We start from the raw sequence: 72,089 nt of genomic DNA on the forward strand, positions 1-72,089 counted from the left end.
GTAATGCAGAGAACTGGCTGTGCAGGTGATGGAGGAGGTGAGAAGTCTCTCTGCAGATCAGTGCCTGCTGGAAGTCCCACCACCTGGCTGGCGGGACACCTGTAGGACAGTGCTGAGCAGAGATGGGAGGGGACTGCTCCTTTGCTCCTGCTGGAGATGGAGTTCGGGGCAGGGGAGAGGGAGGGAGGGATCTCAGGGCCAGCAGCCCACAGCCAGCACAAAGGTAAGGGGCTGGACCTTCCGCTGGGTCTTTGGACAAACCAGGGCCCCAAACCAGGTGTGGACCCCAGCCCACTGGCTGATGTCTCATGCACCCCTTTCAGCCTCAGCCATGGCTCGGGTCACCTTGACTGTGGCACAAGCAATTTCCTTTCCATGATGTGCCTTCTTTTCCTCAGAATAATTTACTTCAAAGGAGACGTTTTGCCACCACCGTAAAACCCATCCATGGAAGCATAACTAGGAACATGAAGACAATAGGAGCCAAAGAGTGGTATCAAATTCTAGCCAGACCCGCTGCCTTCCACGGCTTGGAGTCTAGAAATTGGTGTATGGGGGCTTGCTCCTAGAGACAGCCAGAGGTTTCCAGAGGACTGGGAAGGCGTGCCGCCTTCCACCCCCCTCAGGATGCCCCACACTCGTGCCACCTGAACTGATGTGCCGTGCCCCGCGCGACCCTCCCAGGGCCCCAGGACCATATACTGCCAGAGCTGGGACTGAACCAGCTGGGTACACGTGGCTTCCCTGTCCTCTCAGAACAGCAGAGGGTGTAGTTGGAGCATTTCTGTGTGGGTGGGGCTGCTTAATGTCCATGTCCACAGGAAAAGGACAACCCTGGTGCCTCCAGAACCAGATCCTCCTGCGGTGTTCTGTTCTCGAAGCGTCCTTTGTGTGAGTCTGCACTTACTGTGCCGCCAGCAGCCAGGCTGGGGGTGGGGGCGGGGGCTTTGAGCGGGAGATTGCACCCTAATGTCAAAAGCTTTTCCCGAAAGCATCTCGCAGCTGTCAGGGGCCTCAGCAGGCAGGGCCGTCCATTAGTGGAGGCAGGTGATTTGTATTGCTTGCTGCTGCTTGTGTAAACAGAGGGCTTAGGGAGCTGGAGAGGAGGGGAGGCCGGGAATGCACCTGGTACACCTGAGCTGGAGACTCGCCACTAAATGGTCGTCCACAGACACGTGCCAGGGCCCATCTGCCTCATGCGGGCACTCTGGCACCTTGGACAAGGCCAGTGCCACCTTGAGTATCCCTGCACATAGGGAGAAACAGAGGTGAAGGTACACCCACCCACTCCCACCGGCTCGTCGCCACAGCCCTGCAGCAGGCAAGAAGACCCAGAAGGGTGCTAATGCTGAGTCCCCTCCTGCCTCCCGGCCTGGCACCTGGGGTGCACCCATCTCTGCGTTGAGCCAGTGTGAGTCCATCTCAGCTCACTGGGCTTCACGTGGCAGCCTCTCTGCCCCCCGCCCCCACCCCCATCCCGGCACTTACCTCACGGCTGTGATGGTCTGTTTACAAGGCTGTCTTCCGCACCAGACGCAGAGCTCTTGAGGGATTTTAATGACCTCCACCTCCCCTGTCATCGCTAATCAGTGTTTCTTGAATCAATGGATAAAGGAATGAATGAATTCTTGGGCACCTACCACGTGCCAGGCTCCACGCTGGGAGCACGAGCGGCAGCAGCATGTTGTGGTTATGCCCAGGGTGACCCTGGGAGAGTGTTGGGATTGGATGGGGAGGGGGCTTGCTGAGAAAAGGGCTCTGAACAAAGACCTGAGGGGGTGGGGAGGGGGCTACATGGACAGACATGTGAGGAAGAGTGCTCTGGGGAACAGCACATGCAAAGACCCTGGGGACAAGGCCAGCCTGGGGAGGTTCAAGGAACGGTGAAAAGGATGGCTCAGCTAGAGTCAAGTGAGGGAGATGACAAATAGAGAGATACATAGGTAGATGATAGATAGATAGATGGATAGATAGATTGATAGGAAAGGAGGGAGGGAGAGAGAGGAGCAGGTTCTGAGAAGTCCTGCTATGGGACAGGCTAGCTGACCCCCCACACCTAGCCCCACCTCTCTCCCTCCACTCTCACAGTAAGTGAGAAAGAGTCAGACCCTCACTTCACTTTGCAGTGAAGCAGGGCAGGAGAGCGCAGTGAGTTCTCGCAGTTCTCGTCAATGAGATGTAGAGAGAGCTCCCTGGGGAAGGGGTGTCTGAGAGGATTTATCCTCCCTGAGAAGATGAGAGGGACCTTTCCAACCGCCACTCTCAGCCTCCCTCGCATATACTCCACATCCCTGCCTTTGCTGTGGTCCTGTGTGCACTTGCTGTCTAGAGTGCTGGCAGCCACATTGTGCCCGTGAGACATGGCAGAACCCCCAGCCCAGCACCCAGATAGGAGAACAGCTGCTGCTCTCCACCATTGACTTGAGTGCTGTGTGAATCCCAGCTCCGGTACATGTCACACAACTCTGACAAACAACAACTACCCCAAGAAGCCCTCCTGGACCATCTGAGCTAGAGCCCTCTGTATGCTGGTCCATGACCTGTATTACTCTCTTCATAGCTCTCTTTCTCTCTCCAAAAGGGTCTGTTTTCTGTCTAGATACTCCTCCTGGGACATCAGCTTATGGCATTGGACTTGGGCTTGTTTTTCTTACATGTGTGTCTTCTACCTGGAACAGTGTCTGACACATAACAGTGCACCAAAATATTGTTTAGCACGTGAGCCAGCGGGCAGCGTGTGTCAGCATCCAAGGGCCATGTTATCATGGCTGTTGTGGCTCCTGTTTCCTCCACGCAGATGGAACACCCATAGGCTTCATTTGCATTGTGAACGCATCTCCTTTTACAGACTATGGAACTGGTGTGGTAATCTGCTGGGGGGCTGCAGTTCTGGTGTGGGTGAATGGGGGTTGCCACCACAGCTGGGACCAGTGACCCAGGAGGCACAGGACAGATGTGTGGGCACTGCCATGGCCATCGTCTGCCAAGGCCCAAGAACTGCCTAGGGAGCACAGCCATGGGGAGGAGGCTGTGGACCTTCAGCAGACACCACCTGCCTGGCCAGAGCCAGCACCCCAGCTCCTGATGTATTTCGTGGCAACCATTACCATCCTGGGATACAATCAGTAAACAACACAACCTCCACAAACACATCATTTCAAACCTCCGTATAATGCCTCATCTGCAATGGAAGGAGACATAAAGGAAATTAATCTAATGTTTTTAAATGTATGTTTTAACATACAAATGTGTAGAAGGCGTGGCTACAACACACACCACCAGGAGGCACCCAGATGGCGCATGATGCCGCAAGTACAAACTGGAGTGAAGAGAGTGTTCAGCTGCGTGGACTGCCAACACTGTTGTTATCTATGTGAAATTTGGGGGTAGCCGCTTGGTTACGAACACACATCTGCATGATGCAGCTGTGAAGGGCATGCTGAGCAGGATGGGGAGGGTCTGGGTGGGCCCTCAGAGCCAGGCACACTCTGGTTTGCAGTTTCCTACAAAGGCGAGCAGCACCTGGGAATGCTTTATGAAAGGCAGTGTGACAGCCCCTTAGGTCACACAGGCATTGCGTTCTTGGAAAATTCAGAAATCAGAACCATCAACAAGACACTCTATGTTTTTGTACAAAACAGAGCTGGGTTCCAGGCTGGGACACTGAAGAGACTCACCCCCTGTGAGTATGTGTAGCACCCTGGCAAGTGTCTTGGCCCCAGGGACCTGGGCTCTACCTGGCACTCAGAGCCCTGCATGCTCAATGCCACACCCGCGAAGGTCCCTCACTGCTCTCCAGCCTGGCCCTGCTCTGGACCTCCATCTCCCCTGGCTCTTCCCCAGCTGGGCTGAGCGGGCAAAGATCTCACTCCCTTGGGTTGGCTCACTTCTAATGCCCCTGCTCCCAGAGGCAGGCCTGGCCTAAATTGGACCCAGGCAGGCTGGGAGCCCCTGGTGTCAGGCTGCATGAACCCCCCTCCTGGGGCTAGACACAGGCCCGGGCAGGCTTCTGCCTCTCCTAGGCTCCCCCACTACACAGCACAGCGAGGGGCTCCCAGGCAGGTGGTGATGGATGGGCCAAGGAGGCTCCATTCTGCCACGGGTCTCACAGACATTCCTCCCTGCAGATAAACGGCCTCTGAGTGGCCGCCCCCGCAGCAGCCCATCGAAGAGGCCCTCTTGAAAGGCAGGAGATGAGGGGCCTCTGTATATAATAAAGGTGAAAAGTGTCATCCAGACATTTTTATGCTCTTCTTGAGGCCCCAGCTGCTGCGCGGCCGGAAGGACCTGGGGCTTTTAGCAAGTGGCCTGAGGAAGCGGCTGCTTTTAGCAGGTTCCAAGCTTGAGAGGGAGTACAGGGGTCGGAGGCTTGGGCACGGCTCAGGGCCCCCTTTCCAACCGAGTCTGCCTCAGCACCCCGTCCTTTGAAGGAACTAGGACACCGTGCCTGCGACTTTGGGGACTTGCTAATCTGCTCAGAGCCATGTCTCTGGGGGGCATGCGGCATGAGGGGTGGGGTCTACAACTGGGTTAATGGGAGGCAGAGCACCGCTCGCAGAGACTCAAGTGACTACCTGAGCTCAGGTTTGAGGAAAGCCCAACTTCTTCAGGGTGCCCAGCCGAGCAATGCCATTGCTCCCAATGCAGAGGCTCAGAGGCCTGAGTGCAGGCCCTCCTGTACTCAGCGTTCAGCCTCGCAGGCCTGGTGCCCTCTCTCTAGCCAGCACCTGGGGCCTGCTCAGCCTGCCCTCCATCCTGATGTCTTAGCATCCTCCTAGTCCACCAGCCTGTGACCCTGCAGCTCCAGGCAATCCCCAGGCCACCCCTGAACATAAGGGTCAGGTAACATGCAACAGGCTGCAGGGACGGTAGTGAGTGGACCCACAGAGGGGAGGCCCCCAGGCCTGCTGCTGTAGGGCCGTGCCCTGCAGCAAGAGCCTGAGGCCCATGCAAGGCCAGTGGACTCATCATGCCTTCACGGCAGCCTTGCAACCCCAGCATCAAATTCCCATTTTCTGGAGGGGTAAACTGAGGCATAAGAAGGGAACAGATCTGCTCAAGATAGCAAAGGGGTGGGATTTTGGATTCAAACATGTGTGCATCTGGCTCTAGGTATAGAATTCTTTGCAAACCCCACACCTGCCCCTTGGCCGGCAAACAGGAAGTACCTTCTTAATGCATAAAGAAGCCGTCTGGAAAAGGAAATCAGAAATGATTTCGTATTTGATCAATAGCACTGATTTGCCTCTCCAGGTGCCAGGCAAGGTACCACGTGGAACTCAAGAGTTTTCTGAAAAAGCAGATGGAGAGGTTGGTTATAAGCCACTCAGAGAGGAAGAAATAGCATGTTCTTTAGCTTTTTCTTACCATCCTGAACCTAATGCTGAGCCCCACCTCCTGGGCCAGGCTCAGCAGCAGGGGTGCCAAGGCCCCTCTAGTCCTTAGTTGGGGGACACTGACCCTCTGTTGACCCCTGAGAAGCTCATGGTTCCTGCCCCCTTGGCCTGGCCATCTGGATAAGAGAGATAGGCTCCCAGTTCCTACAGGGCTGGGTGAGGGGTCCTCACCACCCCATCTCCTAGACTCTCACCTTCTTCTCTCCTTGCCCCAAAGCCACCTTTGGTTCCTTCCTCTCAGACCTCAGGACATCCAGCTCCATCTCTTCAGTGAGTCTGAGCTTTTGCAAAGACAGGAGGGGCCTGGGGGAGCGTGAGGATCCTGCCTGAGTGTGGAGACAACCCAGTGGGATGGAGCTGGGAAGCGGGATGTCACAGGAACTGCTGGGCCTGAAGCAATCTCCTGGCTTAGCCCTGGACTGGCCCACTCCTTTCTGCTTAAGCCATGGGAGCTGGTTCCCCTGGCAAACCCCAAATACATTACCCTGTCCTTTCTTGGAAAGTACTGCTCAGGGTTCTGAGATTCCTGCTCTTTGTAATAACAAACGGCAGTGGGTCCTTGCTTGATGACTCAGTGCTTAGCCGTGCTCAGGTTCTCCCTAACATTTTTAAGGCTGTAGACCCATGAAATCTCATGACCAGGGGCTCCTGGGCCCGCCGACCCTCAGATCCTTCTGAGGGGAGGGTCAGACATCTCGGCCATATTCATGCCCTGTGTCCTCCAGGGAGGTCACGATTGAGTGACCTCGGTAACGGCAGAGCCCCACACTGCCCTTCTGAATGCCAGGTACACCAGGCATCTCTGACCTGGATTCCAGATACCTCAGGTGTCTCTGGCCTTTAGGAGAGATCAAAGCAAGAGGCGAAGAAGGGCTGTCTTGTTTGTCCTTAATTTTTAATAGATAACTCAATATATAGTTCAGAATACAAATGACAGTTCAATGTACCAAATGACAGATACCCCACCTCTCCCCCATCCAGGACCTCCCCAAAGCAGTCTCTATTCTCTGGTCTGTGGATCTCCAACCTGTATGGGCGGGAAGGGCAAGTGAGAGGATGTCCGAGCAGTCCTCCTGTTGGGAGGCACTGGACACTCACTGCGTCCTCACCCGGTGGGGGCACAGTCCACAGTGGCACTGGAGCTCCTGCCCACATTGGCTAAGTGTGACGCCACATGTTTGGTTGTCACTGTCCCCTCCCTGCTGTACCTCCCCACACTACTGGTGTTTCCTGGAGTCAGCCCCCAAATAAAGGCCTTACATGTCAGCTTCTTGGAGAACGCCAGCAGTCTGGCTGAACAAATGGGAGGCTGGGGACCCCTCATCACAGTGGAAAACTTGGGAGGCACAAGTGGGGCCAAGAGCAAATGTGGGATAGCCCTGAAGTCCGAGCACCTGTCCACCCATGGCCACCACCCCTCTTTCCCCAGTGCAGGCCCCAGCCTTCCTGTTCCCACCACTCTGTGCAGGGGAGCCTTCGCGGTTTCTGCAGTGCTTGCTGAATCACATCAAGACCCTGCTAAACACAGACAGCAGCAAAACCCACTTTGACAGCCTGACGCATTTACCCATCGTGATCAGATTCTTCCTTCCTCTCCAGCCTCATCCACTTGTCCATCTGCCCTTGCCAACCTCCTCCCTCCTCTCCCCACTGCTGGACCCTCTCCCCAGCTGAAGCCTGCTCACCCTCCAGTCAGCCTGGGCCTGGAAGACCCCCGCAATAGGCCCAAAGCTTCCTCTGACCCCGAGACTCCCAAGCATACCATCCCTAAAGGGTCCCACAGTTCCCTCTGACCCTGGCCCCCACCTCTCACCCCATCCCCTCACATATTCTCAAAAAGGAAACTCCAAAAACAAGGAGACATCGACTCTCTGGAAGGAGTGGGCATGCCCCGCCGGGGCTCACAGCTGCATCAGCTCTCCCTCTATGTTGATCTGGAGGCCAGGGTCTCAAGGGCTGCCGTGCTGGCCTGGCCTGTGCCCTGAGCTGGGCCCTGCACATAGCTGGTGCTCAGTAAGCATTTGTTGAATTATTGTGTGGTTACCACCCCGCCACCCCCGCCCTGAGATGAGGTGGGCTCTCCCCTTTTGTAGAGGCTGAGGGGTCCAGGCCAGGTGCTCCACCAGCCTAGCAGGGCCAGCACTAGGGACTCTGCTCCCCAGGCCACACAGTACCCACTGCCTGGGTCAGGTTTCCATCCGCCATCATCAGGCAGATGTCATGCTCGAAGGGGCAGCAGTAATTTGGACAATTACGGCTGCTATTATTGCTTCCTCTCCTTAAACAGGGGCCTAAATTACTCAGACACAACCACCAGCCGCTCCCCATGGCAGAGGGGACACGCAGGGGCAGGGTGGGGAAGGGGCACAAGGGCAGGAGGGCAGGAGACCAGGGAGGTGGGAACAACACATCTGCTGGTGATTGTCCAGTGTGAGTGCCTACTGTGTGAAGTTTGTGGGTCACTCCACCCTGGGACTGGCAAGGCCATCGGCAGAGGGAGACTGGTGCCCTGAGGGAGGGTTGGCTGAGCTTGCCCAGCTGGTCACTGCAGGACGGTGTTTGAGCCCAAAGTCCAGAGTGAGGTCTCCTCTTCCAAATCCCAGAGCAGGTATGGCCCCGAGGCTGAGTGGAGGATGAATGCAGGGCACTGCTGGGTGCAGGGGAGGGGGCTGGGAAGTTGTGGCCTAGGACGCTCACCACCCAGGAGATGGTGGCCCAGATGCCAGGACAGGGTCACTAGGGGCCAGGCAGGCCCAGGAGGCTGCCCTTTTGTTGGCAGACAGACACTGGGCACTTGGGCTCCCTGTTGAGTGAGAAATAGCGACTACCCATTTCTGAGTGTGGTTCAGGGAGAGGAGGTAAATCCTGACATTCCCTCTTCCCAGAGCTAATCAGCCACAACCAGATAAAAGCAAATACTTACGTAGCACCTGCTACTTGCTGACACTGGGCCCAGTTTATGTGTAGTAGCTCATTTAATCCTCAGAAAATCCCTGTGAGGTAGGCATTCCCATCACCCTCACTTTACAAGAGGAGGAGACTGAGGCACAGAGAGGTTCACTAGCTTGCCCAGGGTCACACAGCAGGGAACTCTCCCCTTCCAAGAGCCTCCCGCAGGCCTCTGTGAGGCAGAAGTAACTCAGGAAGGTATTTTCATTGTCAGCCCCATCATACAGGTAGGAAATGTGGGCTATAGGAGGGAGGGGACTTCCAGGGTCACACAGGTAGGGCATTAGATATGCCGCAGGCAGTGGGCTATGAGCCAGGTGGTCTGGTGAGAGATCTACAGGAGCACAGAGGGGCGAAGAGTGGCCAGAAAGGAAGATGTTCTTGAAGGGTCCTAGGGTGGGGGTGGTCAAGTTGCAGGTGGGAAAAGGGTCAGGTGAGTAGATAGAGGGGTGGGGTGGGATTTGGACTGCATTAGGAAGATTTCTGGAACCCCAAGAGGGAAGGACGGGGGCCAGAGTCAGCTAAAGCTACAAGTTCCCCATGGGGCAGCCAACTGGCTGTTTTCTCCAGAACAAAGTACCCCCATTAGGAAGGAAGAGGGGAAGGCCTCCCCACACCCGAACAACACAGGTCCTGGTACACTCAGGCCTCCAGGGCTGCAGCCTAGAAGAGATGATGAGGAGGTGTCGGGCCAGGGGATGTCACTGCCAGTCACAGTTTTCAAGGGCTGTGTGCCAGTGCTGTGGTGCCTCCCCCACCAGCTCGTCCACCTGTTACCTCATGTCTATGGGGCGATGTCAGATGCTCATCTTATGGGCAAGGGGACCAAGGCTCAGACAACAGCCATTTACTCAGAGCTTAGACTGGAACCCCCAGCCCCAAAAGCATTCTCCATTCCTGATGACAATTCCACTCGTAAACATGCATGATTCACTCTTAATCATTTACATTTTAAATATTTAACATCAATTAATTTAACAAACATTAGTGCCTCTTTCTAACTCACTTGCCAAACCTGCACTAGCGAGCATGGTTAAACTCTATTGTCAACGTGGGTCAGCAACTCTGTTCTCCAAGCGTGCACTGCATGGACACCAGAGCCAGGATGCATGGCCTTGGTGTAAGTCCCCAGCTCCACACTTATGAGCAGTGCAACCAGGGCCAATGTCTGCTTCTCTCCTGTGCCTCAGTTTTCCTATCTATAAAATTAACAGTAAAAAATATAAAATAAATGAAAATAAAAAATTATACCTACCTCAAAGACTTGTTACAAGCATTGTTTTAGCTCAGGTGCAATAACAAGATACAACATACAGGGAGCTTAAACAATAGACTTTATTTCTCACAGTTCTGGCAGCTAAAGTCTGAAATCAGAGAACCAGCATGGTCAGGTTGTGGTAAAGATCATCTTCCAGGTTGCAGACAGCTGCCTTCTTGCTATGTGCTCACATGACCTTTCCTGGGATCATGTGTTTGGTCTCCTGTCTCTTCCTCTTCTTATAAGGGCACTAATCCCATCATGAGAGTCCCACCCTCATGACCTCATCTAAACCCAATTACCTCCCAAAGACCCCACCTCTAGCACCACCATCACATTGGGGGTTAGGGCTTCAACAAATGGTTTTGGGGACACAATTCAGTCCATTGTAAGGATTACATAATGTAATCTATACAAAGTACTTTGAACACAGTTGGTCTGGCCTGGATCAAAGGGAGTTATGATCACTCTAGATTGACCTGGGCAAGATTCCTGGTCTACCATCTGCCTACTATGTGACCATGGGCCTGTCACAGCCCTCTGAAATCAGGTCCATAATAGCTAACAGATGCCCACAGTAACTGAGCCCCTGGTGTGGCATGGCAGTTTTACTTGAGCTGTGTTGCCCCCCCAGATGAGAAAACCAAGGCACAGAGATGTGAAGTGGGTGGCCAAGTTCACACAGCAAGTGGGAGGGTCAGGGTGTGAACTTGGGCCTGGGACTTGCTATTCCCCATGTGAGAACACAGGGCTGGTACAGAGGGACAGGCCAGGGAGGCAGTGCCCTCCCCACACCTGTTTTCCCAACCATGGGTCTTACCCAGCACACATGCCTCAGACTTTCCCCATCAGGCACACTCACCCCATAGACTCAGAGTGGACCCATCATAGGGCAAGGGGAGACTGGGCCTGAGGACATTGTCCCTGGAGGTAGTGCAGGCATTGAGAGAGACTTCAGAATTGTGCTGGGTCAGCACATGGCAGGTGCAGGAGCTGCTGTCACCATTATAGCTACTGCTACTGCCATGGGGTTGACCACATGAGACCCCCAGCAGCCTGAATGCAGTGATGGCTCTTTTCTGCAGTCCGTGGAATGGGTTTCCAGCTTTAGTCCCAGCCAATCACTCCCATCTTTTCTCTCCGGCCCCACGTGGGGAGGTCTCCTGACCTCTCCAAGGTTGATTTTCTTCATCTGGATCTTCATATTTGTTGCTGACTGAGGGACCAAGGTGTGTACAATGCTTCTGCTGGCCCCAGGGGCTCAAAAGTGGTAGCTGTGAGACCCCAGGCAAGGGCCTTCATCTCCCTGAGCCCATGTCCTCATCTGAAAATGAAAACATATCTGCTTCTGCCTCATAGGGTTTGTGCCAATTAAGTAAAATAACATGTGTTAAGGGGCTTCAAAGTGGGGCCTGGAAGCTGGACAGCACTGTGTGAGGCTGGCTGGCCATGACTACTACTGTTATGATTATTACCGTGTGCAAAACAGAGGGAAAGTGGGAACACTGATCATCTGCTTCCCCACCAATAAGGGTCTGCAAGGTAAACACAGCAGCTGAGACCACTGAGGTGCAGAGCGGCCACAGAGCCAGGGGCAGAGGCCACACTGCAGCCAGGTTCTGTCCCACTGCACACACCACCTAGGACCCCTGCAGCCCAATGTCTACAAGGCCTGGTCCCTGGAGAGACTGGGGTTGTTTCTCAGCCTGGCCTGGAGCGGGGCTCCCTCCCTGCACTTCTCCCAGCAGGCTTCGGTGGGGGCTGATGGTCGTTAAGCTCTTCTTGTGCACTAAACACTTCCAGTGCATTGTCTTACATCATTATTGACCCCATTTTGCAGGTTGTGGGGGGGTCTGAGGTCAAAGTGGAAGCATCACTGCCTCAGGTCACACAGCCAGGAGTGGGCAGATCAGGATCTAGCTGGCGAGTCTCCTTGACTCAGAAGAGGTGTCAACTGGAAAGTCAGCTACTGAACAGTCAGTGTCCAGCCCCTATGCAACCTCCACTGAGGCCTGGCTGGCCGGGCTCCATGGGAGGCAGCTACAGCTCCCAGCAATCTGTCTCTTACACTATGGGGGAAAGAACCCGATCGGCCTCTGGCTGGGCTGTGGCTCTCATGGAGACCCCAGCTCCCAGTCTGGGGGGATGTTGGACTTGCAAACAGGCAGCCCCACACAGTGAGGTGTGCAAGGGGCTGCTGGAACCAGAGGAGCTCCAGGTCCTGCCAGGGAGGGCTCCCCAGGATGTGACTTCAAAGTCAAGGGGCAGGGGTGCTGATGTGTTCACCTAGAATGAAATTGCATCTGTTTTCTAGAAACACTGAACAGGTAGGCAGCTCACCAAAGACAGGTAACAAGTGCAAGTTCACACAGCAGGGCTTTCACCCTGCTTCCTCAGACCAACACCTTCAACTGAAATTCCAGAGTCATTGTCCTTGGGGTGCTTCTGGGTGCTGTGCAGCAGCAGGACACTTCTGAGATTCGATCCCCTCCCTGAACCATGATTTTCCACCAGCAAAATTTATTTTGTATACCTCTGACTTGTGGCTACTTGTAAAAATCTGTAGATTGTCAACCGATGTCCCACAGGTAATCTCCAGAACAAGATGAATTTACTGTCATGTAAATGAACTTGAGTCGGGTGTTTGGGCTATCAGGATTATGATGTCATAGATTTTAATATTAAGGCCATTGTCTCTTTGTGGGAAATGTCTCTCCCACTTATAAAATTGCTTCAAGACAGTAATGTGGTTTGGAGAGTACAATGTTATAGCACCCTAAACTAAGTAATGAGATCTTGCATAGCCCTAATGTACAGATAAAGAACCAAATGATACTACTCTCAACCAAAGGTACAATGAGGATTCAAGTGATACCATGATCACCTGAATGTACAGATGGAGAACCAAGAGATCTTACTATCACCCCAAGGACAGATGAGGGATTTAGTGATACCACTATCACCTCAATGGATATAAGACATATGCATTTATCAAAACCCATATAATTGTACAATGGTTCTTAAAAAAGAAGAAAATCTCAAATCAAGAATCTAACTTTACACCTTAAGGAACTAGCAAAAAGAAGAACAAACTAACCCAAGCCTAGCAGGAGGCAGGAAATAATAATGACTAGAGGAGATAAACAAAATAGAGGATAGAAAAACAATAGAGAAAACCAATGAAAGCAAACTTTCATTCTTTGAAAAGATCAATAAACTTGACAAAGCACAAGGCAAAAAACCAAACAAACAAAACAAAAAACAGACCCAAAACAAAACAGAAAGGGTGAAGATGTGAATAACTAAAATCAGAAATGAGCATAGGGACAATAATACCTACCTTATAGAGATAAAAAGGATTATAAGAAAATACTATGAACAATTGTATGTCAACATGTTAGATTATCTAGTACAAATGAAAAAATTTCTTGAAAAACACGGATTACCTAAACAGACTCAAGAATAGAAGAACTAGGGCTTCCCTGGTGGTGCAATGGTTGGGAGTCCGCCTGCCAATGTAGGGGACGCGGGTTTGTGCCCCGGTCCAGGAGGATCCCACATGCCGTGGAGCGGCTGGGCCCGTGAGCCATGGCCGCTGAGCCTGCGCGCCCGGAGCCTGTGCTCTGCAACAGGAGAGGCCACACAGTGAGAGGCCCGCATATCGCAAAAAAAAAAAAAAAAAAAAAAGAATAGAAGAACTCAACAGACCTATTACAAGTAAACAGATTGAATCAGTAATTGAAAACGTTCCAAAAAGGAAAAGTCTTAGACCAAAAGGGTTCAACAGTGAGTTTTAACAAACATTTATAAAAGAATTAATATCAGGTCTTCTCAAAGTCTTCCAAAGAGTTCAAGGAAAAGGAACATTTCTTAAATGATTCTATAAGGCCAAATACCCTGATACCAAAGCCAGATAAAGATATAAGGAAATAAAATTCTCAACAAATGCCCCTTATGAATATAGATGCAAAAATCCTTGACAAAATATTAGCAAGTCAAATCCAACAGCACATTAAAAGGATATTCACTATGGCCAAGTAGGAATTATCCCAGGAATACAAGGGTGGTTCAACATAAGAAAATCAATCAGGGAGGAGTCAAGATGGTGGAGGAGTAGGAGAAAGTGGAGTTCATCTCTCCCCACAAATGCATCAGGAATATATCTACAAATGGAACAATTCTCACAGAGCACTGGCTGAACACTAGCAGAGGACATGGACTCCTAAAAGGATAAGATAGATCCCCATATAACTGGGTAGGATGAAAGAAATAAGAAGGGAAAAGGAAGAGGAGAGGAAGCGTGATGGGACCTGTGCCCCTAGAGAGGAGGCGAAGCTGAAGGAGAGGACAGGTTCCTGCATCTGATGAAGCCTGCTCACCCACAGGGAGATCAGCTGGGACAGAAGGGTAGCTTTGGGGGCTATCGGAGGAGAGAGCAGCCACCAATCTGTGGCAGGCAGGACAGAATGAGACCTACACAGATGGTCCGTGCCAACAGCCCTGCATTCCCCAGCCTAAGAGGTATGTCTGCCTGTGTGGATGGGGGCTGAGTGCTGGAACATGGGGTTTGGAGAGCAAACCTGGGGAGAGGACTGCTGGCTGCGAGGAGACAGCCTGAGGGGACAGGAGTGAGGAAATCCGGAACTAGGAATTCATGTGGAGGAAACCCCGACTGCCATAGAAGAAAAGCACTATTGTTGAGGGATGCGCAGCCTCTCTCCCCACAAGCAGGTCCCTGCCTCCCTGGGCACTAGGAAGGGCTCCCGCCAGGGCCAGTTCTCTTGCACCCACAGCGACCACTACCCCCCTCATGCCCTGTCCCCACCACGGCTGGCTCTCTCATGCCCGTGGCCACCAGCTCCCCCATGCACCCATCACTGTCAGGGGTCCCATGACCCTGGCAGCCACCACCTCCTCAGCGGCACCCCATCCCACTTCAGTGGGCACTCTCGCGACCCCAGCCATCACCAGCTCTGCGCCCCCTCCTCTATGGGGCAGACTCGTGTATACCAGGGCAGCCTCGGGAGCAGATCCCTGTGGGTGGCCCACATGCAGAAGTGGGGCTGAAAACTGCAGCTGAATCCCAGGGGCCATACAACTAAGGAAGAAAAGCTGAAATGTCTCCTTGCAGCTTCGCAAATTATGAATTGACACACCCACAACTGGCTTTGTAAACTTAGCACCTACAGAACATCTAACGAGTGCTCCTGCAGCCAAGACAGGTCTAGCTTTAGCAGCTATAGACTTTGTGGGCACATATGTGTGAGGGTTGGGCCAGGCCAGAGTCTGAGCTGCCCCCATATTTCCCACAGTGGGTCCAGATCCATGATTACTGCAGTTCTAGGATGTGACTTCAGTGGATCTACACTAGTGGCCTGGTGAAAACAACATATGAGGGACTTCCCTGGTGGTCCAGTGGTTAAGAATCAGTCTTGCAATGCAAGGGATGCTGGTTCGATCCCTGGTTGGGGAACTAAGATCCCACATGCCACAGGGCAACTAAGCCCATGTGCCACAACTACAGAGCCCATGCGCTCTGGAGCCCACGTGCCACAACTAGAGAGCCCATGCACACTGGAGCCCATGCGCTGCAACTAGAGAGAAGCCCACACACTGCAACTAGAGAGAAGCCCATGCACCGCAATGAAGAGCTCACACGCTGCAACGAAAGATCTCATGTGCCGCAACTAAGACCTGATGCAGCCAATAAATAAATAAATAAGTAATAAAAAAAAAAAGAAAAGAAAACAATGTCTGAGAGGCACCAAAGCCAATTGCCAGCATACCCATGGTTAAGGTGGGCCCAAGAGCAGTGCCAACAACAGTGTAATCTGAGAGCTCACACAACAGGTGAAAGGAGACACAGTAGAGCACACCTACAGGTGAACACCTCCAGAGGAGGAATACTCAGTGGCTTCCCTCCCAGTGGAAGTGCCCCAATCCTGCCTACTTCACACTGAAGATCAGAAATACAACTAAGAAACAGATCTGGGGGACCTCTACTCCAACAACTAGAGGACACCCCACATCTGACAGGGCAGTGAAAACCACAGAGTAAAGGGGAGGCCCTGCTCAATATCCAGTACAGGCTTTGGTCACCACAAAATCAGTCACACCTCCTATCAAGGAGCTAAGGGCCAGCAAACACTAAGGAAAGATGTGGCAGACATCAATAATAAAAACAGCCCTAACATCAAAAACTATTAAACCCATTCAGGCTACACAGATATGTTCCCACATAAAAATAACCCTCCAAGACAGTCTGAGGGTCTGGTATTGGGAGGAAGAACCCCCAGGGAATTTAGCCTTGGAGGCCAGCAGGGCTTCAGGGTAGGAGTTTCACAGGGCTGAGGTAAACATAGACTCCACTCTTGGAGAGTGCACACAAGGTCTCATGTGCACTGGGACGCAGCACAAAGCAGTACCTCCATAGGAACATATGCTACACCTACCTAGAGGTCTTGGAGGGCTCCCTGGGGAAGCGAAGGTCAACTGTAGTTCACCATGAGGGCAAGGACCCTGGTAGCAGAAGCCCCAGGGAATATCGATCAGAGCGAGCTCTCCCAGAGGTCCACATTTTGACATGAAGACCCAGCCCCACCCAACAACCTGTAGGTTCCAGTGCTGGAACTCCTCAGGCCAAACAACCAGAAAGACAGGAATGCAGCCCCACCCATCAGCAGATAGACAGCCTAAAGTCATACTGAACTCACAGCCACCTCAAAACACACACCTTGACATGGCTGTGCCCATCAGAGGGACAAGACCCAGCTCCAGCCACAAGAGGGCAGGCACCAGTCTTTTGCACCAGGAAGCCTGCACAAGCCATTGGACCAACCTCACCCTCCAGGGGCCAGACACCAGAAGCAAGAGGAACTATGATCCTAGAGCCTGTGGAAAAAAGACCACAAACACAGAAAATTAGACACAATGAGACAACAGAGAAATATGTTGCAAGCAAAGGAACATGATAAAAACTTACAAGAACAACTAAATGGAGAGGAGATAGGCAATTTACCTGAAAAAGAATTCAGAGTTATGATAGTAAATATGATCCAAATTCTTGCAGAAAGAATGGAGGCAGAGATTGAGAAGAAATGTTTAACAAGGAGCTAGAAGATTTAAAGAACAAACAGAGATGAACAATACAGTTACTGAAGTGAAAAATGCACTAGAAGGAATCAATAGCAGAATAACTGAGGCAGAAGAATGAATAAGTGAGCTGGAAGACAGAGTGATGGAAATCACTGCCACAGAACAGAATAAAGTGAAAAGAATGAAAAGAAAGGGGGACAGTTTCAGAAACCCCTGGGACAACATTAAATGCACCAACATTTGCATTATAGGGGTCCCAGAAGGAGAAGAGAAAGAGAAAGGGCCTGAGAAAATATTTGTATATATAATAGCCAAAAACTTCTGTAACATGAGAAAGGAATACTCACTAAGTCCAGGAAATGTAGAGAGTCCCATACAGGATGAACCCAAGGAGAAACACATTGAGACACATAATAAGCAAACTGACAAAAATTAAATACAAAGAAAAAATATTGAAAGCAACAAGAAAAAAGTAACAAATAACATACAAGGGAATCCCCATAAGGTTATCAGCTGATTTTTCAGCAGAAACTCTGCAGGCCAAAAGGGAATGCATGATATATTTCAAGTGATGAAAGGGAAAAATGTACAACCAAGAATACTCTACCCACCAAGGCTCTTATTCAGATTCAATGGAGAAATCAAAAGCTTTACAGACAAGCAAAAGCTAAAAGAATTCAGCACTACCAAACCAGCTTTACAACAAATGTTAAAGGAATTTCTCTAGGCAGGAAAGAGACCAGCAACTTAAAACCACTTTGGACATACATAGACTGCATAGCAAAACCTTATAGAAACAGCAAACCTAAAACTACAAGAGATACACACACAAAAGAGAAAAAGCAACCCAAGCACAACACTAAAATGGGTCATGAAACCACAAAAAGAGAGAACAAAAGAGGAAGGGAAGAAAAAGACCTACAAAAACAAACCCAAAACAATTAACAAAATGGCAATCAGAGCATACATATTGATAATTACCTTGAATGTAAATAGATTAAATGCTCCAACCAAAAGACATAAGCTGGCTGAATAGATACAAAAACGAGACCCATATATATGCTGTCTACAAGAGACCCGCTTCACATAGAGACTGAAGGTGAGGGGATGGAGAAAGATACTCCATGCAAATGGAAATCAAAAGAAAGCTTGAGTGGCAATTCTCATATCATATAAAATAGACTTTAAAATAAAGATTGTTACAAAAGACAAGGAAGGACACTACATAATGATCAAGGGATCAATCCAAGAAGAAGATATAACAATTGTAAATATACATGCACCCAACATAGGTGCATCACAATATATAAGCAAATGCTAACAGCCATAAAAGGGGAAATCAACAGTAACACAATAATAGTGGGGGAATTTAACACCCCACTTTTATCAATGGAAAGATCCTCCAGACAAAAAATTAATAAGGAAACACAAGCCTTAAATGACATATTAGACCACATAGGCTTAATCGATATCTATAGGACATTCCATCTCAAAGCAGCAGAATACACTTTCCTCTCAAGTGCACATGGAACATGGAAGATCAAATCTTGGGCCACAAATCAAGCCTTGGTAAATTTCAGAAAAATTAAAATCATATCAAGCATCTTTTCCAACCACAGTGCTTTGAGATTAGAAATCAATTACAGGAACAAAACTGTAAAAAGCACAAACACATGGGGGCTAAACAATGTTACTAAACAACCAATGGATCACTGAAGAAATCAAAGAGGGAATCAAAAAATACCTAGTGACAAATGACATTGAAACAAGATGATCCAAAACCTATGGGACACAGCAAAAGCAGTTCTAAGAGGGAAGTTTACAGCAATAAAATATCACCTCAAGAAAAAAGAAAAATCTCAAATAAACAACTTAACTTTACACCTAAAGCAACTAGAGAAAGAAGAACAAACAAAACCTAAAGTTAGTAGGAGGAAATAAATCGTAAAGACCAGAGCAGAAATAAATGAAATAAGAGATGAAGAAAACAATAGCAAAGATCAATGAAACTAAAAGTTTGTTCTTTGAGAAGATAAACAAAATTGATAAACCTTTAGCCAGACTCATCAAGAAAAAAAGGAGGACTCAAATCAATAAAATTAGAACTGAAAAAGGAGAAGTTACAACTGACACCACAGAAATACAAAGAACCATAAGAGCCTACTACAAAGAAGTATACACCAATAAAATGGACAATCTAGAAGAAATGAACAAACTCTTAGAAAGGTGTAACCTTCCAAGACTGAACCAGGAAGAAATAAAAAACAGAAATAGACAAACCACAAGTACTGAAATTGAAACTGTGATTTAAAAACGTCCAGAAAACAAAAGTCCAGGACCAGATGGCTTCACGGGTGAATTCTATCAAACAGTTATAGAAGAGTGAACACCTATCCTTCTCAAACTCTTCCAAAATGTTGTAGAGGAAGGAACACTTCCAAGCTCATTCGAAGAGACCACTATCACCCTGATACAAAAACCAGACAAAAATATCACACAAAAAAGAAAATTGCAGGCCAATATCACTTATGAACATAGACGTCAAAATCCCCAACAAAATACTAACAAACAAAATCCAACAACACACTAAAAGGATCATACACCATGATCAAGTGGGATTTATCCCAAGGATGTAAGGACTCTTCAATATACGTAAATCAATCAATGTGATACATCACATTAACAAACTGAAGAATAAAAACCATATAATCATCTCAAGAGATGCAGAAAAAGCTTTTGACAAAATTCAACATCCATTTATGATAAAAACTCTCCAGAAGGGGGCAGAGAGGGAGCATATATCAACATAATAAAGGCCATATACAAAAAAGCCACAGTAAACATCATTCTCAATGGTGAAAAATTGAAGCATTTCCTCTAAGAAAAGGAGCAAGACAGGGATGTCCACTCTCATCACTTTTATTCAACATAGTTTTGGAGGTCCTAGCCACACCAATCACAGAAGAAAAAGAAATAAAAGGAATCCAAATTGGAAAATAGGAAACAAAACTGTCACTATTTGCAGATGACATGATACTATACATAGAAAACCCAACAGATTCTACTAGAAAACTACTAGAGCTAATCAATGAACCTGGTAAAGTAGCAGGATACAAAATTAATGCACAGAAATCTCTCACATTCCTATACACTAAAAACGAAAGACTAGAAGGAGAAATTAAAGAAACAATCCCATTTACCATCACATCAAAAAGAATAAAATACTAGGGAACAAACCTACCTAAGGAGGCAAAAGACCTATACGCAGAACACTGTAAGATATTGATGAAAGAAATCAAAGATGTCACATATGGAGAGATATACCATGTTCTTGGATTGGAAGAATCAATATTGTGAAAATGACTATACTACTCAAAGTAATCTACAGATTCAATGCAATACCGATCAAATTACCAATAACATTTTTCACAAAATTAGAACAAAGAATTTTACAATTTGTATGGAAATACAAAAGACTTTGAACAGCCAAAGCAATCTTGAGAAAGAAAAATGGGGCCAGAGGAATCAAGCTCACTAGCTTCAGACTATACTACAAAGCTACAGTAATCAAGACAGTATGGTACTGGCAAAAAAACAGAAATATAGATCAATGGAACAGGATAGAAAGCTCAGAGATAAACCTACACACATATGGTCACATTAATTTTGATAAAGGAGGCAAGAATATACAATGGGGAAAAGGCAGCCCCTTCAATAAGTGGTGCTGGGAAAATTGGGCAGCTACATGTACAAGAATGAAATTAGGACATTCCCTAATACATTAGGACATAATGAAATTAGGACATTCCCTAATACATTCCCTAATACACAAAAATAAACGCAAAATGGATTAAAGACCTAAATGTAAGGTGAGACACCATAAAACTTTTAGAGGAAAACATGCAGAACACTCTATGACATAAATCACAGCAAGATCCTTTTTGACCCACCTCCTAGAGAAATGGAAATAAAAACAAAAATAAACAAATGGGACCTAACAAAATGTAAAAGCTTTTGCAAAGCAAAGGGAACCATACACAAGATTAAAAGACAACCCTCCGAATGGGAGAAAATATTTGAAAATGAAGCACCTGACAAAGGATTAATCTCAAAAATATACAAGCAGCCCATGCAGTGCAATATCAGAAAAACAAAAAACCCAATCCAAAAATGGGCAGACGACCTAAATAGACATTTCTCCAAAGAAGATATACAGATTGCCAAAAAACACATGAAAGGATGCTCAACATCACTAATCATTAGAGAAATGCAAATCAAAACTACAATGAGGTATCACCTCACAGCAGTCAGAATGGCCATCATCAAAAAATCTAGAAACAATAAATGCTGGAGAGGGTGTGGAGAAAAGGGAACACTCTTGCACTGTTGGTGGGAATGTAAATTGATACAGCCACTATGGAGAACAGTATGGAGGTTCCTTAAAAAACTAAAAATAGAACTACCATATGACCCGGCAATCCCACTACTGAGCATATACCCTGAGAAAACCATAATTCAAAAAGAGTCATGTACCACAAAGTTCATTGCAGCACTATTTACAATAGCCAGGACATGGAAGCCAACTGTGTCCATCGACAGATGAATGGATAAAGAAGATGTGGTATATATATACAATGGAATATTACTCAGCCATAAAAAGAAACGAAATTGAGTTTTTTGAAGTGAGGTGGATGGACGTAGAGTCTGTCTTACAGAGTGAAGTAAGTCAGAAAGTGAAAAACAAATACCGTATGCTAACACATATATATGGAATCTAAAAAATAAATAAATAAATGAAATGGTTCAGAAGAACCTAGGGGCAGAACAGGAATAAGACACAGATGTAGAGAATGGACTTACGGAAATGGGGAAGGGTAAGGGTAAGCTGGGATGAAGTGAGAGAGTGGCATTGACATATATACAGTACCAAATGTAAAATAGATAGCCAGTGGGAGCAGCCGCATAGCACAGGGAGATCAGTTCTGTGCTTTGTGATCACCTAGAGGGGTGGGATAGGGAGGGTGGGAGGGAGATACAAGAGGGAGGTGATATAGAGATATATATAAACACATAGCTGATTCACTTTGTTATACAGCAGAAACTACCACAAAATTATAAAGCAATTAAACTCCATTAAAGATGTTTAAAAAAAACAGTATGGTACTGGAACAAAAACAGAAATATAGGTCGATGGGATAGATTGGAAAGTCCAGAGATAAACCCGTGCACCTGTGGTCACCTAGTCTATGCAAGGAGGCAAGAATATACAGTGGAAAAATGACAGTCACTTTAATAAGTGGTGCTGGGAAACCTGGACAGCTATATGTAAAAGAATGAAGTTAGAACACATCCTAACACATACAAAAAAATAAACTCAAAATGGATTAAAGACTTAAACGTAAAACCAGATACTATAAAACTCATAGAGGAAAACATAGCCAGATTCTCTCTGACATAAATTGCAGGAAGATATTTTTGGATCCACCGCCTAGAGTAATAAAAGTAGAAGCAAAAATAAACAAATGGGATCTAATTAAACTTAAAAGCTTTTGCACAGCAAAGGAAGCCATAAACAAAAGTAAAAGACAATCCACAGAATGGGAGAAAATATTTGCAAATGAAGCTACTGATAAGGGATTCGTCTCCAAAATATACAAGCAGCTTATGTAGCTCAGTATAAAAAAACCAAAGAACCCAATCAAAAAATGGGCAGAAGAAATTGGTATAAAGATCTTATTTACAAAGCAGAAGTAGAGACACAGACATAGAGAACAAATGTATGGATACCAAGGGTGAAAGAGGGGAGTGGGATGAATTGGGACATTTAGATTGACATATATACACTATGGGTACTATGTATAAAATAGGTAACTAATGAGAACCTACTGTATAGCACAGGGAACTCTACCCAGTGCTCTGTGGTGACCTAAATGGGAAGGAAATCCCAGAAATAGGGGATTTATGTATACCTATAGCTGATTCACTTTGCTGTACAGTAGAAACTAACACAACATTGTACAGCAACGATACTCCAATAAAAAAAATTTTTAAAGACAACCAAAGAAAAAGAAAACAAAATTTACAAAAATAAAAATACATCAAATGAAAAGTAATTGGGCAGAAGAGATAAATCTAAATAGACATTTCTTCAAAGAAGACATACAGATGTCTAAGAGGCACATGAAAAGATGCTCAGCATCACTAATTATTAGAGAAATGCAAATAAAAACTACAATGAGGTATCACATCACACCGGTCAGAATAGCTGTGATCAAATCTACAAATAATAAATGCTGGAGAGGATCGGAGAAAAGGGAACCCTCCTACACAGTGGGAATGTAAATTGGTACAACCACTATGGAGGATAGTATGGAGGTTCCTTAAAAAACTAAAAGTAGAGTTACCATGTGATCCAGCAATCCCACTTCTGGGAATATATCTGGAGAAAACCATAATTCAAAAAGATACATGCGTCCCAATGTTCACTGCAGCACCATTTACAATTGCCAGGACATGCATGGAAGCAACTTAAATGTCCATCAACAGAGGAATGGATAAAGAAGATGTGGTACATATATACAATGAAATATTACTCAGCCATAAAAAAGAATGAAATAATGCCATCTGCAGCAACATGGATGGACCTAGAGATTGTCATGCTGAGTGATATAAGTCAGACAAATATCATATCATATGACATCACCTATACGTACCTAAAAAATGGTACAAATGAACTTATTTATAGAACAGAAATAGAGTCACAGATATAGAAAACAAACTTATGGTTACCAAGGGGGAAAAGGGGAGGAGGAACAAATTGGCGGATTGGGATTGACATACATGCTACTATATAAAAAACAGATAACTAATAAGAACCTACTGTATAGCACAGGGAACTCTACTCAATACTCTGTAATGACCTATATGGGAAAAGAATCTATAAAAGAGTGGATATATGTATATGTATAACTGATTCACTTTGCTCTACAGCAGAAACTAATACAACGTTGTAAACAACTATACTCCAATAAAAATTAATTAAAAAGAAAATCAATCAATGTAATGCATTGCATTAATAAGATAAAAGAGTAAAACTTCAATTGATGCAGTAAAGGCATTTGACAAAATTCAACACCCTCTCATGATAAAAACCTCTTAGAAAACCAGGAACTCAGTGGAAACTGAGCAATGTGATAAAGGATATTTATGAAAACCCACCACTAACATAATCAAAGATAAATGCTTGAAAGCTTCCTCCTTAATATCAAAAACAAGGGAAAGATACAAACTTTCACCACTGATATTCAATTTTGAACTGGAAGTTCTACCAGGGCTATTAGCTAAGAAAAGGAAATAAAAGTCATCCAAGTTAGAAAGGAAATGGTAAAACTATCTCTATTCACAGGAGACATGTCTTACATATAAAAGCCAAAGAATTAAAATTGAAAAAAACTACTATTCAGCAAAGGTTCAAGGTACAAGATCAACACACAAAAATCAGTTGTGCTTCTACACACCAGCAATGAACAATCTGAAAAGGAAATCAAGAAAGCAGTTCCATTTACAAAAACATCTAAAAGAATTGAATACTTAGGAATAAATCCAACAAAGGAGGTGAAAAATTTGTATGCTGAAAACTACAAAACCTTGCTGAAAGAAGTTAAAGAAGATCTAAATAAATGAAAAGACATTCTGTGTTCATGGATAGGAAGACTTAACGTTGTTAAGATTTCAATTCTATACACAGCAATCTATAGGTTCAACAAAATTCTGATTAAAATTTTAACAGCTTCATTTACAGAAATTAAAAAGGTGATCCTCATATTCATATGGAATTGCAAAGGACCCTCAATAGCCAAAACAATGTCGAAAAAGAAGAATAAAGTTGGAGGACTCACATTTCCAGATTTAAAAATTTACTTAAAATTTACAGTAATCAAAACAATGCGGTACTTGAATAAATGTGGGCATATAGATCAATGGAATGGAATAGAGAACCCAGAAATAAACTCAAAATGACCACTTGTGGTTATTTGATTTTTTTAAAAAACATCTTTATTGGAGGATAATTGCTTTACAATGGTGTGTTTGTTTCTGCTTTAAAACAAAGTGAATAAGCTCTATGTATACATATATCTCCATATCCCCTCTTCTTGTGTCTCCTTCCCACCCTCCCTATCCCACCCCTCTACGTGGCCACAAAGCACAGAGCTGATTTCCCTGTGCTATGCAGCTGCTCCCACTGGCTATCTATTTTACATTTGGTACTGTATATATGTCAATGCCACTCTCTCACTTCATCCCAGCTTACCCTTACCCTTCCCCATTTCCTCAAGTGCATTCTCTACCTCTGCGTCTTTATTCCTGTCCTGCCCCTACGTTCTTCAGAACCATTTCTTCTTTTTTTTTAGATTCCATACATATATGTTAGCATACGGTATTTGTTTTTCACTTTCTGACTTACTTCACTTTGTATGACAGACTCTACGTCCATCCACCTCACTACAAATAACTCAATTTCATTTCTTTTTATGGCTGAGTAATATTCCATTGTATATATGTACCACATCTTCTTTATCCATTCATCTGTCGATGGACACTTAGCTTGCTTCCATGTCCTGGCTATTATAAATATTGCTGCAATGAACATTGTGGTACATGACTCTTTTAGAATTATGGTTTTCTCAGAGTATATGCCCAGTAGTGGGGTTGCTGGGTGGTATGGTAGTTCTATTTTTAGGTTTTTTAAGTTTTTTTTTAACATCTTTATTGGAGTATAATTGCTTTACAATGGTGTGTTAGATTCTGCTTTATAACAAAGTGAATCAGTTATACATATACATATGTTCCCATATTTCTTGCATCTCCCTCCCTCCCACCCTCCCTGTCTCACCCCTCTAGGTGGTCACAAAGCACCGAGTTGATCTCCCTGTGCTATGCGGCTGCTTCCCACTAGCTATCTACCTTACGTTTGGTAGTGTATATATGTCCATGCCTCTCTCTCGCTTTGTCACAGCTTACACTTCCCCCTCCCCATATCCTCAAGTCCATTCTCTAGTAGGTCTGTGTCTTTATTCTTGTCTTACGCCTAGGTTCTTCATGACATTTTTTTTCTTAAATTCCATATATATGTGTTAGCATATGGTATTTGTCTTTTTCTTTCTGACTTACTTCACTCTTTATGACAGACTCTAGGTCTATCCACCTCATTACAAATACGTCAATTTCATTTCCTTTTATGGCTAATATTCCATTGTATATATGTACCACATCTTCTTTATCCATTCATCTGATGATGGACACTTAGGTTGTTTCCATCTCCGGGCTATTGTAAATAGAGCTGCAATGAATATTATGGTTTTCTCAGGGTATATGCTCAGTAGTGGGATTGCTGGATCATATGGTAGTACTATTTTTTAGTTTTTTAAGGAAACTCCATACCATTCTCCATAGTGGCTGTATCAATTTACATTCCCACCAACAGTGCAAGAGGGTTCCCTTTTCTCCACCCGCTCTCCAGCATTTATTGTTTGTAGATTTTTTGATGATGGCCATTCTGACAGCTGTGAGGAGATACCTTATTGTAGTTTTGACTTGCATTTCTCTAATGACTAGTGATGTTGAGCATCCTTTCATGTGTTTTTGGCAGTCTGTATATCTTCTTTGGAGAAATGTCTATTTAGGTCTTCTGCCCATTTTTCATTTGGGTTGTTTGTTTTCTTGATATTGAGCTGCATGAGCTGCTTGTAAATTTTGGAGATGAATCCTTTGTCAGTTGCTTCATTTGCCAATATTTTGTCCCATTCTATGGATTGTCTTTTCGTCTTGTTTATTGTCTCCTATGCTGTGCAAAAGATTTTAAGATTCATTACGTCCCATTTGTTTATTTTTGTTTTTATTTCCATTTCTCTAGGAGGTGGGTCAAAAAGGATCTTGCTGTGATTTATGTCATAGAGTGTTCTGCGTGTTTTCCTCTAAGAGTTTTATGGTGTCTGGCCTTACATTTAGATCTATAATCCATTTTGAGTTTATTTTTGTATATGGTGTTAGGGAGTGCTCTAATTTCATTCTTTTACATGTAGTTGTCCAGTTTTCCCAGCACCACTTATTGAAGAGGCTGTCTTTTCTCCATTGTATATTCTTGCCTCCTTTATCAAAAATAAGGTGACCATATGTGAGTGGGTTTATCTCTGGGCTTTCTATCCTGTTCCATTGATCTATATTTCTGTTTCTGTGCCAGTACCATACTGTCTTGATTACTGTAGCTTTGTAGTATAGTCTGAAGTCAGGGAGGCTGATTCCTCTGGGTCCGTTTTTCTTTCTCAAGATTGCTTTGGCTATTCGAGGTCTTTTGGGTTCCCATACAAATTGTGAAGTTTTTCGACTAGTTATGTGAAAAATGCATGGTAGTTTGATAGGGATTGCATTGAATCTGTAGATTGCTTTGGGTAGTATAGACATTTCCACAATGTTGATTCTTCCAATCCAAAAACATGGTATATCTCTCCATCTGTTTGTATCATCTTTAATTTTTTTTAGCAGTGTATTATAGTTTTCTGCATACAGGTCTTTTGTGTCCTTAGGTAGGTTTATTCCTAGGTATTTTATTCTTTTTGTTGCAATGGTAAATGGGAATGTTTCCTCAATTTTTCTTTCAGATTTTTCATCATTCGTGTACAGGAATGCAAGAGATTTCAGTGCATTAATTTTGTATCCTGAAATTTTACCAGATTCATTGATTAGCTCTAGTAGTTTTCTGGTAGCATCTTTAGGATTCTCTATGTATAGTATCATGTCATCTGCAAACAGTGACAGATTTACTTCTTCTTTTCTGATTTGGAGCCCTTTTATTTCTTTTTCTTCTCTGATTGTTGTGGCTAAAACTTCCAAAACTGTGTTGAATAATAGTGCTGTGAGCTGACAACCTTGTCTTGTTCCTGATCTTAGTGGAAATGATTTCAATTGTTCACTGTTGAGAATGATGTTGGCTGTGGGTTTGTCATATATGGCCTTTATTATGTTGAGGTAGTTCCGTCTATGCCTACTTTCTGCAGGGTTTTTATCATAAATGGGTGTTGAATTTTGTTGAAAGTTTTTTCTGCATCTCTTGAGGTGATCATATGGTTTTTCTCCTTCAGTTTGTTAGTATGGCATATCACATTGATTGATTTGCGTATATTGAAGAATCCTTGCATTCCTGGGATAAACTCCACTTGATCATGGTGTATGATTCTTTTAATGTGCTGTTGGATTCTGTTTGCTAGTATTCTGTTGAGGATTTTTGCATCTATATTCATCAGTTATATTGGCCTGTAATTTTCTTTCTTTATGACATCCTTGTCTGGCTTTGGTACAGGGTGATGGTGGCCTCGTAGATTGAGTTTGGGAGTGTTCCTCCCTCTGCTATATTTTGGAAGAGTTTGAGAAGGATAGGTGTTAGCTCTTCTCTAAATGTTTGATAGAATTTCCCTGTGAAGCCGTCTGGTCCTGGGCTTTTCTTTGTTGGAAGATTTTTACTCACAGTTTCAATTTCAGTGCTTGTGATTGGTCTGTTTATATTTTCTCTTTCTTCCTGGTTCAGTCTTGGGAGGTTGTGCCTTTCTAAGAATTTGTCCATTTCTTCCAGGTTGTCCATTTTACTGGCTTGTAGTAATCTGTCAGGATACTTTCTATTTCTGTAGTGTCAGTTGTTACTTCTCCTTTTTCGTTTCTGATTCTATTGATTTGAGTCTCCCTTTTTTTCTTGATGAGTCTGACGAATGGTTTATCAATTTTTTTTATCTTCTCAAAGAACCAGCTTTTAGTTTTATTGATCTTTGCTATTCTTTCCTTTATTTCTTTCTCATTTATTTCTGATCTGATCTTTATGATTACTTTCCTTCTGCTAACTTTGGGGTTTTTTGTTCTCCTTTCTCTAATTGCTTTAGCTGTAAGGTTAGGTTGTTTATTTGAGATGTTTCTTGCTTCTTGAAGTAGGATTGTATTTCTATAAACTTCACTCTTAGAACTGCTTTTTCTGCATCCCATAGGTTTTGGGTCGTCGTGTTTACATTGTCATTTTTTTCTAGGTAGTTTTCATTTCCTCTTTCATTTCTGCAGTAATCTCTTGGTTATCTAGTAGTGTATTGTTTAGGTTCCATATTTTTGTATGTTTTACAGATCTTTTCCTGTAATTGATATCTAGTCTCATAGCGTTGTGGTCGGAAAAGATACTTGATACAATTTCAATTTTCTTAAATTTACCAAGGCTTGATTTGTGACCCAAGATATGATCTATCCTGGAGAATGTTCCGTGAGCACTTGAGAAAAATGTGTATTCTGTTGTTTTTGGATGGAATGTCCTATAAATATCAATTAAGTCCATCTTGTTTAATGTATCATTTAAAGCTTGTGTTTCCTTATTTATTTTCACTTTGGATGATCTGTCCATTGGTGAAAGTGGGGTGTTAAAGTCCACTACTATGAATGTGTTACTGTCGATTTCCCCTTTTATGGCTGTTAGTATTTGCCTTATGTATTGAGGTGCTCCTATGTTGGGTGCATAAATATTTACAATTGTTATATCTTCTTCTTGGATTGATCCCTTGATCATTATGCAGTGTCCTCTGTCTCTTCTAATAGTCTTTACTTTAAAGTCTATTTTGTCTGATATGAGAATTGCTACTCCAGCTTTCTTTTGGTTTCCATTTGCATGGAATATCTTTTTCCATCCCCTTACTTTCAGTCTGTATGTGTCTCTAGGTCTAAAGTGAGTCTCTTGTAGACAACATATATATGGGTCTTGTTTTTGTATCCATTCAGCCAATCTGTGTCTTTTGGTGGGAGCATTTAGTCCATTTACATTCAAGGTAATGATCAATATGTATGTTCCTATCCCCATTTTCTTAATTGTTTTGGGTTCGTTATTGTAGGCCTTTTCCTTCTCTTGTGTTTCTTGCCTAGAGAAGTTCCTTTAGCATTTGTTGTAAAGCTGGTTTGGTGGTGCTGAACTCTCTCAGCTTTTGCTTGTCTGTAAAGGTTTTGATTTCTCCATCAAATCTGAATGAGATCCTTGCTGGGTAGAGTAATCTTGGTTGCAGGTTTTTCTCCTTCATCACTTTAAATATGTCCTGCCAGTCCCTTCTGGCTTGCAGAGTTTCTGCCGAAAGGTCAGCTGTTAACCTTATGGGGATTCCCTTGTGTGTTATTTGTTGTTTTTCCCTTGCTGCTTTTAATATGTTTTCTTTGTATTTAATTTTTGACAGTTTGATTAATATGTGCCTTGGCGTATTTCTCCTTGGATTTATCCTGTATGGGACTCTCTGTGCTTCCTGTACTTGATTAACTATTTCCTTTCCCATATTAGGGAAGTTTTCAACAATAATCTCTTCCAATATTTTCTCAGTCTCTTTCTTTTTCTCTTCTTCTTCTGCGACCTCTGTATTTTGAATGTTGGTGCGTTTAATGTTGTCCCAGAGGTCTCTGAGACTGTCCTCAGTTCTTTTCATTCTTTATTCTTCTCTGCAGTAGTTATTTTCACTATTTTATCTTCCAGGTCACTTATCCGTTCTTCTGCCTCAGTTATTCTGCTATTGATCCCTCTAGAGTATTTTTAATTACATTTATTGTGTTGATCATCATTTCTTGTTTCATCTTTAGTTTTTCTAGGTCCTTGTTAAATGTTTCTTGCATTTTCTCTATTCTATTTCCAAGATTTTGGATCATCTTTACTATCGTTATTCTGAATTCTTTTTCAGGTAGACTAACTATTTCCTCTTCATTTGTTAGGTCTGGTGGGTTTTTATCTTGCTCCTTCATCTACTGTGTGTTTTTCTGTCTTCTCATTTTGCTTATCTTACCGTGTTTGGGGTCTCCTTTTTGCAGGCTTCAGTTTTGTAGTTCCTATTGTTTTTGGTGTCTGTCCCCACTGGCTAAAGTTGGTTCAGTGGGTTGTGTAGGCTTCCTAGTGGAGGGGATTAATGCCTGTGTTCTAGTGAATGAGGCTGGATCTTGTCTTTCTGGTGGGCAGGTCCACTTCTGGTGGTGTGTTTTGGGGTGTCTGTGGACTTATTATGATTTTAGGCAGCCTCCCTGCTAATGGGTGGGGTTGTGTTCCTGTCTTGCTAGTTGTTTGGCATAGGGTGTCCAGCACTGTAGCTTGCTGGTCGTTGAGTGAAGCTGGGTCTTGGTGTTGAGATGGAGATCTCTGGGAGATTTTTGCCGTTTGATATTATGTGGAGCTGGGAGGTCTCTTGTGGACCAGTGTCCTGAAGTTGGCTCTCCCACCTCAGAGGCACAGCACTGACTCCTGGCTGCAGCACCAAGAGTCTTTCATCCACACGGCTCAGAGTAAAAGGGAGAAAAAGTAGAAAGAAAGAAAGAGAGGGAGGGAGGGAGAGAGAGAGAGAGAGAAAGAAAGAAAGGAAGGAAGGAAGGAAGAAAGGAGGGAGGGAAGGAAGGAGGAAGGAAGGAAAGAAGGAAGGAAGGATTGAAGGAATGAAAGAAAGAAAAATAAAGTAAAAAGTAAGATAAAATAAAGTTATTAAAATAAAACATAATTATTAAGAAAAAAATATTTTTAAGAAAAAAAAATGGATGGATCGAATCCTAGGACAAATGGTGGAAGCAAAGCTATACAGACAAAATCTCACACAGAAGCATACACATACACACTCACTAAAGGAGGAAAAGGGGAAAAAATCATAAACCTTGCTCTCAAAGTCCACCTCCTCACCTCCTAGATGATTTGTTGTCTATTCATGTACTCCACAGATGCAGGGTACATCAAGTTGATTGTGGAGGTTTAATCCACTGCTTCTGAGGCTGCTGGGAGGGATTTCCCTTTCTCTTCTTTGCTCTCACAGCTCCCAGGGGCTCAGCTTTTGATTTGGCCCCGCCTCTGCATGTAGGTTGCAGGAGCGGGTCTGTTCTTCGCTCAGAGAGACGGGGTTAAAGGAGCAGCTGCTTTGGGGACTCTGGCTCACTCAGGCCAGGGGGAGGGAGGGGCACGGAGTGTGGGGCGAGCCTGTGGCGGCAGAGGTCGGCGGGACGTTGCACCAGCCTGAGGTGCACCGTGCGTTCTCCCAGGGAAGTTGTCCCTGGATCCTGGGACCCTGGAAGTGGCGGGCTGCACAGACTCCCCAGAAGGGGGTTGTGGATAGTGACATGTGCTCGCACAGAGGCTTCTTGGTGGCAGAAGCAGCAGCCTTAGCATCTCATGCCCGTCTCTGGGGTCCCCGCTTTTAGCCGCAGCTTGCGCCCTCTGGAGCTCCTTTAAGTAGCGCTCTTAATCCCCTCTCCTTGCACACCAGGAAACAAACAGGGAAGAAAAAGTCTCTTGCCTCTTTGGCAGGTCCAGTCTTTTCCCCTGATTCCTTCCCGGCTGGCCTTGGCGCACTAACCCTTTCAGGCTGTGTTCACGCCGCCAATCCCAGTCCTCTCCCTGCGATCTAAGCTCCGAAGCCCAAGCCTCAGCTCCCAGCCCCCGCCCAACCCGGCGGGTGAGCAGACAAGCCTCTCGGGCTGGTGAGTGCCGGTCGGCACCGATCCTCTGTGCAGAATCTCTCCGCTTTGCTCTCCATACCCCTGTTGCTGTGCTCTCCTCTGCGGCTCTGAAGCTTCCCCCCTCGGCCACCTGCAGTCTCTGCCCATGAAGGGGCTTCTAGTGTGTGGAAACCTTTCCTCCTTCAGAGCTCCCTCCCACTGGTGCAGGTCCCATCCCTATTCTTTTGTCTCTGTTTTTTCTTTTTTCTTTTGCCCTACCCAGGTATGTGGGGACTTTCTTGCCTTTTGGAAGGTCTGAGGTTTTCTGCCAGTGTTCAGTAGGTGTTCTGTAGGAGTTGTTCCACATGTAGATGTATTTCTGGTGTATCTGTGGGGAGGAAGGTAATCTCCACATCTTACTCTTCTGCCGTCTTCCCCTCGTCCGATGCTTCTTTACAGATGATTCTTTATGTGTGACTCTCCACTATCTTTGCATGGGTGACTGTAAATCCCTTGCCACTGCCTGCAGTCTGGCCCTTGGTCGCCGTGGCCATCCATCGGTCCTGTGAGCCTTGGAGGGAGGATGAAAGAGGTGTCCCCGTGGCCGGGACAGGCTCCCAGGGAGGCGTTGGGAAGGACTCAAGTGAGGAGTCTAGGCGGCTACAGCCACTCCCGCCGCAGATGCCACCAATTCCCCCGGGCCGGAGGTGTCAGAGAGGCAGTGTCCTCGGGAGTCTCCCTTGCTGATTTTAATATTTTTTCTTTGTATTTAATTTTTGGTAGTTTGATTAAGATGTGTCTTGGCGTGTTTCTCCTTGGATTTATCCTATATGGGACTCTCTGTACTTCCTGGACTTGACTGAATATTTCCTTTCCCATATTAGGGAAGTTTTCAACTATAATCTCTTCAAATATTTTCTCAGCCCCTTTCTTTTTCTCTTCTTCTGGAACCCCTATAATTCAAATGTTGGTGTCTTTAATGTTGTCCCAGAGGTCTCTAAGACTGCCCTCAATTCTTTTCATTCTTTTTTCTTTTTCTGCTCTGCAGTAGTTATTTCCACTATTTTATCTTCCAGGTCACTTATCCGTTCTTCTGCTTCAGTTATTCTGCTATTGATTCCTTCTAGAGATTTTTAAATTTCATTTATTGTGTTCTTCATCATTGTTTGTTTGCTCTTAATTCTTCTAGGTCCTTGTTAAATGTTTCTTGTATTTTCTCCATTCTATTTCCAAGATTTTGTATCATCTTTACTATCATTACTGTGAATTCTTTTTCAGGTCGACTGACTATTTGGTTATTTGATTTTTGATAAGAGTGCCAAGACCACTGAATGGGGGAAAAGACAGTCCTTTCAACAAATGGTGCTGGGGGAATTGGATATCTACATGCCAAAGAATGAATTTGGACTCTTGCCTTGCTCCATATACAAAAATGACCTTAATATGGTTGAAAAATGTATACTTAAGGACTAAAACTATAAAATTCTTAGAAGAAAACTTCGGGCAAAAATCTTCATAAGATTGGATTTGGCAGCAAATTTATGGATATGATACCAAATAAAATAAAGTAAAATAACAGATAAATTGGACTTCATCAAAATTATGAATTTTGATTCTATCAGAAAGTGAAAAGGCAACCTAAAGAATGGGAGAAAATATTTGTAAATCATATATCTAACAAGGATTAATATTCAGAATGTTAAAGAACTCCTATTATTCAACAACAAAAAAACAAACAATCCGATTTTAAAATTGGCAAAGATTGAATAGACATATCTCCAAAGAAGATATATCCAATAATAAGCACATGATAAGATGTTCCACTTATTAGACATTAGGGAAATGCAAATCAAGCCATAATGAGATACCACTTCACATGCACTAGAATGGTTATAATTTTTTAAAAATAAAAAATAATAAGAGTTGGTGAGTATGTAGAGAAGTTGGAACCCTTCTGTACTGAAGGTGAAAATGTAATATGGGACAGCTGCTGTGAAAAACAATTTTTTTGTTTCCTTAAATAGCTAAACACATGATTATGATATGATCCAGAAATTCCACTTCTAGGTACAGATCCCAAAAAATTGAAAGCAGGGACTTGAACAGATACTTGCCTACCCATGTTTATAGCAGCTTTGTTCCAATAGCCAAAATGTGGAATCAACTCAAGCTTCCATCAACAGATGAATGGATACATAAGACATTATAATATTCCATTGTGTGTGTGTGTGTGTGTGTGTATATATATATATATATATATATATATATATATATATATATAAAATCATAAAAAGGAGCTGAAATTTTGATATATGTTCTGTGGATGTACCTTTGAAACATGCTGAGTAAAATAATTCAAAAACAGAATAATCCAAAACATAAAATAATCCACACAAAAAAATATTGTATGAGTCCAGTTATATGAGGTAACAAAATAGGCAAATTCATAGAGATGAAAAGTAGAACAGAGGTTACCAAGGGCTCAGTGAAAGGGAGAATAGGAAATTATTTAATGGGTACAGAGTTTATGTTGAGGATGATGAAAATGTTTTGGATATAGGTAGAGGTGATGTTTACACAGTGTTGTGAAAGTATACAGTGCAAATGAGTTTTATACTTGCAAATTATTAAATGATAAATATTATATATATTTTACCACAATAAGAAGAAATCTAATGAGATGTGTAGGCCTCACACTTAGGAATGCTGCCTGAGGCTTGAGCCCTTACTAGCCCTGTATCCAGGAAATGGTGAAGAAATTTACTGTTTGCCTGATGCCAACCATGAAGTAATAGAAATCTGCTTCTTTGTGGTGTGGTGTCACATTTACCTTTAGTTCACTTTCATTATGAGATGATGTCTGGTACACCTGAAAGGTCTGAGATCTGAGGCTTCATTAGCATATAGGACAGTGTATATGAACTGTTTTGTACCTACTTACTAATAAATATTTTCATTTAAAAAAATCCTACATCTAACATCATAATGCTTTCCTGCTATGATTGGAAACAATTAAAAGATGTCTTCTCTCACCACTCTTATTATATACTAAAAGTTCTAGCTACTGCAATAAGGCAAGAAAAATAAATAGAAGGCACACATGTTGGAAAGGAAATAAAACCGTCTCTGCTTGTAGACAATATGATTGTCTACATAGGATATTCCAACAATTAAAGAAATTCCTAGAACTAACAAATGAATTCAGTAATGTCATTTGATACAAGATCAACATGAAAAAGCAATTACATTTCTGAACACTGGTAACAAGTGGAAACCAAAAAACGAAAATGTAATAGCATTTTGTAACTGTTCAAAAGATAATAAAAAATAAGTAAAAATCTAATAAAGAATCTGTGTGATAAAATTGCAAATTGCTGAAGAATGAAAGAAAACTTACATATCATGTTTGTGGATTGAAAGATTCAACATAGTAAAGATGTCAATTCTCCATAAATCTATGTATAGGTTTAAGACAATTACTGTCAAAATTTCATCAAGGTCTAAGTTTTTATAAACATAGACAAGCTTAGTTTATTCTAAAATTTATGTGGTAAAGCATGGAGATCAAAATACCCAAATTCCTTTTGAAAGAAAATTTAGTGAGAAGTTTCCTTTCTCCCAGTGTTAGGGCACACTATACAGCTATAGTAATCAAGACAGTGTGGTGCTGGCGGAGGAGTAGACATACAGGTCAGTGGAACAGAATAGAGAACCCAGAAATAGATCCACACAAATATGCCCAATTAATTTTAACAATAAACTTCTAATTTAGAACAGTTTTAGATTTACAAAATTACTGCAAAGATGCTAGAGAGTGTTTCCATATGCTCAGTTTCCCCTATTAATGCCTTTCATTGTCACAATTAATATTGATACATTATTATTAACTGAAGTCCATATTTTATTCAGATTTCCTAATTTTCCACTATTATTTTTACTTTCCAATATCCCATCCAGAGCACCACATAACATTTAGTAGTCATGTCTGTTTAAACTTCTATTGGTTGTGACAGTTTTTAGACTTTTTTTTTTTTTTTTTTGCTGTACACGGGCCTCTCACTGCTGTGGCCTCTCCCGCTGCGGAGCACAGGCTCCGGACACGCAGGCCCAGCGGCCATGGCCCACGGGCACAGCCGCTCCGCTGCATGTGGGATCCTCCCGGACGGGGGCACAAACCCACGTCCCCTGCGTCGGCAGGTGGACTCTCAACAACTGCGCCACCAAGGAAGCCCCTAGACTTTGTTTTTTTGAAAGTCTTGATAGTTTTGAGGATTACTGGTCAGGGACTTTGCAGAAAACTCCTGAATTGGGAATTGTCTGATGTTTTTCTTATGATTAGAATGGAGTAATATGTTTTTCAGAGGAAGACCACAGAGGTAAATTATCATTCTTATCACTTCATAGCAAGGGTACATGTTATCAATATGATTTGTCACTGTTGATGTTATCATTGGTCACCTGACTTGAGATAGTGTTTGTCATATTTTTCCATTGTAAACATTCTTTTGTCCTCCATTACCATATTGTATTCTTTAGAAGGAAGTCACCACGGGTAAAACACAATTAAGAAGAAGAAAGTTATGTTCCATCTCCTTAAGAGCAGGTTATCTACAAAAATTATTTGAAATTCTGCATAAGAGATTTGTCTGTTTTCTCCATTTATTTATTTATTCTATCACTTATTTATATCAGTATATTCACACGAATATTTATTTTATACTTTAGGTTATAATTCAATTCTAAGTTTTTTATTCTGCTGCTCGAATTGTTCCAGCTTTGGCCATTGGAGCTCTTTCAGTTGGCTTCTGTATCTCTTTGGCATGCCTCCAAATCACTGTGGGCTTGCTAGTTTTTTTCTTTCTTTCTTTTTTCGGATTTTTTAAAAGCACTTTTCTACTTTCTGGTACTACAAAATTCTGGCTCATTTTGTATATTTCCCACCCTAGTCCAAGAGTCAGCAATTTCTCCAAGGATCCCAACTTCTCTTTATTAGAGAAAGGTATTAGAAACCAAGATCTGGGCACTGATGCGCTTTTTGCTACTAGAGTGTCATTGCTCTTAGGCCGTCCAAACTGACAGAGCAAGGAAATGTATGTGTGATACTTACCCACATTTATACAAGTCTGTAAATAATTCTATGCACAGCCATCTCTATCCATATTAAATTACATGTGTTCTAGCTAATGTCATTAACCCTAACCATTGCTACATGTATCATTATAGCTTCCTCCCTGGTTTACCTTTGACATCCCATTCCAACAGTAAGAAATCTGACTCTCACCATCAATCATCTATTTATTTAATTGTTCAATTCCAGTATATGTAGTCGTTTAAGAGCTGTTAACCCATACCCCCAGAGCAGATGGCTTTATCAACTAGAGTACAATACACAGTGTACAGGAACACAGTTCCTTTTACCTTTAGTCTTATAGACTTTGCTCATTTCCAAAGTTACTTTCTTATTCCCTCACTCTATTCAGTGAGGCTGTTTCATACATTTTTCAGCTTTATTGAGGTATAATTGACAAATAAAAATTGTATGTATTTAAGGTATACAACAATAAAGATTGTATATATTTAAGGTGTACAACAACATCAATGGTTTGATATATATATACATTGTGAAATGATTACTACAATCAATTTAACATATTTTTCACCTCTACATAATTACTATTTTCCTCCTTTTCCTTTCTTTCTTTCTTTCTTTCTTTCTTTCTTTCTTTCTTTCTTTCTTTCTTTCTTTCTTTCTTTCTTTCTCTTTCTTTCTTTCTTTCTTTCTTTCATGGTAAATGGCAAGAATGCTTAAGATTAGCAAATTTCAAGCATACAATGCAGTATTGTTAAATGTAGTCACCATGCTGTACAGTAGGTCTCTGGAACTTACTCATCTTTCATAACTGAAACATTGTAAACTTTGACCAACATCTCCCCATTTCCCCCTGCCCCCAGCTGTGGACAACCACTATTCTACTCTCTGCTTCTATGACTAATTTTAGATTCCACATATACATGATATCATGCAGTAATTGTTTTTCTGTATCTGGCTTATTTCACTTAGCATCATGTCCTCCAGATTCATCAAGTTGTTACAAATGGCAGGAATATATATGTATGTGTGTGTATGTGTGTGTGTGTGTATTTGACAGATGAATGGATAAAGAAGATATAATTGTATCTTCTTTATCCATTTGATATAATCGCATCTTCTTTATCCATTCGTCTGTTGATGAAAATTTAGAGTGATTCCTTATCTTGCCTATTGTGAATAATGCTGCAATCAATGTGGAAGTGCAGACATCATTTCTTTTGGATATATACCCTGAAGAAGGATTGTTGTACATTGCATTCCCATGACATTTATTTTATAACTCGAAGATTGTACATTTTGATTTCCTTCATCCATTTCACCCACCCCCAATAAAACCAATCTGGGGGACTTCCATGGTGGTCCAGTGGTTAGGACTCTGCACTTCCACTGCAGGGGGTACAGGTTCGGTCCCTGGTCAGGGAACCAAGATCCCACATGCCTCTCAGTGTGACCAAAAAACCCTCCCCCCCAAAAAGAAACCAATCTGTTCTCTTTCTATGACCTTGGTATTTTGTTCTGTTTTGTTTAAGATTCCACTTATAGGTGTATTATACAGTATTTGTCTTTGTCTGACTTACTTCACTTAGCATAATGCCCTCAATATCCATTCATTTTGTTGCAAATTCTCCTTCTTTTTTTTTTTGCAGTACATGGGCCTCTCACTGCTGTGGTCTCTCCCATTGCGGGGCACAGGCTCGGGACGCGCAGGCTCAGCAGCCATGGCTCACAGGCCCAGCCGCTCCACGGCACGTGGGATCTTCCCAGACCAGGGCACGAACCCGTGTCCCCTGCATCGGCAGGCGGACTCTCAACCACTGGGCCACCAGGGAAGCCCTCTCCTTCATTTTTAAGGGAAAGCTTTGCCATCCATAGTATTCTTGGCTGGGCGGCAGGTTTCTTTTTAGTGATGGGGGCAGGGAGGGTGTCTCTAACAGCCTCTCTCACTCTGACTTGCTGAGAGTTTGCCATCTTAGTAATGAGCAGTGTGACTGGGATATCTCTGAGTCTCGGTTTCCTCTTCTGCAAAATGAAGATGATCACTGACCCTCCTTATTGTTCCTTCCTTCTTTTCCTCCTTTCTTCAGTCATTCAGCAGATATTTATTGAGCATCCACTGTCAATTATGTGCTGGGCGCTGTTGATATGGTGGGAACAAAGCAAGCGACACCCTCATAGACCGAGTTTCAGCATAGAAGATGACAGTCACACATAGAAAAGTAAACTGTGTCTGTCAGACAGCCTTAAGTGTGGTGGAGGAAGAGGTGGTGAGTACTGGGTGTGGAGCTTGGCAGTGTCAGGCAGGTGGTCAGAGGGATGGCTCAGTGAGGACATTTAAACAAAGTCTCAAGGGCAGTGAAGGAGAGTCATGCAAAACTCTACAGAGATGAGGAGGGGGCACAGCAAGAGCCAAGGCCCTGAGGGGGATGTGCACATGGTTGAGGAGCAAAGGAGGCCCTGGGACAGGAGGTAGAAGTGGGGGCCAAAGGCTGAGGTGAGGACTCTGGAAGTTGCTGGAAGGCTGTAAGTAGATGAACGGCTGCGTCTGACTGTGTGGGGGTGAGGAAAGAAGTGTGACAGGGACTGTGAGGGCTCAGTGGCTGAGAAGGAGGTGTGAGAAGGGGGTAGATTCTGGGTGTATTTGAAGGCAGAGGATTCAGAATTGGAGGGTTGGCTGTGAAGTTTCTAGAAAAAGGTGAATCATGCAGACTCCTGAACACAGGAGGGCAGAAATGTTTTGAAAATGAAGTTCAACAGGCATCTAACAGCCAACCCACCCTGCATGCCCAGGACTCTGGGATGTCTGAGGCAGGATGGAGCTCACTGTGAGCAAGGGCCCTGGCTTCCTGTGAGCCTGCCCATGCAGAGGATCTCAGGCTGGTCATGGACCTGCTCCATCTCAGCAGCCCCGGGGGTCATGTGAACTCTTGAGAGCATGTGCTCACTCTGCCCTGCAGCACCTGGCATCTGATCTTCTCTATAGTTTCCCCAATTTTTGGAAGTCCCACCCAGGGAGCACCAGATCTGCCTGGCTGAGGAAGACAGGACCCCACCCAACAACATCTGGAACTGTCTTGGAAGATAAAGTCTCCTTTTCTGTGCTACTCACTAAGAACAAATTTTTCCTCACCTTCTCTCCTCAGAGTAAAGGAAAAAACAGAACAACTTGCACAGTTGTTTTCTTTTGGAACAGACCAGAACTGGATATAAAGGATGGTCAGCAGTTAGGTGGGTTTCCAGAACCAGTTGCTGGCTGACCACTTTCAGAACCTGCAGGTCATGGCCTGTAGATGGCAGCTCAGGAGGGCAGCACGTGTGTCCTGCAGGGTAAGGCCAGGACACATGAAAGCACACTTGGACTTCTGGCTGCTCACACCTGCAGACCTGCAACAGGACATGCTCAGACCTTGGGCTAACTGGCTGAAGCCCTGCTATCTGGGCCTCACCTCTCCAGGTGGTCATTAACCTTGAACTCAGGGCCAAACTCAGAGTGGGGACTTACTGCCAGGTCTGAAGGCACATTCTTCAGCTTCTGCCTGCAGTAACTCATGTTCATGGATCAGGGTAGCAGCCTCTTTGATTTCACAGCCTTCCTCTCCTCCAGAACTGCCCTGCACTGTGGGCACAGAGATTGTCAGAAAAATATGCCCTCCAGGGACATCATGAAGTTTTAGGGGGCAGTATGTACCCCTTAGAAATGGAAAATTTGAAAGGCAAACCTAAGTCAGGTGGGCTCTGCCCCTTAGGGAGTGGGAACTGGGATGGGTCACAACTCTGCTCTATGCAATGGGATGACAATGGCTCACACCTGCCATATCAAAAAGCACACAGGCCCTCCCTGATTGTACAGGCCAGTCCAGGGAGAGATTCTGCAACTCTGCCAGCAGCCTGAGGGCACAATACTGCATCAATTTATATCCTGGAGATGTGAGTTAGAAAGGAACCATATCTGGGACACAAAGGCCTGGTAAGCACTGAGACAGACCCAGGGGCAGTGGTGTCCACTGAGGGACCTCAGCCATAGGACCCTCATCAGAACATCATGAGAAATGCCAAAGCAGTCACTGCCAGTGAGTGGGACACATGACCTAGGGAGAAGCTAGATGCTTTGGAGTGTTCTGGATGTGGAGTTGAATAACTGCATCACATGGCAAGAGCATTTTTCATGTCTGTTACCCTGTTTCTGATTATACCAGGGAGAAATGCTAAGTTTGATAATAAGGTCTTGAATGCCTTTCTAGTTATTTGTGAAAAAAAAAAAGAGTAGCTCTCACTCACTCAGCCAGCCACTTCAAGTAGCTACAGTTCAACATCAACACTAAGTTTCCTTTGGGCTTATTGTGACAGGTAACTGCAGTTCCTGGAAAGTGATGCTGTTTATTTTTTTATGAGCAGGACCTAGTTTCCTTTAGATAAGTAGATAGATAGGTAGATAGATAGATAGATGATAGATAGATATAGGCAGATAAGACAGACAGATAGATGATAGCTAATTAGCTAACTAGATAGTAGATAGATGATAAATAGATAAATAGATGTTATATAGAAAGATAGATAATAGAAAGATAGACACATGCATACAATACATACATAATACATAAACAGATCAACGATAAATAGACAAACAGATGATGGTAGATAGATGTATATACATACATTATATACATATATACAAATATATGTACACATGTATGGATGATTCCATTTACATAATGTTCAAGAACAGGCAACACTTACCAATGATAATAGAAGGCAGAACATTGGTTTCCTCTGTTGGGGAGGGTTGACTGAGAAGAGGCATGAGGGAGCTTTCCAGGGTGCTGGAAATAGTCTATGACCTGGTTAGATGTGTGTACACATAGCAAAAAGTCACTGACTTAGACATTTGTGTGTGTGTGCATGTGTGTGTGTGTGTGTGTGTGTGTGTGTGATTTCTCAATTTTTATAAATTTATTTACTTATTTATTTTTGGCTGCGTTGGGTCTTCATTGCTGTGCGTGGGCTTTCTCTAGTTGTGGTGAGCAGGGGTTACTCTTCGTTGTGGTGCCCGGCCTTCTTATTGCAGTGACTTCTCTTGCTGTGGAGCATGGGCTCTAGGCATGCGGGCTTCAGTAGTTGTGGCTTGCGGGCTCTAGAGCATAGGTTCAGTAGTTGTGGTGCAAGGGCTTAGTTGCTCCACAGCATGTGGGATCTTCCTGGACCAGGGCTCGAACTCATGTCCCCTGCATTGGCAGGTAGATCCTTAACCACTGCACCACCAGGAAAGTCCCTATTTCTCAATTTTTAAATACTACACTGTTTTCACACTAAAAAATGCAAGATACAAAACTTTGCCTTTATACCAATTAAGTTTTCATCTCACAGATTAAATTTCAAACCATTCAACCAATGTTTCAAACCATTAAAAGAATTTTGAATCTAATTCTATCATCACTGGTATTTTTTATGTATGATTTCAATAGAACAGAGACTAAAGCAAGAACATAACTTTTGGTATTAAACAGCTTCCACAAACTCCTTGAGTTGTTTCATTCCCTGAAATCGTCCTTTCTACTCACACTACTTGCATTTATTCTCTTATCACATGGTTATCATGAAAAGCATTGTCAAATGCTTTTCAAAATAAAGCCAAAATATCTTTACCAAAATAAAGATAGACTGTCTCATTTATAACGCAAGTAACTCAATTTTACTCATGTTGTTTAAATCTTTTATACTCTATCAGATATGTTTATGCTTGTTCCATCAGTTACCAAGAGAGATGTGGTAAAATCTACCATGATTGTAGACATCTCTTTTTCTTTTCTTTCTTTTTTCTTTTTCTGCAACAGGAAGTTTGTACCTCTTAATCCTGCTCACCTAATCTTTTCTCCCCCTACCACCATCCCCTCTGGCAAACACCTGTTTGTTCTCTGTATCTATAATTCTGTTTATGTTTTGTTATGTTTGTTCACTTGTTTTTTTAGATTCCACATATAAGTGAAATCATATGGTATTTGCCTTTCTCTTTGTTATTTCACTTAGTGTGATATCCTCTAGGTCCATCCATGTTGTTGCAAATGGCAAGATATCATTATTTTCTATGGCTGAGTAATGTTTAATTTTATATATATACTACATCTTCTTTATCCATTCATATGGAGGGTAGAAGCCCTAGAGGCCATAGAAGAGTGTGGGTTTTCTTCTAAGCAAAATAGGAAGCTGTTGTAGGGATTTAAATGGAGAGATTATGAGACTTGATGTATGTTTACAAAGACCCATCTGGCTACTCTCAAGAGTTGAAGGACCTGCTGGCTGTGTATGGAAAATGGACAGTAGGGGGCTTCAGTGAGGAGGCAAATTCAATTGTCTGAACAAGAGCCCAGGGTGGCAGTGAAATAGTAATAAAGGGATAGATTCTGGATATGATTTTTTAAATTAGCTTTATTGAGAAATAATTTACATCAATAAAATATAGCCACTTTAACTGTACAGATTGATAAGTGTAGACAAATATACTCAATCATATAACCACCACCACAATTGTGATATAGAACATTTCCATCACCCCCAAATATTCCCTTATGCCTGTTTTCATTCAATCCACTCCCATTTCCTGGCAACCACTCATCTTTTTGCTGTCAGTATAGTTTTGCTTTTGCCAGAATCTCATATAAACAAAATCATATGCAGCCTTTTGTGTCTGGCTTCTTTCACTCAGCGTAATGATTTTGAGATTCATCCATGTTGTTGTCTGTCTAGTCAGTTCTTCATTTTGGTGGTTGAGTAGTGTTACATTGTATGGAGGTACCACAATATTGTTTATCCATTCACCAGTTAATGAACATTTGGATTATTGCCAGTTTTGTAGACAGTATAAATAAAGATAATATGAACATTAAAGTACAAGTCTTTGTGTGAATATATGTTTGCAGTTCTCTTGGGTATATACCTAGAAGTGAAATACTGGAGTCATGTTAAGTATATGTTTAAAATTTTAAGAAATTGGAAAATTATTTCCAAAGTGTCTACACAGTGTCTACACTTCTCTACACTTTTCATTCTCACTAGCAATGAGAGTTCCCATTGACTGGCATCCTCAGCAGCACTTACTATTGTCAGTTTTAAAAATTGTTTATCCACTTTTAGCTTTCTAGAGAATATATAGAGGTATCTCACTGTGATTTTAATTTGCATTGCCATAGTGATGAATTATATTGAACATTTGTTCATGTGCTTGTTGGACATTTGCATATATTCTTTGGAGAAATGTCTATTCAAATCTTTTGCCCATTAAAACAATCTTGTCATTTTGTTGTTGAATTATAAGAATTCAGCTTTATATATTCTGAACACTAGATGTTTTGTCATATATATGATTTGTAATTTTTTTCTCTCATTCTCTTGGTTGTCTTTACATTTCCTTGATTAGATCTTTTGATGCACAAAAGTTTCTAATTTTGATGAAGTATAATGTATCTATTTTTCCTTTTGGTGCTTTTGGTGTCATGCTTAAGAATCTATTGTCAAATCCAAGGTCATGAAGATTCACCCATATCTTCTTCTAAAAGTTTTATTATTTTCCCTCTTATGTTTTGGTCACTGACCCTTTTAGATTTAATTTTTATAGAGAGTGACACAGGGATAGAATTTCATTCTTTTGCATGTGGAAATCTAGTTGTCCCAGCAACATTGTTGAAAAGACTATTCTTTCATCCTTATAATGACCTGGGCACTCTCACTGGAAATCAATTGACCATAAGATGTATGAGTTTATTTCTGGCATCCCGATTTGATTCTATTGTTCTATATGTCTATCCTGATGCCAGTCTGTTTTGATTGCCATAGCTTTGTAGTGGGTTTTGAAATTGAGAAGCGAATCTTTCAATTTTTTTTCTTCCAGCTTTGTTGAGTTATAATTAACATATAATACTGCATAAGTTTTAAGTGTACAGCATGTTTGGATTTACATATATCATGAAGTGATTATCACAGTTTAGTGAAATACATCAACTCTTACAGACACAAAATTAAAGAAATGGAAAAAATTTTTCCTTGTGATTAGAAGTCTTAGGATTTATTCTCTTAACAACTTTCATATATAATGTACAACAGTGTTAATTATATTCATCATGTTATACATTATATCCCTAGTATTTACCTTGAAAATGGACATTTATACCTTTTGACCACCTTTATCCAATTCTCCCTACCCTCATGCCCTACCTCTGGTAACCACAAAGCAACATGCTCACCAACACTTGCTATTTGTTGTCTTTTTGATAATAGCCATTCTGAAGGTGTAAGGTGATATCTCATTGTGGTTTTGATTTGCATTTTCCTGATGATTAGTGATGTTGAGCATCTTTTCATATGCCTGTTGGCCATCTGTATGTCTTCCTTGGAGAAATGTCTGTTCAGATCCTCTGCCCATTTTGAATTGGGTTTTTTTTTTACGTTGAATTGTTTGTGTTCTATGTATATTTTGGATATTAATCCATTATCAAACATATCATTTACAAATATCTTCTTTTTGTTGATAATTTCCTTTGCTGTACAAAACTTTTCAGTCTGATATAGTCCTATTTGTTTATTTTTGCTTTTGTTTCCCATGCCTGAGATGACATACCCAAAAAACTATTATGAAGACTAATGTCAAAGAGCATACTGCCTATGTTTTCTTCTAGATGTATAATGATTACAGATCTTACATTTAAGTCTATAATCTTTCAGTTGATTTTTGTGCTAGGTGTGAGAAAGTAGTCCAGTTTGATTTCTGGTTTTTATAATGTAACTGTTCAATTTTCCCAACACCATTTATTGAAGAGACTGTCTTTCCCCACTGTATACTCTTACCTCCTTTTGTCATAGATTAATTGACCATATGAGTGTGGATTCATTTCTGAGATTTCTATTTTGTTCCATTGATCTATGTGTCTGTTTTTGTGCCAGTACCATACTGTTTTGAATACTGCAGTTTTGTAGTATAATTTGAAATCCAGGCATATGATACCTCCAGCTTTGTTCTTCTTTATCAAAATTTTCTTTGGCTATTCAGGGTCTTTTGGTTTCCATACAAATTTTAGAAAAACTTGTTCTAGTTTTATGAAAAATGCCACTGGTATTTTGATAGATATTGTATTTAATCTGTAGATTGCCTTGTAGTATGGTCATTTTTAGCAATGTTAAATTTTTCAATCCATGAAAAAGGTATATCTTTCCATATTTTTGTGGCATGTTCAATTTCTCTCATCAGCATCTTATAGTTTTCAAAGTACATTTCTTTTACCTCCTTAGATTTATTCTTAGGCATTTTATTCTTTTTGATGTGATTGTAAATGGGATTGTTTTCTTAACTTCTTTTTCTGATGGTGTGTTGATACTGTATAGATACACAACAGATTTCTGTATATTAATTTTGTATCCTCCAACTTCACTGAATTCATTGATGAGCTCTAGAAGTTTGTTGATGGTGTCTTTAGGATTTTCTATGTATAGTATTGTGTCATCTGTAAACAGTGACAGTTTTACTTCTTCCTTCCCAATATGGATTCCTTTAATTTATTTATTTATTGTCTGATTGTTATGGCTAGGACTTTGAAAACTAAGTTGAATAAAAGTGGTGAGAGTGGGCATCCTTGTCTTCTTTATCTTAGAGGAAATGCTTTCAGCTTTTTACTGTTGAGAAAGATGTTAGCTGTGGACTTATCATATATGGCCTTTATTATGTTGAGGTATGTTCCCTTTATGCTTACTGTATTGAGAGTTTTTATCGTAAATGGAAATTGAATATTGTCAGAATCTTTTTCTGTACATGTTGAGATGATCATATGATTTTTATTCTTCCGCTTATTGATGTGGTATATCTATTTGCAGATATTGAACCATCCTTGCATGGTTGTGATAAATCCCACTTGAACATGGTGTATGAGGCTGTTAATATATTGTTGAATTCTGTAAGTTAATATTTTATTGAGGTTTTTTGCATCTACGTTCATCAGTGATATTGGCCTGTAATTTTATTTTTTATTATATATTTGTCTGGTTTTGGTAACAGGCTGATGCTGGCCTCATAGAGTGAGTTAAGAAACATTCCATCTTCTGCAATTTTTCAGAAGAGTTCAAGAAGAATTGATGTTAAATCCTCTCTAAATATTTAATGGAATTCACCTGTGAAGCCACCTGGTCCTGGACATTTTTTGGTTGAGAGTTTTTTTTGTTTGCTTTGTTTTTACTGATTCAATTTCATTACTAGTTAATTGGCATGTTCTTATTTTCTACTTCTTCCTGATTCAGTCTTGGGAGATCATAAGTTTCTAGGAATTTGTCCATTTTTATTAGGTTGTCCATTTTATTGGCAAATAGTTCTTCACAGTAATCTCTTATGATCCTTTGTGTTTCTGTGGTATCAGTTGTAACTTCTTTTTCATTTCTGATTTTACTGATTTGGGCCCTCTTTTTTTCTTGATCATCTAGTTGGAGTTTTATCAACTTTATCTTTTCAAAGAAGCAGCTCTTAGTTTTATTGATCTTTTTTACTTTTTTTTAGTCTCTATTTCATTTATTTCTGCCCTGATCTTTATGATGAATTTCTTTCTAATAATATTGTTTTTGTTTATTCTTCCTTTTCTAGTTCCTTACATGTAAGATAGGTTGTTTATTAGAGATTTTTCTCGTTTCCTGAAGTAGACTTCTAATCCCATAAACTACCCTCTTAGAACTAACATGCTGAATCCCATAGATTTTGGATTGTTGCATTTTTGTTTTTAATTTCTCTTGGTATTTTTTTTATTTCTTCTCTGATTTCTTCAGTGATCCGTTGATTGTTTAGTAGCATACTGTTCAGCCTTCACATGTTTGTGGTTTCTGCAGCTTTTTCTTCTAGTTGATTTCCAGTCTCAAAACATTGTTGTCAGAAAACAGGCTAGTTGTGATTTCATTTTTTTAATAAACCTTTGTTGGAGTACAATTGCTTCACAATACTGTGTTATTTGCTGTTGTACAACAAAGTAAATCAGCCATATGCATACATATATCCCCACATTCCCTCCCTCTTCAGCCTCCCTCTTACCCTCTTTATGCCACCCCTCTAGGTGGTCGCAAAACACCAAGCTGATCTCCCTGGGCTATGATGCTGCTTCCCACTAGCTATTTTACATTTTGTAGTGTATATATGTTGATGTTACTCTCACTTTGTCCCAGCTTCCCCCTCCCCTCCCCCATGTCCTCAAGTCTATTCTGTATATCTATGTCTTTATTCCTGCCCTGCCACTAGGTTCATCAGTACCTTTTTTTTTTTTTAGATTCCATATATATGCCTTAGTATACGGTATATTTTTTCATTTTCTGACTTACTTCACTCTGTATGACAGACTCTACGTCCATCCACCTCACTACAAATAACTCAATTTCGTTTCTTTTTAAGGCTGAGTAATATTCCATTGTATATATGTACCACATCTTCTTTATCCATTCATCTGTCGATGGACACTTAGGTTGCTTCCATGTCCTGGCTATTGTAAATAGTGCTGCAATGAACATTGTGGTACATGACTCTTTGTGAATTATGGTTTTCTCAGGGTATATGCTCAGTAGTGGGATTGCTGGGTCATATGGTAAATCTATTTTTAGTTTTTTAAGGAACCTCCACACTGTTCTCCACATTGGTTGTATCAATTTACATTCCCACCAACAGTGCAGGAGGATTCCCTTTTCACCACACCCTTTCCATCATTTATTGTTTGTAGATTTTTTGATAATGGCCATTCTGACCAGTGTGAGGTGTTATCTCACTGTAGTTTTGATTAGCCTTTCTCTAATAATTAGTGATGTTGAGCATCTTTTCATGTGCCTCTTGGCCATCTGTAGGTCTTCTTTAGTGAAATGTCTATTTAGGTCTTCCACCACTTTTTAATTGGATTGTTTGTTTTTTTGATATTGAGCTCCATGAGTATATTTTGGAGATTAATCCTTTGTCCATTGTTTCATTTGCAATTCTGAGGGTTGCCTTTTCATCTTATTTATGGTTTCCTTTGCTGTGCAAAAGCTTTTAAGTTCCATTAGGTTCCATTTGTTTATTTTTGCTTTTATTTTCATTACTCTAGGAGGTGGGTAAAAAAAATCTTACTGTGGTTTATGTCAAAGAGTGTTTTTCCTAGGTTTTCTTTGAAGAGTTTTATAGTGTTTGGTGTTACATTTAGGTCTACAATGCACTTGGAGTTTATTTTTGTGTATGGTGTTAGGAAGTGTTCTAATTTCATTCTTTTACATATAGCTGGCCAGTTTTCCCAGCACCACTTATTGAAGAGGCTGTCTTTACTCCATTGCATGTTCTTGCCTCTTTGGTCGTAAATTAGGTGCCCATATGTTCATGGGTTTATCTCTGGGCTTTCTATCCTGTACCATTGATCTATGTTTCTGTTTTTGTGCTAGTACCATACTCTCTTGCTTACTGTAGCTTTGTAGTATAGTTTGAAGTCAGGGAGCTTGATTTCTCCAGCTCTGTTTTTCTTTCTCAAGATTGCTTTGGCTATTTGGGTCTTATGTGTTTCCATACAAATTGTAAAATTTTTTCTTCTTATCCTGTGAAGAATGCCATCAGTAGTTTGATAGGGATGGCATTGAATCTGCAGATTGCTTTGGGTAGTATAATTATTTTCACAATACTGATTCTTCCAATCCAAGAACATGGTATATTTCTCCATCTCTTGATGTCATCTTTGACTTCTTTCATCAGTGTTTTATAGTTTTCTGAGTACAATCTTTCGTCTCCTTAGGTAGGTTTATTCCTATGCATTTTATTTTTTGTTGCAATGGTAAATGGGATTGTTTCCTTAATTTTTCTTTCTGATTTTTCATTGTTAGTGTATAGGAATGCCAGAGATTTCTGTGCATTAATTAGTATCCTGCAACCTTACAAAATTCATTGATTAGTTTTAGTAGTTTTCTGATGGCATCTTTAGGATTTTCTATGTGTAGTATCATGTCATCTGCAAACAGTGGTGGTTTTACTTCTTCTTTTCCAATTTGTATTCCATTTATTTCTTTTTCTTCTCTGATTACCATGGCTAGGACTTCCAAAACTATGTTGAATAAGAGTGGTGAGAGTGGACATCCTTGTCTTGTTCCTGATCTTAGTGGAAATGCTTTCAGTTTTTCACCATTGAGAACAATGTTGGCTGTAGGTTTGTCATATATGGCCTTTATTATGTTGAGATAGGTGCTCTCTATGCCCATTTTCTGGAGAATTTTTAGCATAAATTGGTGTTGAATTTTGTCAAAAGCTTTTTCTGAATCTATTGAGATGATCATATGGTCTTTATTCCTTAATTTATTAATATGGTGTATCTTATTGATTGATTTGCATATACTGAAGAATCCTTGCATCCCTGGGATAAACCCCACTTGATCATGGTGTATGATCCTTTTAATATGTTGTTGGATCCTGTTTCCTAATATTTTGTTCAGGATTTTTGCATCTATGTTCATCAGTGTTATTGGTTTATAATTTTCTTTTTCATAATATCTTTTTCTGATGCTGGTATCAGGGTAATTGTTGCTTTGTAGAATGAATTTGGGAGTGTTCCTCTCTCTGCAAATTTTTTGAAGAGTTTGAGAAGTATCGGTGTTAGCGCTTCTCTAAATGTTTGATAGAATTTGCCGGTGAAGCCGTCTGGTCCTAGACTTTTGTTTGTTGGAAGAGTTTTAAATACAGTTTCAATTTCATTACTTGTGATAGGTCTGTTCATATTTTCTAAATCTTCCTGGTTCAGTCTTGGAAAATTGTACCTTTCCAAGAATTTGTCCATTTCTTTGTGGTTGTCCATTTTATTGGCCTATAGATGTTTGTGGTAGTCTCTTATCATCCTTTGTATTTCTGTGGTGTCAGTTGTGATTTCTCACTTTGTTGATTTGTGTTCTCTCCTTTTGTGTTTCTTGATGAGCCTTTCTAAGGGTTTATCAATTTTCTTTATCTTCTCAAAGAACCAGCTTTTATTTTTATTGATCTTTGCTATTGTTTCCTTCATTTCTATATCATTTATTTCTGCTCCGCTCTTTATGATTTCTTTTCTTCTACTGATTTTGGGTATTCTTTGCTCTTCTTTCTCAAGTTGCTTTAGGTGTAGGTTTAGATTGTTTGTTTGAGATTTTTCTTGTTTCTTGAGGTGAGAATGAATTGCTATAAATTTCCCTCTTAGAACTGCTTTTGCTGCATCCCATAGGTTTTAGTTCATTGTGTTTTCATTGTCATTTTTTTCTATGTACTTTTTAATTTCTTCTTTGATTTCTTCAGTGATCTCTTGGTTATTTAGTAGCACACTGTTTAACCTCCATGTATTCGTGTTTTTTACAGTTTTTTCCTGTAATTAATTTCCAATCTCATCGCATTGTGGTCAGAAAAGATACTTGATACAATTTCAATTTTCTTAAGTTTACCAAGGCTTTATTTGTGACCCAAGATGTCATCTATCCTGGAGAATGTCCCATGTACACTTGAGAAGAAAGTGTATTCTGCCACGTTCAGGTGGAATATTCTATAAATACCAATTAAATCTATCTGGTCTATTGTGTCATTTACAGCTTGTGTTTCCTTATTTATTTTCTGTCTGGATGATATGATCTGTCCATTGGTGTAAGTGGGGTGATAAAATTCCCTATTATTATTGTGTTACTGTCAGTTTCCCCTTTCCTGGTTGTTAACATTTGCCTTATATATTGAGGTGCTCTTATGTTGGGTTCATAAACATTTATAATTGTTGTACCTTCTTGGATTGATCTATTTGTCATTATGTAGTGTCCTTCCTTATCTCCTGTAACAGTCTTTATTTTAAAGTATATTTTATCTGATACGAGTATTGCTACTCCTGCTTTCTTTTGATTTCCATGGAATATCTTTTTCCATCCCTTCACTTTAAGTCTGTATGTGTCCCTAGGTCTGAAGTGGGCCTCTTGTAGACTGCATATATATGGGTCTTGTTTTTGTATCCATTCAGCCAGTCTGTGTCTTTTGGTTGTGGTATTTAATCTATTTACATTCAAGGTTATTATCAATATGTATGTTCCTATTACCATTTTCTTAATTGTTTTGGGTTTGTTTTTGTGGGTCTTTTTCTCCTCTTGAGTTTCCACCTAGAGAAGTTTCTTTATCATTTGTTGTAAAGCTGGTTTGGTGGTGCTGAATTCTCTTAGCTTTTGCTTGTCTGAAAAGCTTTTGATTTCTCTGTTGAATCTGAATAAGATCCTTGCTGGGTAGAGTAATCTTGGTTGTAGGTTTTTTTTTTCATCACTTTAAGTATATCCTGCCACTCCCTTCTGACCTGCAGAGTTGCCACTGAAAAATCAGCTGATAACCTTATGGGGATTCCTTTGTATGTTATTTTTTGTTTTTCCCTTCTGCTTTTAATATTTTTTCTTTGAATTTAATTTTTGTTAGTTTGATTAATGTGTGTCTTGATGTATTTCTCCTAGGGTTTATCCTGTATGGGACTGTCTGTGCTTCCTGGACTTGGGTGACTATTTTCTTTCCCATGTTAAGGAAGTTTTCCACTATAATCTCTTCAAATATTTTCTTAGACCCTTACTTTTTCTCTTCTTCTTCTTGGACCCTTATAATTAGAATGTTGGTGTGTTTAGTGTTATCCCACAGGTCTCTAAGATTGTCTTCAATTCTTTTCATTCTTTTTTCTTTATTCTCCTCCTCAGCAGTTATTTCCACCATTTTGTCTTCCAGCTCACTTATTCGTTCTTCTGCCTCAGTTATTCTGTTATTGATTCCTTCTATTGTATTGTTCATTTCAGTTATTGTGTTGTTCATCTCTTTTTGCTTGTTCTTTAGCTCTTCTAGATCTTTATTAAACATTTCTTGTATTTTCTCAATCTGTGCCTCCATTCTATTTCTGAGATTCTGGATCATCTTTACCATCATTGCTCTGAATTATTTTTCAGGTGTTGCCTATTTCCTCTTCATTTATTTGATCTTGTAGGTTTTTACTTTGCTCCTTCATCTGTGACATATTTTTTGGCATCTCTCTCTCTCTCTTTTTTTTTTTTTTTTTGTGGTATGCGAGCCTCTCACTGTTGTGGCCTCTCCCGTTGAAGAGCACAGGCTCCGGACGCACAGGCTCAGCGGCCATGGCTCACAGGCCTAGCCACTCCACGGCATGTGGGATCTTCCCAGCCTGGGGCACGAACCCGTGTCCCCTGCATCGGCAGGCGGACTCTCAACCACTGTGCCACCAGGGAAGCCCTCTTTTTTTTTTTATGAGTGGCATTGTATTCCTGTCTTACTGGTTGTTTGTCTTGAGGCTTCCAACTTTGGAGCTTGTAGGCTGTTGGGTAGAGCTGAGTCTTGGTGCCGAGATGAGGACCTCTGTGAGACCTCACTCTGATGAATATTCCCTGGGGTCTGAGGTTCTCTGTTAGCCCAGTGGTTCAGACTTGGAGCTCCCACCGCAGAAGCTTTGGCCCAACCCCTGGCTTGTGAACCAAGATACTGCAAGCCATGCAGGGCAAAAAAAAAAAAAAAAATGGAGAAAACAATAAAGTAGTAAAAATATAATTAGACTAGGAAAGTAAGAGATATGTTAGAAAGAATATAAAAATAAAAATATAAATGAAACAACTGGAAAGTAAAACAGAACCACTATAGTAAAAAAGGGGAGAAGAAAAAAAAAGGTGGAAAAGGCCTTGGCTGTGGAGGGCGGGGCCTAAGCAGGGGCGGGGTTTGGACAGTGAGCAGGCCTATGATTAGGACCACAGGGCTGGAAAAGGTCCTGTGGGGGTGGGGGGTGGGGCTTAAGCGCAACAGAACAGATGGGGCCCAGTTGTTCCTCCTGCCTCTGGTCTAAGAGGGCGGGGGACCCCACCTGGGAGCCCAGCAGGCTTCCTGGGCTCCAGTGGGTGGGTCAAATGCCCACCGCTCCTCTCCTGCTCTTCTGGTCCTAGAGACCCCCTCCCTCCTGCCTCTCCTGTTCTCCCCAACCTCCTTCTTATGCCCCTAGGACTCATGCAGCCTGGAGGGGGCTTTGGAGGATGGGGGACATGGCCTAGGTGTTCACAGTTTTCCTGTACTTGAGTGGGTGAGGCAAAGGTCCTCCTCCTCTCCCCCTCTTCTGGTCCTGGAGAGATTCCCCCCACCTGCCTCTTGTGTTCTCCCCTGACCTCCCTCCTATGCCCCCAGGGCCAATGCAGCCTGGAGGAGGCCTCTGAGGGCATAGGACCCAGCCCAAGTGCTGGGCTGTCTTCCCCAGCTGATTGGGCAGGGGAAATGCTGGGCACACTCCCCCCTGATCCCAGCCTCTGAGGGTCCCTCCAGGTATGGGAACAGCCCCCCCCAGCGACCCTTCAGGGGCACTGGTCTGGTCGTTTCTGCCCTCCATTTCTCCTCTCCCCTCAGTCCCCCCACAACCTACCAGTTCCCTTGGGGGCTCCTCCCTTCTTCTTTTCAATTTTGTTTATCTTTTCAAAGAACCAGCTCTTAGTTTTATTGATTTTTCCCCTTTTTTTAGTCTCTATTTCATTTATTTCTGCTCTGATCTTTATGATGAATTTCTTTCTAGTAACTATGTTTTGTTTATTCTTCTTTTTCTCATTCCTTAGGTGTAAGATAGGTTGTTTATTTGAGATTTTTATCATTTCCTGAAGTAGACTTGTATTCCTATAAACTTCCCTCTTAGAACTAACTTGCTGAATCCCATAGATTTCGGATTGTTGCGTTTTTGTTTTCATTTGTCTCCTGGTATTTTTTGATGTCTTTGTTGATTTCTTCAGTGGTCCATTGATGGTTTAGTTGCATACTGTTCAGCCTTCACATGTTTGTGGTTTTTGCAGTTATTTCTCGTAGTTGATTTCCAGTCTCAAACACTGTTTTCAGAAAACATGCTTGATATGATTTCAATTTTCCTAAATTTATTGAGACTTGTTTTGTGGCCCAGCATGTGATCTATCCTGGAGAATGTTCCATGTGCACTTGAAAAGAATGTTATTATGCTGCTTTTCAATGGAATGTTCTCTATATATCTATTAAGTTCATTTGGCCTAATGTTTTAAGGTCAGTGTTCCTTTATTGATTTTCTGTTTGCATAATCTGTCTATTGATGTAAGTGAGGTGTTAAAGTCCCCTACTATTGTTATGTTACTGTCACTTTCTCTCTTTATATCTGTTTATATTTGCTTTATGTATTTAGGTGTTCCTTTCTTGGGTGCATAGATATTTACAATTGTTATATCTTCTTCTTGGATTGATCTCTTGATCATTATGTAATGTTCTTCTTTGTCTCTTGTTACAGTCTTTGTTTGAAAGTCTATTTTTCCTGACATAAATATTACTACCTTGACTTTCTTTTCATTATCATTTGCATGGAATACCTTTTTCCATCCCCTCATTTTCAGTTTCTGTGTGTCTTTAGATCTGAATTGAGTCTCTTGTTGGCAGAATATGTAGGTCTTGTTTTTGTATCCTTTCAGTCACTCTACATCTTTTGATTACAGCATTGAGTCCACTTGCATTTAAAGTAATTATTGATAGGTATGTACTTAATGCCATTTTGTTAATTGTTTTGGGGTTGTTTTTGTAGTTCTTTTTTGTTTCTTTCTCCCTCTTGTGTTCTCATCCCTTTTAATTTGATGACTATCTTTAGTGTTATGTTTGGATTTCTTTCTCTTTTATGTGTGCTTGTATCTATTATAGAATTTTGGTTTGTGGTTACTATGTGGTTTATATATATAGCAATCTATACATGAATATGTTCATTTGCTGATCTGTTAAGTTCAAATTCATTTTAACAACCATGCATTTTTACTCTTCTCTCCCAATGTTTACTGTTTTTGCCACCATATTTTACATCTTTTTTTGGTGTGTGTCCTTTAACTATTAATTGTGGGTATAGATGATTTTACTGTACTTATCTATTAACTTTCCTACTAGCTTTATTCATGGCTAATTTTTTTTTTTTTTTTTTTTTGGCAGTACACAGGCCTCTCACTGTTGTGGCCTCTCCCGTTGTGGAGCACAGGCTCCAGACACACAGGCTCAGCGGCCATGGCTCATGGGCCCAGCTGCTCCACGGCATGTGGGATCTTCCTGGACCGGGGCACGAACCCGTGTCCCCTGCATCAGCAGGCGGACTCTCAACCACTGTGCCACCAGGGAAGCCCTTCATGGCTAATTTTTTCTTTACTCTATATTTGCCTTTACCAATAAGATTTTTTCCTTTTTTTTTTTCCTTTTTTTTTTTGGCTATGCAGCGCGGCTTTCAGGATCTTAGTTCCATGACCAGGGATTGAACACATGCCCCCTGCAGTGGAAGCATGGAGCCCTGACCACTGGACTGCCAGGGAATTCCCAAGATTTTTTTCATAATTTTCATATTTCTAGTTCTGGCCTTTTGTTTTTCACTTAAGGAAGTCCTTTTAACAAAGTTGTTTTGGTGGTGCTGAACTCTTTTAGCACCTTGTCTGTAAAACTTTGCTTTCTCCATCAAATTCAAATGAAAGCCCTACTGGAGAGAATATTCTTAGTTTTAGTCTTTTCCCTTTCATCACTTTAAGTATATCATGCCACTCCCTTCTGGTATACAGAATTTCTGCTGAAAAGTCAGCTGATAGACTTATGGGAATTATCTTATACATAACTTGTTGTTTTTCCCTTGCTGCATTTAATATTTTTTTTATCTTTAATTTTTGCCATTTGAATTACAATGTGCCTTGGTGTGTTCCTCTTTGGGTTGATCCTGTTTTGGAATCTCTGTATTTCCTTGACCTGGATGCCTGTTTCCTTTCCCAGGTTAGGGAATTTTTCAGCTATGATGTCTTCAGATATGTTCTTTGCACCTTTCTCTCTCCTCTCCCTGCAACCCCTACAATATGTATGCTAGTGCACTTGACATTGTCTCAGAATTCTCTTAAACTGTTCTCATTTCTTTTTATTCTTTTGTTGTTGTTCATCTTCAGTGATTTCCACTACTCTGTCTTCCAGCTTGCTGATCAGTTCCTCTATATAATCTAATCTACCATTGATTCTTTCTAATGTATTTTTTATTTCAGTTATTGTATTCTTCATCTCCATTTGGTTCTTTTTATATTTTCTAACTCTTTGTTTAAAATTTCTAACTTCTCATTCTGTTCATCCATTCTTCTCCTGAGTTCATTGATCATCTTTATGATCATTAACTTGAACTCTTTATCAAGTAGCCTGGCTATCTCCACTTCACTTTTTCTTCTGGGGTTTTATCTTGTTCCTTTGTTTGGAACATATTCCTCTGCCATCTCATTTTGCCTAATTTTCTGTTTTTATTTTTGTGTGTTTGGTAGATTTGTTAAGTTTCCTGACTTTGTGAAGGTGGCTTTTTTAGCAGTTTTCCTGAGTCAGCAGCACAGTCCCCTCTGATCACCAGATCAATATGCTTTAGGGCTGCCCCTATGTGGGCTGTGTGGGCCCTACTGTTGTGCTTGGCTGACTATTGTGGGTGGTCTGTTAGGAGTGTCTGGCCCCTGGTCCAATTGGTTAACAGACCATGCCTTGTGCCAAGGCTGCCAGCCACTTGTTGGCAGGGCTGTGTTATGATGCAGCTGGCTGCAGAGCTCCATGGGGTCTTGGGACTATTGCTGGCATGCTGAGGGTTGAAAAAGTATTCTGGGGTGGGTGGTTTTGGGCCAGTCTTCCTGAATCTAATTTCAGCTTACCGATGGCTGGGGCCTGTTCCTGACATGTTGACTGCAGGCTCCAGGCTTTCCCAAAGTTGGTGCTGGCATGCTGGTGCATGAGTCTGAATTCTAGGGCAGCTGGATGATGAGTCCAAGGTATCTTGGTGCTGGCATTGCCTGCCTGTAGGTGGAGTCATGGCCCAGGGTGTCCCAAGGTTAGTGCTGGCTTCCTGGTTGGTGGAACCAGGTCCTGGGGTCTGGCTACAGGGCCCTTGGTGTCCTAATGCTAGTGCCTGCTTGCTGATGGGTGAGCTGCATAATGACATGGCTGGCTGTGGGGTTTTGGTAGTCCTGGGACTTGTGTCTGCCTGCTGGTGGGCTGGGCTGTGGTCCAGGGGATCCTGGGGCTGGGTCCTGACCATTGGTGGGTAAGGCCATGTCCTGGAGATAGTTCCATCCCACTGGTGTGTGGAACCTGATCCTGGTGTCTCTGGCTGCAGGACCCAGGGGTCCCAGAGCTGGAGTGGGCCTGCTGGTTGGTGGGAGGTTGAGACCCAGAACATCCTGGGACTAGTGCTGGCTTACTAGTGGGCAGAGCTGAGTTCTTTGGTCTCCGGTTTCAGGGCCCTAGTGGTCCTGATTTTGGTACCCACTAGTGGGTGGGGCTGGATCCAAGGGGTCTTAGGGGTGGTGCCTCCTCTCTAATGGGAGAGACTTGTCCTGGACTTATGCTGATCCACTTGTAGCCACAGCCAGGTCCTAGGGTCTCTGGCTGCAGGGCCCTTGGTGTCCCAGGGCTAATGCTGGTGCACTGGTGTGCAGGGCCATATCCTGGATCCTCAGGTGGACAGAGTCAGGCCCTGTGAGTTCAAGGGGCCTTAAGGCAGCAGGCCTGTTTTTGGGTGGAGCTGTGTCTCTGTCCAAATAATTGCTTCACCTGATGCGTTCCTGTACTGATGCTGACAGACTGATAAGTGAGTCCAGATACCAATGCTAATAAGCTAGGGAGAGCATTCGAAAATGGTACTTGGCAGCACCAGTGACTACATGGTAGAATGAGCACCCAAAAATAGCTGCCGTCGGTGTCTATGTCCTTCAGTATGCTCCAGTTGCCTCCGGGCTGTCCAGAAGGCTCTCCAAGATCAGCTGGTGGGTCTGACCCAGGCTCCTTTCAAATTACTGCTTCTCTCCTGGGCTCTGGAGTGTGTAAGTTTTATGTGCACCCATTAAGAGTGAGTCCATTTTGACAGCCCTTTTCATCTCCCCCAAATTAAGCCCAGCTGACCTTAAAGCCAAACATTGGGATTCTGTCTTCTCAGTGAAGCACCTCTGGGTAGGGGAGCCCAGTGTGGGGCTTGGACCTCTCACTCCTTGAGGAGAACCTTTGCAATAGTAATTATCCTCCTGCTTGTGGGTCATCCACCCAGGGGTATGAATCCTGACTATATTGCAACTCTGCCTCTCCTACCCTTCTTTTGATTGCTTCTCTATATCTTTAGTTGTAGAAAATCTTTTCTGATAGTTTTCTGGTCTTTCTCCTCAATAGTTGCTCTATAAATAGTTGTAATTTTGTGGTGCATGTGGGAGAAGGTGAGCTCAGGGTCTCCCTACTTTGTCATCTTGATCACTCCTCCCTTTAATTTTCTTTATTCTTTTTCAGTATTATTTTTGACTATTCAGAGCTCATTGCAATGCCACGTGAATTTAAAGCATTTTTTCAATTTTCTGTTTAAAAATGCTATTGAAATGTTAATATGTATTGCACTGGATCCATAGTTCACTTTGAGTAGTATTAACGTCCTAACCCTATTACATCTTCCAATCAATGAACAAATGACATCTTTCCATTTATTTAGGTTTTCTATAATTTCTTTCAAGAATACTTTGTAGTTTTCAGCATGCAAATTTATCACCTCTTTTGTTAAATTTATTCCTAGGTATTTTATTCTTTTGGATACTATTATTCATTGAATTATTTTCTTAATTTCCTTTTCAGATTATTCATTTGTGGTATATAAAAATACAACTAATTTTTCCATGTTGATCTTATACCCGGAAACTTTGCTGAACTTTTTTATTAGCTCTAGTAATTTTTTGTGGATTCTTTGGGACTATCTATAGATAATATTATTTCATCTTCAAGTAGAAATAGTTTTATTTCTTCCTTTCCAATTTGGGTGTCTTTTATTTCTTTTTCTTGTTTAAGTGCTATGGCTGAAAATTCCAGTACTGTGTTGAATAGATCTGGTGAAAGCAGGCATCCTTATTTTATTCTTGATCTTAGAGGAAAGATTTCATTCTTTCACCTTGAATATGGTGTTAGCTGTGGGTTTTCATAAATACCCTTTATCATGTTGAGGAGTTTCCCTTCTATTCCTAGTTTTCTGATTATTTTTGTCAAGAAAAATGTTGGATTGTTTTCAAATGCTTTTTCTGCATCAGTTGAGATTATCACATGCTTTTTCCCTTAAATCCATTATTTGGTTTATTATGTTGATTGGTTTTCTTATATTGAACCAGCCTTGCATTCCTGGGAATATTGATATTTAAACAATATTGAATTGATATTATGTATAAAATAAACAATGAATGAGAACCTACTGTATAGCACGGGGAACTCTACTTAATGCACTGTGGTGACATAAATGGGAAGAAAATCTTAAAAAGAGGGTATATATGTATATGTATAGCTGATTCATTTTGCTGTAAAGTAGAAACTAATGCAACATTGTAAAGCAACATTGTAAACCAATAAAAATTAATTTAAAAAATAAATAATATTGAACCTTCTGATTAATGAACATTCTATACCTCTTCATTTGATTTCTCTCACCAATACTTTGTAGCTTACAATGTATGTACTTTGCATAAATATTGTTAAATATTTCACATTTTTGGTGATATTGAAAGGGCAGTTTTTAATTTTAAAAACTGTTCATTGCAAGTTTGTCAAAATACAATTTGTATATTAACTTTGTGTCCCCAATCTTTTCAAATCCATGTTATAGTAAGAAGTTTTAAAATTTTACTTAGAATTTTCTATATTGACAAACATGTTGTTTATGAATAAGGCCAATTTTACTTCCCTTCTAAAATGTATGCCTTTTTTTTTTTTTTTTTTTTGCTTTCCACTATAGTAATGGCTAAGACAATTGAATAGAAGTGACGAGAATACACATCTTTGCCTTGTTTCTAATCTTAAAGTGGGAGAATTCAGCCTGTCATCATTAAGTAGGATATTAACTATAGTATTTTCATATATACCCTCAATCAGATTGAAAAAGTTCCCTTCTTTTCCTAGTTTGTTGAGAATTTTATCATAGCTGTGCGTTGACTTTTGTCAAGTGTTTTTGGAAAATTTCTATTGATAGAATCATAAGATTTTCCTCCTTATTCTGTTAATATAATGCTACATTGATTGAATTTCAAGTGCTCAATCAACATTTCATTCATGGGACAATCCCTTGATCATGACGTGTAATATGATTGTATTTATTTCTAGATTTGATTTGCTAATGTATTGTTAGGCACTTTTTGCATCTATATTTATATAGAATATTGCTCTGTAGTTTTCCTTACATCTAATCACTTTTGTTTTGATAACAGAACAATGCTGATCCCACAAAATGAGTCCAGAAGTGTTCTTTCCTTCTGTATTTTCTGAAAGGGTTAAAGTAGAACTTTAGTTCTTCCTTAAATATTTAGTATAATCAGAGTATAGTTGTTAATTAAATTTTTTAACCTATTAATTCAATCTAGTTAATAGGTATAGGACTATCAGTTTATCTTTTTTTTTTCCTGAGTGAGTTTTGGTAATTTATATCTTTAAAGGAATTTGTGCATTTCATGTAAGTTGATAAATTTATTATCATATTCACTTATCCTTTTAAGATTTGTACAATCTGTATTGATGTCTTTTCTTCCTTTCATAATATAGGTAATTCATGTGTATGCCAAAAAAAAAAAATCTCACCAGTCTTGCTAGAGCTTTAGAAATATTATTGACCTTTTCAAAGAACCAGCTTTTGGTTTTATCAATTTTTCTCTATTGTTTCTGTATTCTTTATATTATTGGTTTTGGCTCTTACATTTATTATTTCCTTTTATCTGCTCAATTTGGGTTTAATTTGTAATTCTTTCTGAAGGTTCTTAAGATGGGAGCCTAGAGCATTGATATGAGACTTCTTTTGTTTTCTAATATAAACATTTAATCTTTATGCTTCCTTCTAAGCACTACTTTGGCTGAATCTCACAGATTTCAATATGTTGTACTTTCACTTTATTCAGTTCCCTTGTGGTTTTCTTTTGTTCTATAATTTATTTAGAAGTATATTATTTAATTTCTGAATATTTGAGGGTTTTTCAGATATCTTTCTTTTACTGGTGTCTACTTTAATTTTGATGTGTTTAGAGAACACACTTTGCATAATTTTAACTCTATTAGATTTGTTGAAAATTTTTATATCCTAGAATATAGTTTATTTTGGTGAGTGCTCTGTGTGCACTTGAAAAGAATGCATGTTCTGCTGCTGTTGGGTGGTTTATTCTATAAATAACTACCAGTTCAAGTTGGTTGAGTGTGCTATTCAAGCTTTCTAAATCGCTACTGATTTTCCATCTACTTATTCTATCAGTTACTGAGACAGGAGTGCTAAAATTCCCAACTAAAATTTTGAATTTGTCTGCATTTCCTTTGAGTTCTATTAGCTTTTTGCTTCATGCCTTTTGTCTTCTGAAGACTTAAACAAATTTAGGGTGAATTAAGAATTATGCTCTCTTGATGAATTGATTCCTGTTATAATTTTGACATATCCCTCTTTATCCATGATAATATACCTTTCTTTTTTTTACATCTTTATTGGCGTATAATTGCTTTACAATGGTGTGTTAGTTTCTGCTTTATAACAAAATGTATCAGTTATACATATACATATGTTCCCATATCTCTTCCCTCTTGCGTCTCCCTCCCTCCCACCCTCCTTTCTTGCTCTGAAACCTGTTTCAGGATATCCACTCCAGCTTTCTTTTGATTGGTGCTTTCATGGTGTATATTTTTCATCCTTTTACTTTTAATCTATTGATGTCTATTTAAAGTGGATTTCTTATAGAAAACCATGTGATTTGCTTTTTTATCCAATCTGAAAATATCTGTTATTTTTGGAATTGTCACCCACTTACATTTAATGTAAATTATCAAACTAGTTGAATTTATTTTTTATTTGTCCAATATATACTTTGTTCTTTTTCATCTTTTCCTGCCTTCTTTTGAACAGTTATTTTTATGATCCCATTTAATCTCTGCTATAGCTTATTAGTCATATCTTTTTTTCAGTCCTTGAACTAGGATTACAATATACCACTTTACTCATCACTACCAACTTCAAATAATATTGGGCTACTTCACCTTTAGTCTAAGACTCTTTCAACAATATACTTTCATTTCACTCCATTTAGTCTTTATGCCATTTTCACTCATGTTACTTCTGCATACAGTATAAGTCCTGCAATGTGTTTTTGCTGTAAAAGTCAAATATTGTTTTAAAAGATTTTAAAGTGAGAAAGAAGTTTTTTAAATAGTTACCCACATATTCACCATTTCCAGCATTCTTTGTTCCTTTGTCTCAGCCCAAATTCCATCAAGTATTATTTCCCTCTTATTTAAAGAAATTCTTTTGGTATCTCATGTAATGCAGGTCTAATGACAATAAATTCTTTACTTCTGTTTGATTGAGTCTTTATTTGCCTTTTATTTATTTGTTTATGTAAAAAAACACATAACATAAACCTTACCGTCTTAATCATTTTTAAGTCCACAGTTCAGTGGTGTTAAGTAAATTCACATTATTATGCACCTATCACTCCCACCCATTTCCAGAATGCTTTTCATTTTATAACACTAAAACTCTGTATTCATTAAACATCAACTCCTCACTCCTCCTCCTAAACCCTAGTGCCTGGCAACCACCATTCTATTTTCTGTCTCTATGAATTTGACTACTCTAGGGACATCATATAAATGGAATCCTACAGTATTTGTCTTTTTGTATCTAACTTATTTTACTTAGCATAACGTACTCAAGGTTTATCCATGTTGTAATGTGTCAGAATTTCCTTGATTTATTAAGGTTAAATAATATTTCATTGTATGTATATGCCACATTTTGCTTATCTATTCATCCATTGATGTACTTCCATCTTTTGACTATTGTGAATGCTATGAACATTGTTGTATAAAAATCTCTTCAAGACCATACTTTCAACTCTTTCTTCTGGATATATACCCAAAAGTAAAACTGCTGGATAATATGGTAATTCTATTTTTAATTTTTTCAAGAACCATCATATTATCTTCCATAGCAGCTGCACCAATTTACATTCCCACCAACAGTGTACAAGAGTTCCAATTTCTTCACATCTTCACCAAAACTTTTTATTTTCCCTTTTTCTTTTTGATAGTAACTATCTTAATTGATGTGTGATGGTATCTAATTGTGGTTTTGACTTGCATTTCCCTAATGATTAGTGATGTTGAACACTTTTTCATTTGCTTATTGGCTGTTTGTATATCTTCTTTGGAGAAATGTCTATTTAATCACCTTGCTCACTTTTTTAAAAAAAAATTGAGTTTGATTTTTTGTTGTTGCATTATAGGGGTTCTTTACATATTCTTGATATTAATACCTTATCAGATATATGTCTTGCAAATATTTTTTCACATTTCATAGGTTACTTTTTCATTCTGAAAGTGAAATCAAGAAAACACTCCCATTTACCATTGCAACAAAAAGAATAAAATATCTAGGAATAAACCTACCTAAGGAGACAAAAGATCTGTATGCAGAAAATTATAAGACACTGATGAAAGAAATTAAAGATGATACAAATAGATGGAGAGATATACCATGTTCTTGGATTGGAAGAATCAACATAGTGAAAATGACTCTACTACCGAAAGCAATCTATAGATTCAATGCAATCCCTATCAAACTACCACCGGCATTTTTCACAGAACTAGAACAAAAAAATTTTCAATTTGTATGGAAACACAAAAGACCCCAAATAGCCAAAGCAATTTTGAGAACGAAAGAAGGAACTGGAGGAATCAGGCTCCCTGACTTCAGACTATACTACAAAGCTACAGTTATCAAGACGGTATGGTACTGGCACAAAAACAGAAAGATAGATCAATGGAACAGGATAGAAAGCCCAGAGATAAATCCACGCACATATGGTCACCTTATCTTTGACAAAGGAGGCAGAAATGTACAGTGGAGAAAGGACAGCCTATTCAATAAGTGGTGCTGGGAAAACTGGACAGCTACATGTAAAGGTATGAAATTAGATCACTCCCTAACACCATACACAAAAATAAGCTCAAAATGGATTAAAGACCTAAATGTAAGGCCAGAAACTATCAAACTCTTAGAGGAAAACATAGGCAGAACACTCTATGACATAAATCACAGCAAGGTCCTTTTTGACCCACCTCCTAGAGAAATGGAAATAAAAACAAAAATAAACAAATGGGACCTAATGAAACTTAAAAGCTTTTGCGCAGCAAAGGAAACCATAAAGAAGACCAATAGACAACCCTCAGAATGGGAGAAAATATTTGCAAATGAAGCAACTGACAAAGGATTGATCTCCAAAATTTATAAGCAGCTCATGCAGCTTAATAACAAAAAAACAAACAACCCAATCCAAAAATGGGCAGAAGACCTAAATAGACATTTCTCCAAAGAAGATATACAGAGTGCCAACAAACACATGAAAGAATGCTCAACATCACTAATCATGAGAGAAATGCAAATCAAAACTACAATGAGATATCACCTCACACCAGTCAGAATGGCCATCATCAAAAAATCTAGAAACAATAAATGCTGGAGAGGGTGTGGAGAAAAGGGAACCCTCTTACACTGTTGGTGGGAATGTAAATTGATACAGCCACTGTGGAGAACAGTATGGAGGTTCCTTAAAAAGCTACAAATAGAACTACCATATGACCCAGCAATCCCACTACTGGGCATATACCCTGAGAAAACCATAATTCAAAAAGAGTCATGTACCAAAATGTTCATTGCAACTGTATTTACAATAGCCAGGAGATGGAAGCAACCTAAGTGTCCATCATCGGATGAATGGATAAAGAAGATGTGGCACATATATACAATGGAATATTACTCAGCCATAAAAAGAGACGAAATTGAGCTATTTGTAATGAGGTGGATAGACCTAGAGTCTGTCATACAGAGTGAAGTAAGTCAGAAAGAGAGAGACAAATACCGTATGCTAACACATATATATGGAATTTAAAAAAATGTCATGAAAAACCTAGGGGTGAAACAGGAATAAAGACACAGACTTACTAGAGAATGGACTTGAGGTTATGGGGAGGGGGAAGGGTAAACGGTGACAAAGTGATAAAGAGGCATGGACATATATACACTACCAAACGTAAGGTAAATAGCTAGTGGGAAGCAGCCGCATAGCACAGGGAGATCAGCTCGGTGCTTTGTGACCGCCTGGAGGGGTGGGATAGGGAGGGTGGGAGGGAGGGAGACGCAAGCGGGAAGAGATATGGGAATATATGTATGTATATAACTGATTCATTTTGTTGTGAAGCTGAAGCTAACATACCATTGTAAAGCAATTATACTCCAATAAAGATGTTAAAAAAAAAACAAACAAAAAAACAAACAAACAAAAAAAATTGAGTTTGATTTTTTGTTATTGCATTATAGGGGTTCTTTACATATTCTTGATATTAATACCTTATCAGATATATGTCTTGCAAATATTTTTTTCACATTTCATAGGTTACTTTTTCATTCTATTGATTGTGTCCTTTGATGTACAGAAGTTTAAATTTTTGATATAGTCCAATTTATCTATTTTTTATTCTGTTACCAGTGCTTTTGGAGTCATAACCAAAAAATCATTGACAAATCCAGTGTCACAAAGCTTTTCCTTTGTTCTTTATTCTAAGAGTTTTCATAGTTTTAACTCTAACGTTAAGATGTTGATGCTTTTTGAGTTAATTTTTGTGTATGGTGTATGACCAGGCCCAACTTCATTCTTTTGCATGTGCATATATAGTCTTCCTAGGTCCATTTGTTGAAAAGACTAATTTTCCCATTGAATGGTCTTAGCATTCCTGTCAAAATTAAATGACTATAAATGTGTGGTTTTATTTCTGGGCTCTCTATTTTTTTCCATTGGTATATATGTATATCTATATGCCAGTACCACACTACTTTAATTACTGTAGCCTTGTAATAACTTTTGAAATCAGGAACTGTGAGACATCCAGCTTTGTTCTTTTTCAAGATTGTTTTGATATATTTGCTTTCATACTTAAAATTAATAGACATTATTTTTCAAAGCAGTTTTGGATTTACAAACAACTTGAGCAGAGAATACAAAGAATTTTTTTATACTCCTTCTCTTCCCCACCCCCACAGTTTCACCATTATTACATCTTACATTAATACATTTGTTACATTTGATGAAATGATATTGATACATTATTTTTTTAATTTTTGAAATTTATTTTATTTTTTTATACAGCAGGTCCTTATTATTTATCCATTTTATACATATTAGTGTATATATGTCAATCCCAATCTCCCAATTCATCACACCACCATTATTATTAATGGAAGTCCATAGCTTGCATATACTTTTTGTGTTGTACAGTTCTATTGGTTTTGATAAATATATAATATCATATATCCATCATAACAGTAACATATAGAATAACTTCTCCACCTTAAAATTCTCCTGTATTCTATCTATTCATCAATCTTACACATTTCCCTATCCCTGGAAATCACTGAACATTTTACTGCCTCCATTATTTTACCTTTTCTAGAATGTCATAGAGTTGGAATTATACATCTTGTAGTCTTTTAATATTGACTTATTTCACTTAGTAACATGCATTTCAGGTTACCCTAGGGCTTTTAAAGTATTGATAGATTATTTCTTTTTGTTACTGAATAATATCCCATGTTATGATTGTACCATGGCTTATTTATCAGTTTGTCTATTGAAGGAAATTTGGTTGCTCCAAATGTAAGCAATTAGGAATAAAGCTGTTATAAACATTTGTGTACAGAATTTTGTATGGCTACACATTTTCAAATAAGGTAAATACCAAGGAGTTCTTCCACGGCTCTAGGCAGCTTCCTTGGCTCCAGGCTCCTAGAAGTCTCTTGCAAATCCAGTCCCCAAATCCACTCCAGTGACTGCCAGCTCACTGTCCCTACTCAGCTCCAGTGGCCCAAGACTCTTAGCCCACTTCAGTGCCAACCAACTCTCATGACACCAGGTTCCTGGTAGACTCCTGAAAACCCAGGTTCCTAGCAGATCCCAGTACAGGAATTTTACAGCTCTGAAGTCCTCCTGTTACCCTAGGCTACCAATCAATGCTCACAAACCCAGGTTCGGGCCCAATGCTTTTTTTTTTTTTTTTTTTTTTGCAGTACGCAGGCCTCTCACTGTTGTGGCCTCTCCCATTGCAGAGCACAGGCTCCGGACGTTCAGGCTCAGTGGCTATGGCTCACGGGCCCAGCCGCTCTGCGGCATGTGGAATCTTCCCGGACCGGGACACGAACCTGTGTCCCCTGCATTGGCAGGCAGACTCTCAACCACTGTGCCACCAGGGAAGCCCTCTTATTACAGTTTTTGACTTAAAGTGCATTCTGTCTGATATAAATATAGTTACCTTTGCTCTCTATTGTTTTCCATTTTCCTGGAATATTTTTTTCCATCTCTTCACCTTGAGCCTATGAGTGTCCCTAAAGGTGAAGTGAGTCTCTTGTAGGCAGTATATAGTTGGGTATTATTTTCAACCATTCAATCACTCTATGCCTTTTGATTAAAAGAACCAATAAATTTATACTTAAAGCAGTTATCAACAGGTGAGAGTGTACTAATATCATCTTTTTGTTTTCTGGATGTTTTGTAGTTCTTGTCCTTTCCTTCATGTTTTGCTGTCTTTCTTTGTGGGTTGATGATTTTCCCTATTGATATTTCTTTCTTTATCATTTGTATATCTACTGCAGGCTTTTTCTTTGTAGTTAATGCCACTTACATAAAACATCTTATAGATATAAAGGTCTGTTTTATGCTATAATTTAACTTCGATACATACAGGCTGTTTCCTTTATACCCACCCCATAATTTATTTTTGATATAATTTACCTCTTTTATTTGTATATCCATTAACAAATTATTATAGCTATAGTTATTTTTAATACTTTTGTCCTTAAAGCCGTTACACTAAAGTGATTAACACACCACCACCTTACAATATTAGAACATTCTGAATTTGACTATCTTCCAACTTTTACCAGCATGTTTTCTTGTTACTAATATTTTTCATTTTAGCTTAAGAAACCCTTTCAGCATTTCTTGTAAAACAGGTCTAGTGGTGACGAGCTCCCTCAGCTTTTGTTGTTTGGTAAATATTTACCTCTCATTCATTCATTCATTCATTACTGAAAGGCAACTTTGCTGGGTAAATTATTCTTGGTTGGCACCAAACTCTTTCAGCACTTTGAATATATCACCCCACTCTCTCCTGACCTGCAAGGTTTCTGCTGAGAAATCTGCTGTTCATCTTATGGGGTTTTCTTTATTTGTGAGAATTTTTTTCTCTTCCTACTTTTGAAATTTTCTGTGTTTGATTTTAGACAATTTTATTATAATGTGTCTTGGAGAAGATCGTTTTGAAATGTTGGAACTTTGGGATTACCTATTAGGTCTATGAACTTAGATGTCTAAATATCTCCCCAGATTTGAGAAATTCTCAGTCATTACTTCTTAAAACAAGCTTTCTACTTCTACTCTTTCTGAGACTTCAATAATGTGTAAATTGTTCCTTTTAATGTTATCCTACATTTCATTTAATTATTTTTCACTTTCTCTTTCATTCTTTTTTCCTTTTGCTCCTCTGACTGGATGAATTCAACTGACCTGTCTTCTAGTTCATTAAATCTTTCTCCTGCTTGGTTGATTCTGTTGCTCTCTTTTGAATTCTACATTTCAGTCATTCAACTCTAGCATTTCTGCTTTAAAAAAATTTCTATTTCTTTGTTTATCTCTCATTTTGTTCATGCATTTTTTTCCTAATTTCATTTACTTATCTATCTGGGTTTATTGTAGTTCACTTAATTCTTTAAGAGGATTATTCTGAATTCTTCCTTAGACAGTTCATAGATCTCCATTTCTTTAGGTTCAGTTATTGAAATTTTATTAGTTTCTTTCAGTGGTATTATTTTTCTTTGATCATTTATGATCCTGTGGCCTTACATTTGTGCCTGTGAATTTTGAGAGTGTAGACATCTCTTCCAGTCTTTACAGACTAGCTTCAGCAGCCTGTCAAAAATTCTGGGTGGGGGGTCAGATGGTATCCATTGACAGGCTTGCTGTTGGAATTCTTGGTGACCTGGTATTTGGGTGAGTCAAAAGGGAGAGGCCACAACAGTGAGAGGCCCACATACCGCAAAAAAAAAAAAAAAATATATATATATATATATATATATATATATATATATATGTAGCAAATACCAACAGACCCAAAAGAAGAAACACACAAAAATACAGACACACTGGACTTCAACTATAACTTAGACCGAATGAACCTAAAACATACACAGAACATTCCACCCTGCAGTAGCAGAATACACACTTCTCCCATGTGCAGACAGAATATTCTCCAGGGTAGATCATATGTTAAGCCACAAAACAAGACTTAGCATATGTAAGAAGATAGACATAATACCAATTATCTTTTCTGACCACAGCTGTAGGAAACTAAATATCAATAACAGGAGGAAAACTGGAAATTCAAAAATGTGTGGGAATTAAACAACATATTCTTTTTTTTTTTTTTTTTTTTACATCTTTATTGGGGTATAATTGCTTTACAATGGTGTGTTAGTTTCTGCTTTATAACAAAGTGAATCAGTCATACATAAACATATGTTCCCATATGTCTTCCCTGTTGCGTCTCCCTCCCTCCCACCCTCCCCATCCCACCCCTCCAGGCTGTCACAAAGCACCGAGCCAATATCCCTGTGCCATGCAGCTGCTTCCCACTAGCTATCTACCTTACTGCGTTTGTTAGTGTGTATATGCCCATGACTCTCTCTCGCCCTGTCACAGCTCACCCTTCCCCCTCCCCATAACCTCAAGTCCGTTCTCTAAGAGGTCTGTGTCTTTATTCCTGCTTTACCCCTAGGTTTTTCATGACATTTTTTTTTCTTAAATTCCATATATATGTGTTAGCATACGGTATTTGTCTGTCATACAGAGTGAAGTAAGTCAGAAAGAGATAAACAACATATTCTTGAAAAGCCACTGGGTCAAAAGAAATTTTAAAATATCTTGAAACAAACAAAAATGTAAACACAATATATCAAAACTTATGGGATGCAGCAAAAAACATGACTAAGAAAAATTTATAGTGAAAAACATTAAGAAAAAGGAAATATCACAATTAAATAACCTAAGTTTTCACCTCAAATAATAAGAAAAGGAAGAACAAACTAGCCCCAAAGTTAGCAGAAAGAAGGTAATAGCAAAGATTAGAGCACAAATAAGTAAAATAGAGATCCAGAAAAATTATCAACAAAATAGATCTGCTTCTTTTTGTTTTTGAAAAGATATATAAAATTGGCAGACTCTTAGCTAGACTAAGAAAAAAAGAGAGAAGACTCAAAATTAGAAATGAAAGAGGAGACACTACACCTGATCTTGCAGAAATACAAAGGTCCATAAGAGACTACTATGAACAATTATATACCCCCAAAATTGAATAACCTAGAATAAATGGATAAATTGCTAGAAATATAGAACCTATCAATACTGAATCATGAAGAAATAGAAATTTTGAACAGGCCAATAATGATTGAGGAGATTGAAAGAGTAACCAAAAACCTCCCAATATAGCAAAGCCCAGGAACAGAATATGTTCTGTCTTGATTAATGTTCCATGTAAGTTTGTGAAGAATGTGTATTGTTGTGCTGTTGGATGAAGTGGTTGATAGATGCCAATTATATCAAGCTGATGGATGTGGCTATTTAGTTCAACTATATTCTTACTTATTTTCTGATTACTGAGGCTGAAAATTACTTGTAGAAAAGTGTTAAATTCTCTAAATATGTGGAGTTGTCTATTTCTCCTTGCAGTTCTATCAGGTTCTGTCCC

This window comes from Lagenorhynchus albirostris, chromosome 7 (genome assembly GCF_949774975.1).
Source record: "Lagenorhynchus albirostris chromosome 7, mLagAlb1.1, whole genome shotgun sequence".
Taxonomy (NCBI): Eukaryota; Metazoa; Chordata; class Mammalia; order Artiodactyla; family Delphinidae; genus Lagenorhynchus; species Lagenorhynchus albirostris.